General features: G+C 33.9%; 2 protein-coding genes and 1 non-coding gene across 3 annotated transcripts; 1 reads left to right on the top strand and 2 right to left on the bottom strand.

Annotated features, from left to right (window-relative positions):
* Positions 1 to 48,917: 48,917 nt before the first annotated feature.
* LOC108481153 (uncharacterized) lies at positions 48,918 to 49,861 on the top strand. Its single transcript, XM_017784320.2, has 3 exons — positions 48,918 to 49,203; positions 49,296 to 49,365; positions 49,469 to 49,861. The coding sequence occupies exons 1-3, from the start codon at positions 49,059 to 49,061 to the stop codon at positions 49,611 to 49,613; spliced, it is 360 nt and encodes a 119-aa protein (XP_017639809.1). The 5' UTR covers positions 48,918 to 49,058; the 3' UTR covers positions 49,614 to 49,861.
* LOC108481144 (SNF1-related protein kinase regulatory subunit beta-2-like) lies at positions 49,484 to 55,096 on the bottom strand. The gene is made up of 6 exons (XM_017784312.2): positions 54,803 to 55,096; positions 54,465 to 54,628; positions 53,887 to 54,042; positions 51,257 to 51,438; positions 50,985 to 51,147; positions 49,484 to 50,381 (listed from the first exon to the last, which is right to left on the bottom strand). The coding sequence occupies exons 1-6, from the start codon at positions 54,804 to 54,806 to the stop codon at positions 50,058 to 50,060; spliced, it is 993 nt and encodes a 330-aa protein (XP_017639801.1). The 5' UTR covers positions 54,807 to 55,096; the 3' UTR covers positions 49,484 to 50,057.
* Positions 49,840 to 49,942, bottom strand: LOC128295886 (U6 spliceosomal RNA). The gene has a single exon (XR_008286435.1). It is a non-coding gene; the product is annotated as a U6 spliceosomal RNA (small nuclear RNA).
* Positions 55,097 to 72,089: the final 16,993 nt, after the last annotated feature.

The raw sequence follows: 72,089 nt of genomic DNA, 5'->3' as shown, positions 1-72,089 counted from the left end.
GTGTTTTAATAAAATAAAAATTAAAAAATTTAAATGAAAAATTAATTTTTTAAAAATAAAAAATCAAATAAGTTATTATTTCTTTTCATTATTTTAGGTAGGTATTAACCAACTTACCGGCTTATGTTTTAGGTAGCTACAGAAGGAAATTAAATTTGGGGCATACATGTCCATGACTTATAAATCGTCTTTCGAAAGAATTGGTGGTGATGGAAATTTAACATCCATGTTAAGTGATAATTTGAATACAAGTGTTTCTTCTTTTCCCTTGGGGGGAGGGGGGAGGGGGGAGAGGGTGCAGATAAGTGTTATTTTATTTTTTGAGTTACTTCAACTCAAATATTCCTATTTTAAGTTTGAATTTGATTCGAAATTTAGAGTTTGGTATTCAATTTGAGTCCGATCGAATATTTATTTTTAAACTTGAGCTTGATTAAGGTCATTTATCAATTTTTGAATTCAAGTTCAAGTTTGGCTCAATAATTAAGCTTAGAGTTAATAATATATATTAAGGGTTATGATAAAGTTTAATAATGTAAAAATATGAAAAGTTCGAGTTGTTCAAGTCTAGTATTACTAAGTTTGAATTCAACCAATTGATAGCTCGAGCTCGACTCGATAATTTTTAAATCAAGTTCGAATTTTTTGAGTCGAACTTGAGTAGCTTGAGAGCACCAATGTCATTTACACCCCTAAAAATAATCGAATTGAAAATGCCTTTTTTTTCTTTTTTTTTATTTCTATGAGATAAAGGTTTAAATGAAAAATTGAACTCTAAACTAAAGTTATTTTTTCACTTAGGTACTTAAATTTTTTTTTATTATCAAAAGTAGTACCTAAACTATGATTTCATTACACTTTTTGGTCCAATTGTTAATCTTGTAAAAAATTTTAACCAATCATATTTTGGCACTTGACATTTTAATTAATTAAAAGTTTAAATTTAATATTAAATAAAACAAAATAGAATATATTTCCCTTAAGCATCACTCAAGCACCTCACTTCCACTTAAAAATGTAATAAAAAATGGCTTAAATAAAAAAACTCCCCTAAACTATAGTGTTTTTCACATTTAGGTACCTAAACCACGATTCTATTATCCCTTTTTGGTCCAACCATTAACTCCCGTTAAAAAAATCTTTGGACCAATCAAAATGGGACATGTGACATTTGTAATTAAATATTTTTTTAAAAATTAATAGTAAATAAAAATTAAATTAAAATTAAAAAAAGCATAATCACTTATTTAGCCCTCCAACTTTGCAAAAAAAGTCACATTCCATTTAATTTTTTGTCTCTTTTAGCTCTTGAACATGTACTGTCTGTCAAATCACCCTAAAATAGATGAAAAAGTTAATATATGTTAGCTTTGCTGACGTGGCATCCACATGGCAGTCTATGTGTATACCATGCTAGGAATTAATTAAAATTTTTAAATAATTTCATATTTTTTATACTTTTTGCTTTTTAAAAAAATAATTTTTACAAATTTTTTTAATTTTTTAAAATTTAAAAATAATTAATTGCTTACGTGGTACCTGTGTGTATGCCATTTTAGCAAAGTTGACAAACATTAACTTTTCCATCCATTTTAGGGTGATTTGACAAACAACGCGAGTTTAAAAGCTAAAACAGAAGAAAAATTAAATGGAAGACTAAAATGATCTTTTTTTTGTAAAGCTGGAGGGACAAATAAAAAAAAGAAGAAGCTACCTTTAGAACCATTTTGAATCCATGTGGTTTGTCGAACTACAATGCAAAGACATAGTTAAACAAGCATGGAATGTGAGGGTGAATGAATACTCATCTTATAGACTATGATCTAAGTTGAAAATAGTAAGAGATAGCTTGAAAAAATGGAATATGAGAACTTTCGAAAATCTACAAGGTAGGCAACAAGACCTTCAAGAAAAGCTAGCCATTGCTTTGAGTGATTTATAGGATTTTCAATCCATTTATCAAGATAGAACTATAAGGACAGAGTTGGAAAGGCCTTTTCTGGTTACATGAATCCAAGATGAATTGAATTATAAATGGTGAGAGGGATACTGGATACTTTCATATGATGACTAATAAATAAAGAATCAAAAATACCATTCACACGATCAAAGATGAGAAAGGAAATCAATGGGAGAATCAGGTAGACATTGAGAAGTGCTTTAGTGATTATTGTCAAAGCATTTTCAGTAAACCAAAAGCCAACAGGTTGGACGTTATTAAAAACTTCCTAAATGAGTTAAAAATACCAAGGATACTAGAGGATTTAAAATTTTTATAAAATTTTCCTTTTACCAAGGCAAAAATCCAAAAAGTAATGTTCGAGATGGGACCTATCAAAGCTTTTGGATTGTACAACTATCCTACTATCTTTTATCAACACAAGTGGGAGACGGTCAAGCCATTGGTAATTGATTCATCTATAAACTTCCTTAACACGAGTAGAATGCTTAAAGAATTAAAGAAAATCTTGATTGTGCTAATACCCAAAAGGAAATGTCTAAATATGGTTAGTCATTATCGACCTATCACTTTATGTAATGTGGCGTATAAGTTGATCATGAAGACCTTGATTCAATGCCTCAATTTGATTTTAAATATTATTGTTTCTTTGTTTTAAAATGCTTTCATTGGTTGGGACAATTTGTAACACCCTTCGCCCAACCCAATCGTTGGGTCTGGGTTACAAGATGCCACATTCGCTGCCAGAGCAACTACTGTCAATAATACAATAAATAATCATTCAAACATGTGATTATATGTTAAACACATTTAAATTATGTTAAACATTCGAATCCAAGCCTTAATTAAGCTTATGAAAGCTCTTTTGTTAACTCGAGCACGAAATAAGACGAAATTGTAAAATTTCAAAATCTCAGGATCGACGTTGTAACATCACTTCTTTCACATCATGATGCTACCAAACAGTATGTCACATCATGACCTCAGGCCACTCAATGTCACAATGTGACTCACTATAGGCCAATGTTGAGACGAGGAAAATTACTCGTCAGGACAAAGACCCTGTTTTTGGTAAAAATGAATCATTTGGTATCTATTTCAATGCTTTTAGCCATACCAAACAATATATGCATCAATTAATCATTCCAATTAATTTCAAACATGCCTAAATCATGTAAAAAACAAACCATTTAACCATTTTCATTCAACTAATTCAATATAACTTCAATTAACACAAAACATAGCAATTCATCTTATTCAACTATATACTATTTATCTAACCAACTAACCATTCAAAGATCAACTTCTCATCTATGCTAATCCATGTTTAATCATGCTATTTTAAATACCATATATGACTCAAACACATTTGCCAAAACATTTCAACAGGACATTAACATTGCCAAAAGTCATGCATAAGGTAGGTTTCAAGCTATGTTCAACATTCAAACTTAACATATACAAAACACTTATGTACATGCCAAAATTCTAGACTTATAATGATAAAAAAGCTACCGATTCAAAAATGAGATAGTTTGAACTTCAAGGTGATGCTTTTGACACATTCTGTAAAGTGACAATATACAAAGAAAGGGTAAAACAACGGGGTAAGCATATTATATGCTTAGTAAGTTCATATAAAATTTACTTAACTTACCTTATGTAACACTCCATACCCGACTAGATCGCTAGGCCTGGGTACTGGATGCTACAAGAACCCGTTTAATTTTATTATACATCTATAATAAATCTAATTACATATAAAAACCACTTTAACGCATAAGCTTAATTACCACTAACATCAAACACTAAAGAAAATCCATAATGATTTCATTTGGCCTTAGTTTATGTATACAACTTCACTATTTGAATATGTTTCTATAATTATTATGTTTGTCTTAACCCTCGAGACGAGGCCTCTGCGGGTGCCACTCTATATACATATACAACTTCTATTATGCAATATTGAATAGGTAATGGCTGGCTTGGTCCCTCTATACAAATCTCTTATCACGCTTTGTCCTTCCTCATACATAACTAACTCCCGAACCTATTTCCTGGATTTTGTAGACCAAAAATTATCATTTTAGTAAATCTAACATTTTATTAAAATGACCAAGTTTTGAGGTGATCCAATCACACCTTAATTAAAAAGGATTGGTGGTGACTCCATTTTCGTTTTTTAAAATAAAAGCTCAATTTCCAAAAAGGTTTCAAAAAGGATCTTAACAAATGTTTGGCTCTGGAAGACATTCTTGGTTTTCCCAATTACTAAAAAGTTTAAGAAAAAAACCATTTCCCCTTTTACAGGTATCACCCATTGTGTTTGAGAATTTAAATCGTTTAGTTTATTTCAACCAAACTTCTCTTGTATATTTAACTATATAAATCGAAGCGTGAAGTAAGGGGATGTCCTTCTTGAAATTCTCTCTCTTTTTCTTGTCGACTAAGTTACTCTAAAATTTTCCTTGCTTATACTTCTCCGTTTTTCCCTTCTGAGTTCACTTTCTTCTTTCCTTGATTATCTCTCACAAGTTTTTCAGGTAATTCCTCAAGGCTTTCTCTTTTTTGTTTTTTTTTTCTTTTTTTTTATTCTTAAAATGGTTAGGATCAAACTTAGTTATAGTGAGAGGGTCAGCCACAGTAGCAGTGGCCATAAGAAGGGTTGTGATGGTAATGATGAGGGCGATGGGGTTGGGACTAGTGCTCGTGGAATACATACTCTAATGAAGATTGTCCCCTTCCATTACACTATATCTCATGGGGAAATGGTCCGTTACTTGAGCATTTGAGGAATTTAGCTTCCTAATTTCGCCATGATAGCAACATTGTTCATAGCGAGTGTCAACTGAGCGATACCTTCAATGGTATCCTTCTTCCTCTTCATCTGTTCGAGGTCCTGTTTCATCTCTCATTTAATTATTTCTTCTGCTATGTTCTTGATGAGTATGGGATCACACTTGGACAATTCATTGGCTTTTCTTGATGGACCATGATTTCTTATTTCATCGATTGTAGCCTGAGAGGTAAGCCACCCATTCTTAGTGTTTTCCAATGATTACACCAGTTAAAGGTAACTCCTCGGGAAGCCTCGACTGGGTTGACCCATTTTAGTGCTCGTCAAGGTTATGAACCCATAATTAAAAACCAACTCTCCGGGATTTGATGGACTCCTACCATATTTGGATGGAGTAAGGTAGTTTGCTTGGTTGGGCTTTTTACGAGTGATGCACCGAGGTTGAAGCTGGACATTCCCATTTTGAGTCGGTCCTAGCTTTTAAGGATCAATAGTTAGCTAAGTTCGACCAAATACAAGAGGCCATTACCATTTAAGCACAGAAATTCACTAAATCTGCCTCCAACTAGGAGTCTAAGTACAACTCTCTAAAGATAGAGTATTGGGGTAGGGTTCTCCAATTGGAGGAATAAATCAATGCGTAGAAGGAATAATGATTAGCGGATCTTGACGTGAACCTCGTTATGAGTTTTGAATTCGATTCATAATTTGAAGTTCCTGATTGTCTAAATATGTACTTTACGAGAAAAGGGAAAAATAAGTTTGAAATTTAGAACTATATAAGGAAATGAAATAAAAGGGATAGAAATGATATAGCTTATAAAATGAAACTCGACCTAGAAATGAACCAACATTATATAACAGTGTAACCCGTTTTCTACAAAGTAAGTTAAGTTTTAACAAATTTGGATTTGATAGCAAGATCGTGACCCACTATCTATAAAGGAGATAGAAACCAATGATATAGGGTGATCGCCACATTTTAAGAAGTGATAAGATTGAAACACCACAAAAATTTCAAGTTCTTAATAAGTTCAATAAGTTTTGAAAAGAACAAAGAGTTTAAAACTCAAATGTATATTAATTCAAATATGTCTAACCTTACAAAGTGACCTAAACGAAATATATATAGAGCTAGGTATGCTAATAGACAAATTTGGCCATTAATGTAAAGTACATGATTTAAATGCTTTCTTAATTCCAAATACATGATCTTACCGTCCATGTGCCTTGAACTTGGAATTTGTGGTTGCTATTAATGTCTTGAAATAGTGTACATGTATGCTTAATGGCTAAGCATTCTTCAAAAGTTACATTCAACTCATTAGTTGGACGGTGGCTTTAGTGGTGAATAAGAATGGCCAAAATTCATCTTCTAGAAGGCATTCAAATGGTCTCTTTTAGCCCATGTGGACGGTGACAATGAATTTAAACAATTGTTGACTGAATAGTCACCTTTCCATGCCAAACCCGAATAACCATTTTAAGTGCGAAAGCTTCATTGATACTTGGCAAAACCAAGTAACTTTCTTGAAGCTTTAAAGTGGCCGACCATTGGACTCTCTTAGGATAATTAAACACACATTAAACATGTATTAGGATATCATAAATATATCAATAAATTTGTAATAAAATGGACAGGTTAAATACCTAGTTTTTAAGACATATTTAAAATGCAATAAAAACTAACTAATTAAACTATCAACCAACTTAACTATAACTACCAAATTAAACTCGTTTTTAGGACACATTTAAAATGCAGCAAACAAGACTTAATTAATACACATATAAACTAAATTTAAAAATTAAAAAGTCTGTGGAAATAAAACAAGTTAAAATGCATAAATGGGCTTCCAATGTCCACAAGCAAGATGTTGCATAGACTTGAACATTTTCAATTTGCATTTGGGCCCCTCAAGCTTGGCCCAATCTCAAGTCCTTCTAGACCAATCACGTGATGTAACCGGAATCATATCGTATCTAGAGAAGGTTCAAAAGGAAAACATTAAAGCCCTGGTGCAATACAAGGCAATAACTGAGGCAAGAATCATTGACTATCTTCCTAAGTCGAAGTCCAATTATATTCTCCAAGTCTAAGTTATTATGGGCCCTTTTGGTGTGAGTCGTGTGGACGTCAACTGTCTTCGGTAGTTCATCAACCAAATTCCAGGATTTAATGCCATGAATCTTTTTGGAGCTGAGTGGGAAGAGTTTTAGAAGAAGTGGAAAGATTTTAGTAGTTTCTACCTCCCACCTGAACCTGGGCCTGTAACATCCCGAAATAAGGCCTAGTCGGAATAGTAGTTTCGAGACCACAAATCTGACATCAAAATATTTATTTTATGATTATTATGAGGCCTTGGATATGAGTATATGCATGTGTTAAAGTTTCATGTAGAAATTCTAAGTATAAAGCGTCCCATTAAAAATTAGGGACTAAATTGAATAAATTTCAAAACTTGGATTCTAGAAGAAATTTGTATGAAATTGCTTTAGATTATGAATTAGAAGGTCTTGGAGAGCAATTTGCCCAAATTCTAAATTTTTGACAAAAATGGGCTTGCATGGATGAAATTTTAAAGAAAGGGCATAAGGGCATTTTGGTCATTAGGCATTTTAATGAAATAAAAAGGGAAAAATGGAGCAAAAATATGCTCATCTTCTTCCCATAGCTGCCGAAATTTGGAGGACACCATAGCTAGGGTTTCTTCAATTTTCAAGTTTAATAATAAGTGTCCCAAGCCCCGTTTTTCATGTTCTTTGTATTTTTGCAATCCTGGTAACTTGCACTCTCCATTTCTACCCATATTTCATGCTAGGGTTCATGTTTGAAAATTTACCCATGCATGATTTGCTTGTATTTTAATGGATTATGGAGGGATATGAAAGATAAATGTGTATTAAACATATTTTCCTAGTTGATTTTCATGAGAAACCCTTATAGGGACCATTTTGCAAAAGATGTAAATGTGTGGTAGAAATGAGAAAATAATGGATAATGTGGGCTACCATAAGAGAGAAAAATGTTCGGCTAGGCTTGGGTGAGATAGAAATTGCATGTGTTTCATTCTATGAACCTAGGGACTAAATCACAAAAAAAAAATGTCAAAGGTTAAGGGCAAAACGATCATTTGGACCGGGGGTAGATATAAAACTTGAAATGTACAATGTGGGGTATTAATGAGTTAATTTTGCTATTATAGACCCCGAGGAACAAATTCCGGAGGTCGATCGTGGTAAACGTAAGGTTTCGGAATAACCGAAACACAATCCCGAAAGGAATACCAGGAAAGTTCGGATAACTTAAAGTAAATCCCTAATATGCATAATTGAATGATTTATGAATGCATGATGATTGAATTCATTAATAGCATGAAATATTATAGAAATGCATATTGATGGTAGCATGTGAAAAATGCCTTGGATGAGGTCGACAGAGGGAATTCGATGCATAAACCCTTATTGACATGGGAACTGAGATCTTGCATGTGTTGCAGTAAGGATTTAGCCCGGATGGGTAATCTGTGATCTCAAGTATGAAAAGGATCTAGCCCGGACGGTTGTTCCTTGAATGATCAAGCCTCCCGAAGAATATATGTGCATTTAGGATTTAGCCCGGACGGGTAATCTGATTAGGGTCTGAATTTACCCTGGACTGGTAATTCAGATCCGAGCTCACTAAGGGTGTTTGTCGTTATAAGGGATTTAGTCTGGACTGGTAATCCTGACAACACCTTATGAGTTCATATAATGGGGGATTTAGCCTGGACTGGTAATCCTGCCATATGATGTGAGGTTTGCGGAACTGTATATATATGAAATGATCATTTGTGTGAATTGACGGATAATGAGTATTCCATCGAGATTTCCTAAAAACTCAACGAGATTAACATGGGATACATATATATATATATATATATATATATATATATATATGTGAATGAAATGTTGAATGATGAGCTCATCTAGTTAAATAACATGATACATGATTATGTGACTAACTCATTGATTGAATGCATGTGATAGGAAATCATTTTATAATGGATGATTTCATGAATTAAGTATGGATGTATGCTAATTACTCGGTAAGTTTACTTTCTGGTTATTCGAGCTTACTAAGCATGAAAATGCTTACCTCCTCTCTTTTTCCTGTTTTACAGAGCGCGAGGACTCATAAAGATTGGAAGACGGTTGGAGAAGCAACACACTATCAACTAGTCAAGCTTTGGTATAAAGACACTTCTATTTTGTTAATGGCATGTATAGGGCTCTGAGTATTTTGTCATATGTGTCATTTGAATTGCCGAATGAAGGCATGTAAAGATGTATTCGTCTTTTTGTATAAGGCCATGGAAATTGGCATATTTAAAAGTAGGCTATGATCTACCTTTATATGCTTGTTTATGCTCTATTATGATGGGTTGCTGCAAGTGGCAATGAGTTCAAAAATGAGCCAAATTTTGAATGTGCTACAATCACATAAGAACCCATAAATACTAGATGGGAAATAACCTTTTTGTATGAAACCAATGATACGAGGTTTCCATACAACTATTTTCATTAAGATTATTTACAAGTGTAAAATTATGTTTTCTCTCAAACTTGATAACCACTGGGCACAAGTAGTAGAAAAGGGTGACTAAAAGCTTGGAAAATAGCCTAAGAAAGTCCACATGGTTAGACACACGGGCGTGTGTCTAGGACGTGTGTGACACACGGTTCCCTCCCATGGGCGTGTGCTATGGCCGTGTGGCCCCTGCACTTAAAATTTTAGTTCAAAGTTGTGCACGGGTAGGCCATACGGGCGTGTGCCATGGCCGTGTTAAAATGACAGTTTCGTGCACGGGCAGGCAGCACAGGCATGTTCCATGGTCGTGTTGATAAGTCAGTGTTGTCCACGGTTGAAGGGCATGGGTATGCCCCAAGATACACGGGCGTGTGAGTCCACACGGCCCACCTACACGGGCGTGTGTCCCTGTATGTTAAGGAAAATTTTCTGAGGAGCCCAAGGTTAATCGAACGTGCCCGTATTTGTCCCGCATTACTTTCCGATATGTTATAGGTCTCGAAGGCCTATACAAGAGACGAGATATTCATGATTGAAAGGTTTTAAATTCAAATGAAATTTTGTGATCCAAGTTAGTATACTAAAAGTGTAAGGTTCCGGTAATGCCTCGAGCCCTGTCCCGGTGTTGGATTCGGGCTAGGGGTGTTACATTTATTGGTATTAGAGCTACAGTTTAGTCAGTTCTAAGACTACCGTAGAGGATGTTAAAGTTCGCTATACATGCCATTATTTGAATGTTGATAGTGTGACGTCTCCTAATTGTTTAAATTGTTTGGAATTTAGTAAATGTCTTCCAATCAAGCACAAGATGAGTCTGAGGGAGCCGAGAGCCATGCTCCAGCTTCTGTAAAATGAGCTGTATCTAGTAGTAGTAGAAGGCTGATGTCAGAAGGCCGAGAAGAGGCCCGAGCTGCCTTCTTTGATATGATGGATGAATAGTTTGGGGATTATCTAAGAAATCACCCCAATATACCGAGACCTCCCCCGCCCCCTAACGAAACTGATGAGGATGTGCCACTAGGTATGGCACCGATAAGAATTGGTAAAGCCCCAGTAGATAAGCTTAGGAAGTATGGGGCTGAGGAATTCAGAGCGAAAGTTGATGATGACGCTGAAAGAGCCGAGTTCTGGCTCGAAAATACTACGAGGGTGCTAGACAATTTGTCATGCACACCCGAGGAATGTTTGAAGTGTGTTGTGTCCTTTTTGAAGGACATTGCATACAAATGGTGGAAAATCGTATCCTCGGTAGTGCTGAAAGAGAATATTACTTGGGATTTCTTCCAATCAGAGTTTAGGAAGAAATATATTAGTTACTTTGGATTTCTTCCAATCAGAGTTTAGGAAGAAATATATTAGCCAATGGTTTTTAGAATCGAAGCGAAAGGAGTTCCTAGAACTCAAACAATGTAACAAGACTGTAGTGGAATACGAGAGAGAGTTCATACGACTAAGTCAGTACGTAACTGAATGGGTCCAAACGGAATCAGAAATGTGTAAATGCTTCGAGGAAGGTCTGAATGAGGACATCAAGTTGTTGATTGGGATCTTGGAAATACGGGAGTTTGCCGCATTGGCCGAAGGAGCCAAGAAGGCCGAGAAACTTAATAATGAAAGAAAATAAGCTAAGAGAGTTGCTCGAGTTGCAAGTAAGAGGTCTAGCGGTAAAACTCTCTCATTCTACACAAAGAAATCCAAGAGCCTGTATGAACGCTCCACTTCGTCAGTGGGATTTTCGGGTAGATCAAGAAGCTCTAAGCGACGAGGTCAAAAGTCTTCCTCCCCGATGATGACTAGTGTGGGGAGTGTAGATGATCAAAAATTGAAGTGTAAGAGCTGCAACAAATTTCACTTCGGAGAGTGCCGAATGAAAAGCGGCGCATGTTTCAGATGTGGTTCTCTGGATTATTTTCTCAGAGACTGCCCGGAACAAGCTGAAAAAGATGATGAATTAGCTCTGCAGTCGAATGCTCTCGTTTCCTGAGGCAGGCCTCTGAGATACCTTGGAAATGCTAGTGGTAGTCGAGTTGTGACGAAAAATACTACAAAATCAGAGGTTCAAGCCTCGACAAGAACGTACGCGATACGTGCTCGAGAGAAAGCCTCTGCTCCTGATGTTATTACGGGCACTTTCTCTCTTTTTAATACAAGTATTGTTGCTTTAATTGACCCAGGGTCAACGCATTCATATATCTGCATGAGATTGGCGTCTAGTGTGAACATACTTGTGGAACCTACATAATTCATCATTAGAGTGTCGAACCCACTAGGCAAACCAGTCCTAGTTGAGAAAGTATGTAAGAATTGTCCTTTGACGATTCAAGGTCATTGTTTTCCGGCTAACCTTATGTTGTTACCATTTGATGAATTTGATGTAATACTTGGTATGGATTGGTTAGCCCTTCATGATGTAATTGTGAATTGTGGTAGTAAGTATATTAAGTTCAAATGCCCGGATGGTAAGATTCTATGGGTCGAATCAAAAGAATTAGGTTCACCGCCGATTGTAATTACAACAATAGTTGCCCAGAGATATATGAGGAAAGGACATGAAGCCTACCTTGCATTTGTACTGAACACTAAGGAAGCAAAGCTGAAGATTGAGTCCGTGCTGATGGTATGTGAGTACCCAGATGTGTTTCTAGAGGAGTTACCCAGATTACCTCCTGAAAGGGAGATAGAGCTTGGTATTGAATTGGTGCCAGGGACGACTCCCATTTCTATTACCCCGTACAGAATGGCACCTACTAAGCTGAAGGAGTTAAAAGTACAGTTACAAGAGCTAACGGATAAAGGATTTGCTAGGCCAAGTTTTTCACCTTGGGGTGCCCCCGTGTTGTTCGTAAAGAAGAAAGATGGTTCGATGAGGTTATGTATCGATTATAGGAAACTGAACAAGGTGACTATTAAGAATAAGTATCATTTGCCAATGATCGATGATTTGTTTGACCAGTTGAGAGGAGCCACCGTATTCTCTAAAATAGACTTAAGGTCTGGCTATTATCAACTGCGAGTTAAAGACTCGGATGTACCCAGAACAGCTTTCAGAACGAGGTATGGCCATTATGAATTTCTTGTCATGTCGTTTGGGCTGACGAATGCACCGGCCGTGTTTATGGATCTAATGAATAGGATCTTTCAGCCATATTTGGATAAGTTTGTCGTTGTATTTATTGACGACATTTTGATCTACTCTAAAGATGAGACAGAGCATGCGAAGCACCTAAAAATTGTGTTACAAACCTTGCGAGAAAAGCAACTATATGCTAAGTTTCGCAAAAGTGAGTTTTGGCTCTAGGAAGTTGGATTTTTAGGTCATATAGTTTCAGGTGAAGGCATCCGAGTTGATCCAAGTAAGATTTCTGCAATTGTTGAATGAAAATCGCCTAAGAATATAACTAAGGTTAGAAGCTTTTTGGGCTTATCCGGTTACTATCGAAGATTTGTAAAAGGATTTTCCATGATAGCGACTTCGATGACGAAGCTGCTACAGAAAGACGTTAAGTTTGAATGGACAGAGAAGTGTCAGCAAAGTTTTGAGAAGTTAAAGACATTGCTGACCGAAGCTCCTATTTTAGTGCTACCTGAACCGGGAAAAGAATTTCTGGTCTATAGTGATGCATCCTTAAATGAATTGGGTTGTGTGCTTATGCAAGATGGCAAGGTGATAGTCTATGGTTCACGACAATTAAAGCCCCACGAGAAGAATTATCCAACCCATGACCTAGAACTAGCCGCTATTGTTTTCGCCTTAAAAATTTGGAGGCATTATTTGTATGGCGAAACTTGCTGTATTTTCACGGACCACAAGAGTTTGAAATATTTGATGACTCAGAAAGAATTAAATTTATGAAAGCAGAGATGGTTAGAACTAATTAAGGATTATGATCTAATTATTGACTATAACTTGAGAAAGGTGAATGTGGTCGCCGATGCATTGAGTAGAAAATCTATGTATGCTTTGAGAGCCATGGATACTCGTTTGACATTGCTTGATGATGGTTCAATTTTGGCCGAGCTGGAGCTAGGCCGACATTTCTGCAGGAAATTCTTGATGCTCAGCTTAATGATGATGATTTGCAAGCAAAAAGAGCTCAATGTGAGTCTGGTGTTGAGTCAGATTTCCGTGTTAGTCCTGATGGATGTTTGATGTTCAGAGATAGGGTTTGTGTACCCAAAGACAATGAACTTATTCGAAAGATTTTGCAAGAAGCACATAGCAGTCGTTTGTTTGTTCACCTGGGAAGTACCAAGCTTTACAACGATTTAAAGAAGATGTACTGGTGGAGCGGCATGAAAAGATATGTTTCTGAATTTGTATCAAAATACCTAGTATGTCAGCAAGTTAAAGCTGAACATCAGGTGCCTTCAGGTTTGTTACAGCCTGTAATGGTCCCCGAATGGAAGTGGGACAGAATTTCCATGGACTTTGTGACAGGATTACCTATGACTCCGAAAAAAAAGATGTCATATGGGTTATAGTGGATAAATTGACAAATTCGGCTCATTTCATTCCGGTAAGGATGGATTATTCTCTTGATAGATTGGCCGATTTGTACATTTCTGAGATAGTAAGATTACACGGAGTACCACTGTCGATTATTTTGGACAGAGACCCGAGGTTCACCTCGAGGTTCTGGAAGAAGTTACAAGAAGCTTTAGTTACGAAGTTAAGTTTTAGCACAGCTTTTCATCCTCAGACCGATGGTCAGTCTGGGCGGATGATTCTTGAGGATATGTTGCGATGTTGCATCCTTGAATTTCAGGGTACTTGGGAAAAATACCTGCCATTGGTAGAGTTTGCCTACAACAACAGTTTCCAAACAAGTTTGAAGATGGCGCCTTATGAGGCCTTGTATGGAAGGAAGTGCCGAACTCTATTGTACTGGACAAAACTCAAGGAAAATCAGATTCATGGAGTTGATCTGATCAAAGAAACTGAAGAAAAAGCTAGAGTGATACGGGATTTTTTGAAAGCGGCATCAGAGAGGCAAAAGTCTTATGCAGATTTGAAAAGAAAAGAAATTGAATTCCAAGTTGGGGATAGAGTATTTTTGAAAGTATCTCCATGGAAAAAGGTATTAAGATTTGGTTGAAAAGGTAAACTAAGTCCACGATTTATCGGACTGTACGAGATCAGCGAAAGAGTTGGACCGTTAACCTGTCGTTTGGCGTTGCCGCCCGAACTGAAAAAGATTCATGACGTGTTCTATGTATCCATGTTAAGGAGATACCGATCAGATTCCTCTCATGTAATTTCACCGACTGAGATTGAAATTCGACCAGATATGACCTATGGAAAGGAACCGGTTAAAATATTGGCTCGCAAAGTTAAACAGTTGAGAAATAAAGATATGGCTCTTGTAAAAGTTTTATGGCATCGACATGGTGTAGAAGAGGCTACATGGGAGTCGGAAGAAACTATGAGAAGTCAATATTCGAATCTGTTTTCTGGTAATACTTTCGAGGACAAAAATCCCTAAGGGGGAGAAATGTAACATCCCGAAATAAGGCCTAGTCGAAATAGTAGTTTCGGGACCACAATTCGACATCAAAATATTTATTTTATGATTATTATGAGGCCTAGGATATGAGTATATGCATGTGTTAAAGTTTCATGAAGAAATTCTAAGTATAAGGTGTCCCATTGAAAATTAGGGACTAAATTGAATAAATTTCAAAACCTAGATTTTAGAAGGAATTTGTATGAAATTTCGTTAGATTATGAATTAAAAGGTCTTGGAGAGCAATTTGCCCAAATTCTAAATTTTTAGACAAAAATGGGCTTGCATGGAAGAAATTTTAAAGAAAGGGCATAAGGGCATTTTGGTCATTAGGCATTTTGGTCTTTTTCCCATAGCTGCCGAAATTTGGAGGACACCATAGCTAGGGTTTCTTCAATTTTCAAGCTCAATAGTAAGTGCTCCCAAGCCCCGTTTTTCATGTTCTTTGTATTTTTGAAATCCCGGTAACTTGCTCTCTCTATGTCTACCCATATTTCATACTAGGGTTCATGTTTGAAAATTTACCCATGCATGAGTTGCTTGTATTTTGATGGATTATGGAGCGATATGAAAGATGAATGTGTATTAAACATCTTTTCCTAGTTGATTTTCATGAGAAGCCCTTATAGGGACCATTTTGTAAAAGATGTAAATGTGTGGTAGAAATGAGAAAATAATAGATAATGTGGGCTACCACAAGAGAGAAAAATGTTCAGCTAGGCTTGGGTGAGATAGAAATTGCATGTGTTTCATTATACGAGTCTAGGGACTAAATCATAAAAAAATGTCAAAGGTTAGGAACAAAATGACCATTTGGATCGGGGGTAGATATAAAACTTGAAATGTACAATGTGGGGTATTAATGAGTTAATTTTGCTGTTATAGACCCCAATGAACAAATTCCGGAGGTCGATCGTGGTAAACGTAAGGTTTCGGAATAACTGAAATACAATCCCAAAAGGAATACCAGGTAAGTTCGGATAACTTAAAGTAAACCCCTAATATGCATAATTGAATGATTTATGAATGCATGATGATTGTATTTATTATTAGCATGAAATATTATGGAAATGCAAATTGATGGTAGCATGTGAAAAATGCCTCGGATGAGGTCGACTGAGGGAATTCGATGCATAAACCCTTATTGACATGGGAACTGAGATCCTGCATGTGTTGTAGTAAGGATTTAGCCTGGACGAGTAATCTGTGATCTCAAGTATGAAAAGGATCTAGCCTGGATGGGTGTTCCTTGGATGATCAAGCCTCTCGAAGAATATATGTGCATTTAGGATTTAGCCCGGACGGGTAATCTGATTAGGGACTGAATTTAGCCTGGACTGGTAATTAGATCCGAGCTCGCTATGGGTGTTTGTTGTTATAAGGGATTTAGCCTGGATTAGTAATCCCGACAACACCTTATGAGTTCATATAATTGGGGATTTAGCCTGGACTGGTAATCCTGCTATATGATGTGAGGTTCGCGGGAGTGTATATATATGAAATGATCATTCGTGTGAATTGACGGATAATGAGTATTCCATCGAGATTTTCTAGAAACTCAACGAGATTAACATGAGATATATATATGTGAATGAAATGTTGAATGATGAGCTCATCTAGTTAAATTACATGATACATGATTATGTGACTAACTCATTGATTAAGTGCATGCGATAGGAAATCATTTCATAATGAATGATTTCACGAATTAAGTATAGATGTATGCTAATTACTCGGTAAGTTTACTTTCTGGTTATTCGAGCTTACTAAGCATGAAAATGTTTACCCTCTCTTTTTTTCCTATTTTACAGAGCTCGAGGACTCATAAAGATTGGAAGACGGTTGGAGAAGAAACACACTATCAACTAGTCAAGCTTTGGTATAAAGACACTTCTATTTTGTTAATGGCATGTATAGGGCTCTGAGTATTTTGTCATATGTGTCATTTGAATTGCCGAATGAAGGTATGTAAAGATGCATTCATCTTTTTGTATAAGGCCATGGAAATTGGCATATTTAAAAGTAGGCTATGATTTGCCTTTATATGCTTGTTTATGCTATATTATGATGGGTTGCTGCAAGTGGCAATAAGTTCAAAAACGAGCCAATTTTTGAATATGTTACAATCATATAAGAACCCATAAATACTAGATAGGAAATAACCTTTTTGTATGAAACCAATGATACGAGGTTTCCGTACAACTATTTTCATTAAGATTATTTACAAGCGTAAAATTATGTTTTCTCTCAAACTTAATAACCACTGGGCACAAGTAGTAGAAAGGGGTGACTAAAGGCTTGTAAAATAGCCTAATAAAGTCCACATGGTTGGACACACGGGCGTGTGTCTAGGCCGTGTGTGACACACGGTTCCTTCCCATGGGCGTGTGCTGTGGCCGTGTGTCCCTTGCGCTTAAAATTTTAGTTCAAAGTTGTGCACGGGTAGGCCACACGGGCGTGTGCCACGGCCGTGTTAAAATGACAGTTTCGTGCATGGGCAGGCAGCATGGGCGTGTTCCATGGCCGTGTTGATAAGTCAGTGTTGCCCACAGTTGAAGGGCATTGGCGTGCCCTAAGATACACGGGCTTGTGAGTCTACACGGCCCACCTACACGGACGTGTGTCCCTGTATGTTAAGGAAAATTTTCTGAGGAGCCAAGGTTAATCGAACATGCCCATATTTGTCCCACATTGCTTTTCGATATGTTATAGGTCTCGAAGGCCTATACAAGGGACGAGATATTCATGATTGAAAGGTTTTAAATTCAAATGAAATTTTGTGATCCAAGTTAGTATACTGAAAGTGTAAAGTTCCGGTAATGCCTCGAGCCCTGTCCCGGTGTTGGATTTGGGCTAAGAGTGTTACAAGCCTATCACTCTTACTCCCATAGAGGAAGCTGATAAAGAAGAGGGGGAGGTCGCAGAGGAAACAATCGATTCACCTGCTGGGGATGATGTCTAAATCATTCTTGTCTCTGTATGTATGTCCCCATATTAATGAAAATTTCTCACCTTCCTACCTATTTTTCTAATCTTCGTTGATCAACAATTTGGCCATGATCTGTAAGTCTTGCACTCATTCTCATTATACTCATTTTTTATGATGAATCTTTAGGGGCTAAGCCATCACCACTATACCATGTATATAGGGGTTGTTTTTCAACTTCATATGTGTAAAGGATCAGCTAAACCGAAGCTCTGATTCCACTAAATTGTAACACTCTATACCCGACCCAATCGTTAGGTCCAGGTACTGGATGCTATAAGAACCTGCTAAATTTTATTAAACATTCATAATAAATCCAATTACATATAAAAACCACTTTAACATATAGGCTTAATTACCACTAACATCAAATACTAAAGAAATTCCATAATAATTTCCTATGGCCTTAGTTTCTCTGTACAACTTTACTGTTTGAATATGATTATACAATTATTATGTTTACCTTAACCCTTGAGTCAAGGTCTCTGCGGGTGCCACTCTATATGCACGTATAGTTTCTACTACGCGACATTAATTAAGCAATGGTTGGCTTGGTCCCTCCATGCGAATCTCTTGTCACGCTTTGTCCTGTGATTAAGCAGTGAAATTTATAAGTTTTGATAAACTTAGTGAGAATCTGCTAAACAACATAATATAACCAAATTGTAAGAGAATGATAAGAAACAAGTTTTCGTTAGAGAATTCGACTCCTTATCTCCTATTGATATGTCTTAGATTTTACCGGAGTTGTTGTTGTCTCTCCATTTCCCTTACAACTTCTTGTTTTCCTAACACAATCTTAATATGAGATACAGGTGAGTTCCTTCATGATATTGATCGCCTGATAGGGAAGACCTAACTCTGCATTATCCCAACCTCACCTTTTTACTCGTTCTCCACTATTCTTGGCGAATTGTTATCCGCGAGATTTTTAACGGACTTACCTCGCCCTTGATAGACCATCACCTATGGATCCTCACTGCCCGAGTTCTACTTGATTACCCATTGCAACTTCGAATTCACATATTATGTTGACAATCTATTTTGAACAACCAACCATTTGCCACATCTTCTCCCTACGGAATTTTCGATGGCCCTCATATAAACCTAAGTCTCATGACGTTTGCCCATAGAGTTTTGCCCCGTATCTGCTTTTCCTCATTTGATTTGCTGCTTATCTTGCAGACTCGATTGTCGTACAGTTAGCCCCATCTTGCATCGCCTTTGGTAAATCCATTTATTAATCTGGAGATTCACATTGTCACATCCCAAAAATTGGATTAGTAGAATCGGGTTAGTGAACTAAAAATTGTAATAGATTAGATAATTAAATAATTAAGAATAATTAAATAAAATATTTAAATAATTAGAATTAAAAATTTTAGGTTAAGAAATTAAAATTAAGTGTTTAGGAATTTATTTGGTTAAAACAGATTTTAAAAATGAGACTTAATTTGAAAATATTTTTGAAATTGACTTTAATTGAAAAATAATGACCAATTTGAAAAAGAAAGAAAAATTATAGGTGGTCAACGGGGCATATGCCCAATTTTTAAAATCTAGTTGGCTATTTAAAACCACCTACGTTTCTTCCCGCCAATTCTTCATCTCTTAAAAAAAATTATGAAACACAAATTCTTGTTTTTCTCCTGAAATTAGTTCATCCTTTTTTATTTCTAAGCTCTTCAAACACAAAACCTCATTTCAATTTCAAAGAATACTTATGATTTCATCCTCAATTTCTCTAAATTTCTTCACATGTTCAAACTCAAATTAGTTTCATAGCTCGTTGATTTTTTAAAATTGAGGTGTATTGAGTTTTAACCACATTAATTCATGATTTCAATAGATCTTTTCATTTTAAGTTGATTTTAAGCTTGAAAATGGTAAATCTCATTTTATTGAGTTAAAGTACTGTTGCAATGCTTTTTTCAACTTATTTTGATCATATTAGAAGGGTTTTAAATCTAATTTAACAAATCTTTAAGTAATTTTGAAAGATTTGAATGATATATTCACTTTAAAGCTCTTTTGGCTTAATTTTTTTGGAAAAATGAGATCCATGAAATTTGACTAAATTGAAAGTTTAAATATGTAATTAAATGATATTTAGGAAGATTAGGATCAAAATTAAGGTTTAGAAATAAGATTTGAGTGGTGAAATCGTATTTTCGGCAAAACTATCTAAGTTTTCTATATAGAGATCTAGAGGCTTTGATCTGTAATTTTAGCGTGATTTAATCTTGTTTATTGTTTTTTGTAATGCCTTTCTATTGTGTTTTATGTGTATGTGAAGTGTCAACTCACTTGGGAGCCTCAGCAAGCAAGGAAAGAGGTAAACAAAAGCTCACTTGAGCTTGTTGCGGAAGCTAGTTGCTAAGGTGAGTGATCTTGTGTGCTATAGTTAATGCACAAAACACTGAGTTAAAGGGGGCTTAGGTGATCAAATCATCTAATCTAAGTCCTTGAAGTAAGTGTTCCTATTTAATCTTTTATATTCTATAAAAAGCTTACTGGTGCTATAATATGCTAAAGTATGTGATGTGTATATATGTATTGAATATATGATTGAAAATGCATTGAGGATAACTAGTATTATGCACACGTCTCTAATATGGAAGTAAATTTAGCTCAATGAGCAAAGTGTTAGACTTGTAGTTCAATATGTGAACATGTGTAAGTGTTTGGCCATGGTAAATCATAATATGTGTAGTGTGTATAAACCAAAAAAAAAATGTGTGAAATGGATATATTAACCTTGGGAACTTTTGAAAACATTGGATATAACTAGAATGTCATAGGATTTGAGTACTCATTTATATGTTTTGTTACTGGGACATGTGGATGGATAAGGAAATGTAGAGAATTGCTCCATTCATGGGATATAATGGTGTGTTGGAGGGTGTTAGCTTTATCTACACTTACTTGGGACATGTAGACTCTTTTGAGTCATGGTGTGATGAAGATTTAAGTATCCAATGAGAGCCATTGTTATACATTTTCATCTTCACAAGTTTCCAATGTATCAATATGATATGATGTTTGATGATGCTATGTGATAATTGTATTTAGCATGATTGTTTTAACTCTTGTATTTGTGATTTACTGTAGCATCTTGAGTACTCCCTAAGCTTGGTTAAGCTCACACACTTTTGTGTCTATTTTTGTAGAGAAATAGCTTGTTTGGTGTGGTGAAGTGGGCAAGCTTGAGATCCAAAGGAAAAGGCATCTAGGTTGTACATGTGAGATGGTTTTGGTTAATAAAGGATGGCAATGCGGGTTCATATTGAGGGATTAGACTTTGGATTTATTTTGGTTTGTAAATGGACTTTCCATGGATTGTTTAAGGACTTTTATAATTGTTTGTGGATGTTTTAATTGCTTGGATGATTGCATGGAGTATGTGATTTATTGATTTGTGGTTAAAATGGCTTAAATGATATGTTGAGGGCTTGGACAAATGCAAAATGACCAAATGGCAAGGTATGCACGCTTATTGCACTTTAAATTGCCTTATATGAAAATTTGCTATGTTGAGTAAATTGGTTTGAGACTTTAGAAAAGCATGTTATCTTAGATGATTGATTTGGAAGCCAAATCATGTTAATATATGACCTTGTGTATTTGAGCATGATTAATATGATTTAAGTATGCTATGTGATATGTTAGAATAGGGAAACGACATGAAACCACAAATTGGTATGTGCATTTGAGTATCAAAGTGTTATATGTAACTGTTGAAATTTTTTTGCAATTCTTTTAGTCGATGTTGTGAAAAGGTTTTGATGTCATGACGTGAAAATCGCGTTGTCACAACAAGGTTTTCAAAGTGTTTCGGGCATATTTTAAAAATGTTGCAAATAAGTCATGATTTTTACACAATAAAATTAGAGGCCTTAAACACTACGAAATGTTTTGAAATTTTACATGACATGGATTTAGACATTGAATTTCAATATGTTAATTTCAATTTCTTAAAATGGTTTATCTGGATATTTTGTAAAATATTGTTTAGTCCTTAAATTTGGTTATGAAATTAAATGAGTTTTAAATGTCATTTTAAGCTGAATTTTTCACAAATGGTTTCAAATAAAATGCCCAAGACACTTGTTGGATTAATTTTATGATTTAAGAGTTTTTTGCCAATGATGTGCAAAATGATTATTTTACCCCTATTCTTAAATTGCTAATTTGTGTTAATCAAAGCATGATTTAGGCTTGCATGAGTAGAAGTATTTGATTAAGCATTGTTTGATGGTGAGATGGTTGGTTTTATAGTGTGCTAGGATGACCGGTAAGGAGAGTCACATAAGTGGCTAATGTGACGTTCTGGATTTGGGTTAGTTTGTTTTGACCTGGTTTGGGGCGCCACATATGCCCTTCGGGTGCACTTTGCTTATGCATACCTGTAATTATCGTGTCATTCATACTATTATTTTGATCGTAGTCCATGGTGTACCTCCTGTACGGGAAACTTCCCCGTTGGGGATCCTACGTCTTACATCTTGGCGGACCTTTGCGCATTATTGTTCCGACGGACTTTCTGAAATATCGTAACATCATACCATCATGGTCTGGCTAAGTATGTCCCAATGTTTAATGTCTTGGCGAACTATCGGTGCCCACATCCCTGCAGGCTCATTTGGTTGCCTTAGTCCAGCTAAGGTCTTGCACCCTACTCACCACGTATTCCTTTGGTCCTGGTGGACCGTCTCGTGTTTATTGTCCCAGCGGACTATCTATTCTGTGTTTATTATCGCAACAGACTTTCTTTGTGGATGCCATGGAGTCTTTCATCCATGATCTTACACCGATCCGCCATCCGGGCATACCATCTTATGATGCAATTGAGTCTTTCATCTGTGGTCTTACTCATCATAGTTGACTGTCTAATAGCCCAAATTTCAGCGATGTTGGAAATAGTGGTTTGAGACCACCAAATCTGAAAAATAAATTCGTAGATTATATTATTTAATATTTATGAGCCAAATGTAGCTTTTAAAATATTTTTAAAATAGTAAATTGTGTTTTATAAATATTTATTTGGTCAAGAAATTAAGAAAAAAAAGTATCAAGATCTCGATGTTATAAATTGATCCATAAATATTTTTATAAATATTTAAGGAGTGTCAATAAGGTAGTATTAAAATTTTGTTAGAAAATTTTGACGTTTGGGTGATTAATTAAATAAAATGGACTAAATTGAAAAAGGTGTAAAAGTTTCTAGAAGGATTAAATAGCTCAATTGTCAAATGAGGAAGGACCTAAAGTGCAAATGAGCCTAAAAGAGATACTTTGGGTGGCATAAGCAGAGAAAAATCAAGAAAATTGAGGAAATAAGGGCAAAATAGGAAAATAACAAAATTTACTAAATAAAAAGGGACTAAAATAAAATATCTAGAATTCTCTTCATTTTTCTTCATTTTCATCAGCTGAAAAACAGCCATGGAAGAGGGTTTAAGCTGGTTTTCATACTCTAGCTTCATGTAAGTTTAATTCTTACTTTCTCCTTGAAATTTCTAAGATTTTAGAATTTTACAATTGGGTCCAACTTACTATGTCATTAGTTTTTGATTCCATGGCTAATTTTTAAAGTTTCTATGGATGAGTGCTGGAAGCATATGATGAATAAATATAGAATTGAAGCTTTAATTTTTATGTATGATGATTTTATCAAGTAAAATTGATGGAAATTGATTTTAGGACCGAATTATGAAAAAGTTTGGAAATAAGGTCTAGTTCTAAAGTTCTGATTTTCAGGGGTTATGAAGTAGTTTAAAATGATAGACTAAAGTATTAATTGAGAAAAATTAGCTCAATTGAGGGGTTAATTGAGTAAGGACTGAATTGTATGAACTGTGAAATTTGGGGTAAAATGGAAATCAATATTTTGTCATTAAAACTGTTTGGGATAGCAACAGTAGTCTAATTTTGAAAAACCTTAAAAAATTTTAGAAATCGAATTTAGAATGAATAAAATATGAAATTAAATCTTATTAAGTCTAGTTTCTTTTAGAAGAAACGATGTAAGCAATAGAATTGTAAATCATGAGATATAATAAATTTTATGAGATAAGGTCAGAATAATTTTTGGTTCCTCTATTCTGAATTTGGAAAATCATCAAAAATTAAAGAAAAATAATTAGGGGTTTAAATTTATATTTTTAGAATTTTGAATGAGTTTTTTTCAAGAGAAACAAATGGGAACATTATTCGAATCCCGTACAAGGAGATAATTAATTTTTAGTGAAGAAGGGCCAGAACTGTTAGACAGTAGAACAGGGGTGACTTTAAAGAATAAAATGTACTTATTGGTTAAACCAAAAATTATGAAAATCTTATGGTAAGAAAATACGTGAGTCTAGTTTCAAGAAAAATTAGCGGATCTTAATTCGGAGTTTTGTAGCTCAAGATAAAAATAATTTAGTGACTATGACACAGATGGACAGCTTGAATATTCATATAAGTAAATAGTAAAAATTATAGATAATATTACTTACAAGTGTGTTATATACATTAAGGATGTGGAATGGAGAGGAGGAGGAGGAAAATATGTGAGTGACTTATGCATAAATTGATCACATGCTCGATTATATTTGGTAAATGTTAAACTTTGTTAAAATGAAAAGTGTTATAAATTCATGTTTGAATTAAATGTTATATATGTTAAAGAATAATATGAATATTTGATATTGCCTAATACATGAATATCGATATTGCTTAGTAAATGTCAAGCCAAATATAAAAAAATTGTTATAAGTGGAATATGTGTGAAATAATGTGGTAAGTATTTTCATGGTTATTATTGAGCTCATTCATATGAATTTGTCATTTGAAATTGTGATAGACAGGAATAAATAGTGAATGGCATGCTTCTGTATGGTTACATGTATTTATCTAAAACACAAGAAAATGATGGTTATATATTTGATATATGGAGACATGAGACTATGATATATGAACATGGAATATATTTTATAAATGTGTTCGCTCATAATTATAGAATTGTGTAACTCAAGTGTACTATTTGTATAAAGATAGTATTTCAAATGATTTGATGCGTAAAGCTCCAATGTGAGATAGTCTGAAATCAAGACAAATTGTTATGAAAGCGTATTTAAAATACATAAATATGATTGTAATAAGTTATGCGAATAAATGATGTGTAAAAGTATATGCATATGAGAAATTTAATGAAAGTCGAGCCCATACATGTTCTTGATATTTATATTAATTATATGACTAACAATGTGATAAGCATAGGTATTAGGACTCATGATCAATTCGAATAATTATGCTTTGAATAATTATGTCGAATATAGAGAAGCGATAAGTTAATTACCATGTTATACGAATTTATTAAATATTATATGTTTACTTTGTTTTACTTTTCCCCTAATTAATAATGATTCGATAAGCTCTGGTAATGCCTCGTACCCTGTTCTGATGACGGATACGGGTAGGGGGTGTTACAGTCATAGCACCTTTCATCTATGTTATTACACCATATACATTATACATTTTACTCTACTACCATGACATCTTTCATCCATGGTTTTAAGCTACGTACTTCATACTATATTGCTATAGCCTCTTTCATCTATAGTCTTATCCCATATACTGTCGTCATGGTGTTAGCCCGAAGGACCAGTCGACACCGCTGTAGCAGTAAATACCTTTCCATGGTTTAATTTCTAAAATCCTCATTTCTTTACCTCATTTACTCCATCTAACCTTGATACTCAAACATTGTAGTGTTCCTTCCGCAAAGCTCGTAGCTTTGCCCAAGGCAGTAACTAATATGTTCACTCTCCCCTTTCCTATGCTAACTCCATCTATCCCAAAGAGGTTTTTCCCCTAGTTATCATGCCCTGCATGCATCAAACCATCATCTATCTTAAAGCAACAATCATCAGCTCAACATCACTCAACAACATTATTCATACACAAATTGCTCATACATTTTCTAAATCATAGAAGCAGCATATCATCATATATCACCAAGAAGTAGGGTGCAAAAACTCACCTTGTTCCCTTATTCTTGTCTCTATGCTTTCCCTCAATTATTTTCTCCTTCCTAGACATCCATGCTTACGACTACTGCAACATGCAGAGTCTCCCACAATTACAGACTCTTCTTCTTCTAGAAAATTGAAGAAGATGATGATTTTGAAGAAAAAATGTGTAAACAAGACTAAGGAATTCCCCCATTCTCTTATCCTCTTACTTATATATATATATATCATCATGGCATGATCTTCATAAACCGTTACCATCATATGGTCCTAATTATTATGCTTTCCACAATATAACTAGCCAGTCCCAATCTAACCAAACTGGATTGGGAGTCTAACTTTCTCCTAATCAACGACTTAATTCTTTAAATTTCTCGCTAGTGCCTCCCATCCTTCCATTACTATTCAACCAACTCCCCGATTCCTCCTTGAGTTCGAGATTTTGGAAATTCTTATGTAACACTTTAACAAATCATTAACTAAACATTCAAATACATTGGCATTCAATATGACATCCCTCGGCATACTTTGAAATAACTAAAGCATAACATCATATACAATCAATCGGTTAGTCACTTTACATAACAAGAACATGTAACAAAAATCATATACAACAATTCAATTCAAAGTTTTGCCTAAGAGAACTATAGTAAATGGAATTCGAATACACGAGACTATTTTGCTCACACAAGCTGACATTTTTACGAATTTGCTCACACAAGATGACATTATATCGAGATTACCAGTCCAGGCTTGTAATGGCCTAAATTCAAGGTTATCGGAACAATGGTTTCGTAACCATAGATCCGATTTAAAGAGAAATTTATTTCAATATTTTTGCTTGAAAATTGATATGATAGGAAAATCGTATAAAAATATTGATAAGAAAATTTATCGATTTAGTGATTAGTTAGAAAAAGAAATTATTGAAGAAATTATTGAAGAAATTAGGTAAAATAAGGTATCGGGACCTCTATCTCGTAAAACTGAGTCTAAAATAATTTTATAAATATTTATGAAATGTTATTAATGTGGTATTAAAATTTCGTTAGGAAATTTTAATGTTTGGGTAGTCAATTAAATGAAAAGGACTAAATTGTAATAGGTGTAAAAGTTGTTAGAGTGATTAAATAGCTTAAGAGTCTAATGAGAAAGGATTTAAAGGAAATTAGACCCAAAACTTATTTGGGCTGGACGGCAAGGGTATGAAATCAGCAGAAAAATTGATAAATTAAGGGTAAAATTGGAATATTGCAAAATTAACTAAATAAAACTAGGACTAAATAGGAAATATCTAGATTTCTCTTCATTTCTCTTCAATTCCAGCAGCTAAAAACGCCATAGGAGGGTTCTCTAAGCTGGTATTTCATAATTTTGCACCAAGTGAGTTAATCCTTGCCTTTTCTTGTAATTTTGTGTTTCTAAGACTTTTACAACTAGGTCCTACTATTAAATTCATTAGTTTTTGATTTCATGGATGAAATTGAAAGTCACCATGGTTGAGTGCTGTAAGTTTATGATGAAATAGAATGAAATTAAAGCTTTAATTTGTTTATGAGATGATTTTATTAGGCAATTTCAATCGAAATTGATTTTTAGGACCTAATTGTGAAAATGTTTGGAATTAAAGTCTATTGCTGAAATTCTGATTCCTAAAGGTTGTAAACTAGTTTAAGGTGATAGAATAAAATGTTAATTGAGAAAAATCAGCTCAATTGAGAGGCTAATTGAGTAGGGACGAAATTATCATTTATTAAAAGCTTAGGGGAAAAATGGTAATAAACAGCTTGCACTAAAACAGTTTGGACAGCAGCAGTAGACTAACTTTGAAAAATCACCAAAAATTGTAGGAATCGAATTAGAAGATTAAAAAATATGGAATTAAAGCTTATTGAGTCTAGTTTCTCATAGAAGAAATATTGTAAGCAATGGATTTGTAAATTTTGAGATATAATGAATTTTGTGAGACAAGGTCAGAATGAATTCGGGTTCCCCTGTTCTGACTTTGAAAAATTATAAAAAAAATTAAATAAAAATAATTAGGGACTTAAATTTATATGTCTAGAATTATTAATGAGTCTATTTTTAATAGAAAAAACGAGAACATCATTTGAATTATGTATAAAGAGATAATTTATTTTTAGTGAAGAAGGGTCAGAACTGTTAGACAACAGAATAGGGGTGACTTTGAAGAATAAACTGTACTGATTGGCTAAACCAAAAATTCTGAAAATTTTATGGTAAAAATATATATGAGTCTAGTTTCAGGAAAAATTAACGGATCTTAATTTGGAGTTCCGTAGCTCAAGTTATAAATAATTTAGTGACTATGACTCAAGTAGACAGCTTTGAATGAACTATAAATAATAGTTGAACTATAGAGAATGTTGCATATGAACATGAAATGTATTAAATTGATAATTAAATTTATTTATTTAGATCCAGAAGATTCAAATACGAAGCTAGATCGAGGAAAGGAAAAGTTCGGGATTAGTAGATTTTTCTTGTTTACAAACAAGTATCAAGGTAAGTTCGTGTAACTTGAATTATATTCGAAATGCTTGAGATTGTATGTTATTGATGTGAATATGATTTGAATGTTCATTGTATGAAAATTAATGAAACATTGATATATTTGATAAAATGGGAAGAAATCCGGTTGAATGAAAGGAAAATTCGATGGATTACGAAAAGGAATTGACGGTAAAAGGATCTAGCCGGACGGTGATCCTATCTGATATAACCCTCCGAAGAATATGTGTAAAATGGATTTAACCAGACGGGTAATCCAATTAGGGTCCAATTTAGCTTTGACTGGTAATTCAGATCCAAACTCATTAGAGTAATTGTCGTTGCTGAGGATTTAGCTTTGGGTGGTAATCCCGACAATACTCTATGAGCTTATATTGCGAGGATTTAGCTCGATGGTAATCCCGCTGCAAGGTTGAGGTTCGCGGGAGTGTGCTCTCTGAAATGGATATGTGCGCACATGAATATGAATTGACGGACCTGGAATTGTACAATAAATGTGTACCTCTGAAAATCCATCGAAATTTCGATAAATTCAACGGGATAAATATGGAAAAATAACAAGGAAATGGAAATCATGGTATTGACGAGCTCATCAATCATAGTATATATTATTGGTACATGGAAATTATTGTACTAACTTGAATGTTGAGTTTGTGCATATTAGGGTAATAATGCATTGAATGGATATATGGATGTTTATTGTATTTGTGACAGCCCAAAATTGACCCTAGTCGGGATGTGGTTTCGGGACCACAAAACCGAGGCATAAAAATAATTTAAAATTTATTTCGATGCCTATAATATGTGTGTATTCATGTATGACATTTTTGATGTTTCGATTTAGTGTTATAAATGCGAATTTCACTAGAAAGGACCTAGTAGTGAACTTTGAAAGTATGATGGGGAAATGTGTGATGACTAGTTGCTCATGCATGCAAAAATAAGGATTTGCATGTCAAATTTCCCCGAACATGAAGTGGTCGGCCATGGCAGAGAGGATGGGCAAAACATGTCATGAAACATGTTTTGTTGGTGCATTAGGGAGAAATAATAAACAAAGGTGTATGGGTAAGAAAAGAATGAAAAAAAAAATGTGTGTGAGTGAGGTATTCCCCCCCATTGCCGTGAGTTGTAGAGAAGGAAAGAAAAAAATTTTTGTTCATCCTTTCTTTGAGCCAAAACTAAGGAAGAAGGAGGATTTTTGCTTCATGCTTGGTTTGGAAGAGATCTAGAAGGAGATTTGGCTAAGTTTGCATCAAGATTAAGGTATGTATGAGGTTGTGTTAGGAGTTTTGTGACAGCCCAAAATTGACCCTAGTCGGAAGGTGGTCTCGGGACCACAAAACCGAGGCATAAAAATAATTAAAAATTTATTTTGATGCCTATAATATGTGTGTGCTCATGTATGACATTTTATGATGATTGATTTAGTGTTATAAGGGTGAATTCCACAAGAAAGGACTTAGTAATGAACTTTGAAAGCATGATAGGGAAATGTGTGATGACTAATTAAAGCATGCATGCAAAATAATGGACTTGCATGTCAAATTCCCCTTTTATAGGTGGTGGCCGGCCATGACAAGGAGGATGGGCTAAACATGTCATGAAACATGTTTTGTTGGTGCATTAGGGTGAAATAATAAACAAAGGTGTATGGGTGATAAAAAATGAAAAAAAATGTGTGTGAGTGTGGTAATCCCCCCATTGCCGTGAGTTGTAGAGAAGGAAAGAAAAAATTTTGTTCATCCTTTCTTTGAGACAAAACTAAGGAAGAAGGAGGATTTTGCTTCATGCTTGGTTTGGAAGAGATCTAGAAGGAGATTTGGCTAAGTTTGCATCAAGATTAAGGTATGTATGAGGTTGTGTTAGGAGTTTCATGCATGTTTTGGTTGCTAACTTGATGTGCATGTTAGCCATGGCTCAAATCTTTGTTAAGCCATGGAAATGGTATTTGGCCAAAGTTGTTATGGTGATAAAGCCATTGCATGCTAAGTGTGAAGCTTGATGATGATGCATGCAATGATGGATTGTCTACTCTTGAGTAAGATTTTGAGCTTTCTTTTGTTTTATCATGATTGAAGTTGAAAAGGAGCATGATTGTCATATTCGCCATGATGCATTCATGAGCATGGTTCATGCTTCTTGCATGTTAGTTAAAATTTGTGTTTTGGATGGCTATGGACACCTTGAAATTCGCCATGCTCATATATGTATATATATGTTTGCACATGATGTTTTGGTTATGAAGGAAGTGATGAATAAGTTTGTTTAAAGAAGAAGATGTTGAAGAATAATTGTGAAATTGTAAGCACATTCGGCCTAGCACACATATGAGTGCTTGATGCTATATTGTAAGTTTTGAGCTACAATATGCAAAGCATTAACTAGTAAAATGCATGCTGTTTTGTGTGGTATTAAGTGCATAATTGGCCTCAACATGGACAAGTATATTCGGCCTTGGGTAGCCTATTGAAGGCCTTAGCTTTTCCTTGATGCTCGAATAAATTGTATTGAATTGCTTGATGTAGTATAAAATGTGCATGACCATTGTGTATTCAAGCTAAAGGGTGGCCATATGACCATTTAAATTCCTTGTCATATTCAGCCATAAGCTAGCACAATGAGGTTTTGATAAATTGAATTTGTTTGAATTAGCTCAAGAGCTAAGAGGGCCACAATTGGACAAGGGGAAGGAAAAAGTGATCGAATAGCCGTAAAAGCCGTTCGACAACATCCGAGGTAAGTCCTCAAGAAGTGACATTACTTGAATTATGTGGAATGAAATATGGATGTATTGATTATTGATTTATGTGTGTATGAGTATTGAATGATACCGGGCTAAGTCCCGAAGGCGATTATGTTAGTGATTATAATTGTGTTTGAGCCTTAGTAATGAAAATAAATATGTATGTCCAATGATTATTGATGTATGTGTGCATGAGAAATTGATTGATATCCGGGCTAAGCCCCGAAGACAATTATGCTGGAAATTATAACCGGGTTAAGACCCGAAGGCAATTGTGCTAGTGGCTATATCCGGGCTAAGACCGAAGGCATTCGTGCGAGTCATTCTATCCGGCTAAGACTGAAGGCATTTGTGTAAATCGTGATATCCGGGTTAAGTCCGTGAGGCCTTGGTGCGGGTTACCATAACCGGGCTATGTCCCGAAGGCGATTGATCGAGTAGCGACATCCGGTTAAACTCGAAGGTATGTGATTTGAAAATTATAAGCTTGCTGGAAAATTTCAGCTAATGCACTTGTGAAATTTCCCAATGACAAGGTAAGTGCGGTGTGTGCTGCTTGCGCTAGGAGTAAGAGCGTGTGAATATCCGCTCCTATGATGGAACGAGTTATCGGCCTTAATCAAGCCGTTATTTGTGTATGAACATAAGAGTTGGGATGGTGAAGTAAGTATGATTATGTGAATGTGCATTAATGAAATGATGCATTTAACTATATGAATGTATTGCTGTAATTAGAGTTGATTATATTCCTTGAGACTTACTAAGCATAAAATGCTTACTCATTGCTTTGGCTCTCGGTTTTCTAGATTTCGCCGATAGCAATCGGATTCGGGATCGTTGAAGTCGAAGTCATCCACACTATCAAGCCCCCATTTTGGTATAAATTCTTGGTTGAACTTGAAATGGCATGTATAGGACTACCCTTGTTGGTTTAAATATGTTATGATGTATATGTGTACGGCCATGCGAAAATGGCTCGTAATAGTGAAGTATCAACTTAAACTATTTGCGGTTTGTATATATATATGGTGTCATGATGTGACTATGAATTGGAAATGGGAATGTTGGTCACATGATCAGCCATTGGCATGGTTAAAATGATCATATGTGGACCTATGTAAGGCAAGACTAGTTGGTTCATGGAGACTACAAAATAGGTAAGACCTACCTTAAAACAGATGCTGCCAGCTGCAGTAACGTGAATGTGAAAAATCACCAAAATTTGTAGGAATGGTATTAAATAGTAAATCAGCTATGTAAATGAACATTGATGAGTCTATTTTCATATGGAAGAAACGAAATGGTCATAGGAGTTACATGTTAAGAGATATTAAAGCTATTGTGAGACAGGGCCAGAACGGTTTCTGGGTTCCCTGTTGCAACTTTAAAAATTTACTATAAATTATCCAGAAAGAATTAGGAGACATACCTTATATGTACAGATTCCATTTTGAGTCTAGTTTCATTAGAAATAAATGGCACCAGCATTAAAGCCCTGTACAGAGAGATATTCAAGTTATACCGCGCGAAGGTCAGAGCAGTCGATCCCTGTAACATGGGTGACTTTAACTAATAAACTGTACCAATTGGCCCGACCAAAATTCTAGAAATAAATCCATGGATGGATATATGAGTCTAAATTCAGGGAAAATTTACAAAACCAGTTTCAGAGTTTTGAAACTCGAGATATGATTTTTAAGGCGACAGTGACGCAGTTTTTCCAGCCTGACTGGAAATGTCCAATGGATGGGCAAAACAAGTGAACTTGGCTTGCTAACCCTCGTGTCCGACACGGCGATGGTCTCGGGTTCGGGTGTTACAATTTTATTGGTATCAGAGCCACGGTTTAGTCGATTCTAGGACTACCGTGAGGTGTTTGGGGTCTAGCTATACATGCCATTAAATGATGAATCGATAGTGTGGTGATTTCGACAATTTGACTTTGAGTTTGTTTATAGCAATGGATCCGATCCCAACCGAGCAATAGCTGATGATGTGGAGAGTGTGGCGCTGCTCCCACACAAGGGACAGCGCCGGCGGACTCTCAACCTATGGCCAGCAATCCGAATGATGAGGCTAGGCAAGCCTTTTATAGTGTGATGAACAAATGGTTTAATCAATACATTCGAACTAACACGGCTGTCCCACAACCTCCATTCCCGACAAATGCAACCCCGCACCTACAATACCTCCCAGAATCTGACCAAATAAGGTCAAGTAAGCCCCAATCGATAGGATTCGAAAACATGGGGCCACTGAATTTAAAGCTACGGATGATGATGATGCCGAACGAGCTGAATTTTGGTTGGACAACACTATCCGGTGCTCGATGAGCTATCTTGTACACCGATGAGTGCTTAAAGTGTACCATCTCCTTGCTACGTGATTCCACCTACTATTGGTGGAGTACTCGACTTCTGTGGTACCTAGAGAGCAAGTGACTTGGGAATTCTTTCAAACCAAGTTAGAAAAAAAAAAAGTATATCGATCGAGATTCATTGACCAAAAGCGAAGGAATTTCTTGATCTTAAGCAAGGTTCTATGTCGGTTACCGACTATGAACGAAAATTTGTGAGGCTTAGCCGATACGTGCGAGAATGCATTTCGTCCGAAGCTATTATGTGTAAACGCCGAGGATGGGCTGAATGATGATATAAGGATGTTCGTTGGCATTCTCGAAATCGAGAGATCGTAGTACTTGTTGAGCGAGCTTGTAAAGTCGAAGAGCTTAGAAAGGAGAAACAAAAAGCGATGTGGGAACCGGAGAATTCGAAAGAGGTTCTCGGAAAGTCTCTTCAACAGCAATCAAGAGATTTCGAGATGATGTGAACCGGTCTAGAGGCGCTGGGCTTTTCTAGACGAGGACGCGATCGACCCCTGTGACCACACGAGTCACTTCGATCGCCGATGGTGGAAATGATCACGAGAGAGGCGGAGTGTCAACATTGTGGCAAATGGCATTCGGGAGCTGTTGGTTTCGTGATCGCTCCCGCTATAAGTGTGGATCGGCCGACCACTTTAGGAAGGATTGCCCGAGGATGCTTGAGCAGAATGTGAGTCGAGTGGAAACTCGGGTGCTACCATCGCCGAGGTAGGCCACCTAGAAATATGGGCAATGTCGATGGCGGTCGAGAGGATCTAGAGATGCTACCATCGATCCGAGGCTCGTGCTCTGCGAGGACTTATGCTATCTGGCGACGCGAGGATCTGCCTCTCCGGATGTCATTACTGGTGCTTTCACTCTTTTCAATACTAATGTGATTGCTTTGATTGACCCCGGTTCTACTCAATCTTATATATGTGAAACCTTAGCATCCAAGAAGACTTTGCCTATTGAGTCTCTTGAGTTTGTAATTCGGTGTCAAACCCTTGGGTCGTAAATTGCAAAAGCAAGACTATCGATTTGAGGTGCACGAATAACGAGATAATTCGGGTTAAGTCTACGGACTTAAAGGGTTGCCGGTGTAATATCGCAATGTTGGCTGAAAATATGTAAGAAAAGAGTGCGGCGTACCTTACATCGTGCTTTCGATGACAAGGAATCGAAAAGAAACCGAATCTGTGCGTGGTTTGTGAATACCGGATGTTTTCCGAAGAATTGCCGGGTTTACCACTGTTCGGAAATAGAATTTGGCATCGAATTGGTACCTGGTACCACTCCAATTTCGATAGCTCCGTATCGTATGGCACCAACGGAATTAAAGGAGTTGGAAGCTCAGTTGCAAGAATTGGTGGATAGAGGTTTTGCTCGCCCGAGTTTTTCGCCTTGGGTGCGCCGGTGTTGTTTGTGAAAAGAAGGATGGAACCATGCGGTACGTGCATCGATTATCGTCAGCTTAATAAAGCGACAATAAAGAACAAATATCCGTTGCCACGTATCGATGACTTGTTCGATCAACTAAAGGGAGCCTCAGTGTTCTCGAAAATAGATTTGAGATCGGGCTATTATCAATTGCGAATCCGAGATTTGGGCGTACCCAAGGCGCCTTGAGCGAGATATGGTCACTATGAGTTCCTAGTGATGACGTTTGGGCTCACTAATGCCCTGCGGTATTTATGGATTTAATGAATCGGATCTTTAGACCATATTTGGATCGATTCGTAGTCGTGTTCATTGATGACATCTTGGTCTATTCAAGAAATGAGACCTGAACATCTTGAACACTGCGGTTAGTCTTTGCAAATTTTACGGGATAAGCAATTATATGCTAAGTTCAAACAAGTGTGAGTTACGGTTAAGAGGTTAGCTTCTTAGGTCATGTGGTATCTCAGATCGGTTATTCGAGTCGACCGAATAAAATTTCAGCCATACTTAATTGGAAGCCTCAGAAATATTACTGAGGTTCGAGCTTTTTGGGGCTTGCTGGTTATTACCGACGATTTGTAAAGGCTTCTCAACGATAGCCACGCTGATGACGGCTTACTCCAAAAGGATGTTAAGTTCGAATGGACGGAGAAATGCCAAAAAAAGTTTCGATCAATGAAAACTTATTTGGTGAAGCCCCAATTCTAGTGCAACCCGAGTCCAAGAAAGAGTTTGTCACCTATAGCGACGCCTCTCTACTTGGGTTAGGTTGCGTATTAATGCAAGAAGGTCGAGTTGTGGCCTATGCGTCGAGGCAATTAAAGCCACATGAGAAAAATTATCCGACTCATGATCTCGAATTGGCGCCATCGTATTCGCCTTAAAGATTTGGCGACATTACTTATTTGGTGAAAGGTGCCATGTATACTCGGATCACAAAAGTCTCAAATATTTGATGATCCAAAGAGACTTAAATCTGCGACAAAGACGTTGGCTCGAGCTGTTAAAGGATTACGAGCTGGTCATTGACTATCACCGGGAAAGGCGAATGTGGTTGCGGATGCCTTGAGTCGTAAATCATTATTCGCTTTCTGAGCGATGAGCGTGCACTTATCATTTGATCCGATAGTGTGTTAGTAGCTGAATTGAAAGCCAAACCACTATTGATACATCAAATTCGAGAAGCTCGAGAAAGTCGACGACGAGTTGGGCGCAAAACGAAATTTGAGTGTGTTCGAACAAGGATTTGAGTTTCAAATCGATGATGACGATTGTTTGAGGTTCAAAAGTCGTCTGTGTGTTCCAAAGAATTGAACTCATTTCGATAATTCTGAATGAAGCCCATTGTAGCCGAATGGCAATCCACCCGGGGAGTACGAAGATGTACAATGATTTGAAACGTCGGTTTTGGTGGTATGGTATGAAGCGAGACATCTCCGACTTTGTTTTGAGATGTTTAATATGTCAACAAGTGAAAGCGGAACATCGGTGCCTTGAGATTACTTGACCAATCACGATACCCGAGTGGAAATGGGATCGAGTCACAATGGACTTTGTATCCGGACCGCCATTGTCGCAAGTAAGAAGGATGCGGTTTGGGTCGTGGTAGATCGATTGACTAAGTCGGCCCACTTTGTCCCGTCGACGCACGGATTTTTCAATGGACAAATTATTTGAATTGTACGTTTCTCAGTTGTGAGATTTCACGGGTGCCTATTTCCATCGTGTCGGATAGAGATCCGAGATTTACCTCGCGATTTTGGAAAAAGTTGCAAGAAGCTTTGGGTACCAAGTTGCATTCAAAGACCGCCTTTCACCCCAAACCGATGGTCAATCCGGCGGATAATTCGAGATACTTGAGGATATGTTAAGATGTTGCGTCCTCGAGTTTAGTGGTTCATGGGAAGCGGTATTTGCCGTTGATTGAATTCGCTTACAACAACGACTTTCAATCAAGTATTAAGATGGCACCCTACGAGGCCTTGTACGGTCGTAAATGCCGTACACCATTGTTTTGACCGAGCTCGGTGAAAGCAAGATTTTCGGTGGATTTGATTAGGGATGCTGAATGAAAGTGAAAGTAATCCGTGAAAGTCGAAGATAGCCTCCGATCGTCGAGAAGTCATACGCGGACTGAAGCGTAAGGATATCGAGTATCGTGGGTGATAAAGTGTTTCTCAAGGTATCGCCTTGGAAAAAGATACTCGATTCTACCGTAAGGGCAAGTTGAACCCGAGGTTCGTTGGGCCATATGAGATATCCGAGCGAGTCGATCCGGTGGCATATCGTTTGATTTTGCCCCGAACTCGAAAAGGTTCACGATGTCTTTCACGCTTCGATGCTTGACGCTATAGATCCGATCCATCGCACGTGATTAGTCCATCGAAATTGAAATTCAAGCTAATATGAGTTATGAGGAAGAACCGATTCGTATCCTATCACGAGAAGTGAAAGAGTTGTGAAACAAGCGGGTTCCGCTAGTAAAAGTGTTATGGCTCAAGCACGGGATAGAAGAAGCTACTTGGGAGACCGAGAACTCTATGAAAGAGCGATATCCAAACCTATTTACGGTAAGATTTTCGGGACGAAAATTTCTTAAGTGGGGAGAGTTGTGACACCCAAAATTGACCCTAGTCGGAAGGTGGTCTCAGGACCACAAAACCGAAGCATAAAAATAATTAAAATTTATTTTGATGCCTATAATATGTGTGTGCTCATATATGACATTTTATGATGATTGATTTAGTGTTATAAGGGTGAATTCCACAAGAAAGGACTTAGTAATGAACTTTGAAAGCATGATAGGAAATGTGTGATGATTAATTAAAGCATGCATGCAAAATAATGGACTTGCATGTCAAATTCCCCTTTATAGGTGGTGGCGGCCATGACAAGGAGGATGGGCTAAACATGTCATGAAACATGTTTTGTTGGTGCATTAGGGTGAAATAATAAACAAAGGTGTATGGGTGATAAAAAATGAAAAAAAATGTGTGTGAGTGTGGTAATCCCCCATTGCCGTGAGTTGTAGAGAAGGAAAGAAAAAAATTTTGTTCATCCTTTCTTTGAGACAAAACTAAGGAAGAAGGAGGATTTTTGCTTCATGCTTGGTTTGGAAGAGATCTAGAAGGAGATTTGGCTAAGTTTGCATCAAGATTAAGGTATGTATGAGGTTGTGTTAGGAGTTTCATGCATGTTTTGGTTGCTAACTTGATGTGCATGTTAGCCATGGCTCAAATCTTTGTTAAGCCATGGAAATGGTATTTGGCCAAAGTTGTTATGGTGATAAAGCCATTGCATGCTAAGTGTGAAGCTTGATGATGATGCATGCAATGATGGATTGTCTACTCATGAGTAAGATTTTGAGCTTTCTTTTGTTTTATCATGATTGAAGTTGAAAAGGAGCATGATTGTCATATTCGCCATGATGCATTCATGAGCATGGTTCATGCTTCTTGCATGTTAGTTAAAATTTGTGTTTTGGATGGCTATGGACACCTTGAAATTCGCCATGCTCATATATGTATATATATGTTTGCACATGATGTTTTGGTTATGAAGGAAGTGATGAATAAGTTTGTTTAAAGAAGAAGATGTTGAAGAATAATTGTGAAATTGTAAGCACATTGACCTAGCACACATATGAGTGCTTGATGCTATATTGTAAGTTTTGAGCTACAATATGCAAAGCATTAACTAGTAAAATGCATGCTGTTTTGTGTGGTATTAAGTGCATAATTGGCCTCAACATGGACAAGTATATTCGGCCTTGGGTAGCCTATTGAAGGCCTTAGCTTTTCCTTGATGCTCGAATAAATTGTATTGAATTGCTTGATGTAGTATAAAATGTGCATGACCATTGTGTATTCAAGCTAAAGGGTGGCCATATGACCATTTAAATTCCTTGTCATATTCGGCCATAAGCTAGCACAATGAGGTTTTGATAAATTGAATTTGTTTGAATTAGCTCAAGAGCTAAGAGGGCCACAATTGGACAAGGGAAGGAAAAGTGATCGAATAGCCGTAAAAGCCGTTCGACAACATCCGAGGTAAGTCCTCAAGAAGTGACCTTACTTGAATTATGTGGAATGAAATATGGATGTATTGATTATTGATTTATGTGTGTATGAGTATTGAATGATACGGGCTAAGTCCCAAAGGCGATTATGTTAGTGATTATAATTGTGTTTGAGCCTTAGTAATGAAAATAAATATGTATGTCCAATGATTATTGATGTATGTGTGCATGAGAAATTGATTGATATCCGGCTAAGCCCGAAGACAATTATGCTGGAAATTATAACCGGGTTAAGACCAAGGCAATTGTGCTAGTGGCTATATCCGGCTAAGACCGAAGGCATTCGTGCGATCATTCTATCCGGCTAAGACCTGAAGGCATTTGTGCAAATCGTGATATCCGGGTTAAGTCCGTAGGCCTTGGTGCGGGTTACCATAACCGGCTATGTCCGAAGGCAATTGATCGAGTAGCGACATCCGGTTAAACTCGAAGGTATGTGATTTGAAAATTATAAGCTTGCTGGAAAATTTCAGCTAATGCACTTGTGAAATTTCCCAATGACAAGGTAAGTGCGGTGTGTGCTTTGCGGCGCTAGGAGTAAGAGCGTGTGAATATCCGCTCCTATGATGGAACGAGTTATCGGCCTTAATCAAGCCGTTATTTGTGTATGAACATAAGAGTTGGGATGGTGAAGTAAGTATGATTATGTGAATGTGCATTAATGAAATGATGCATTTAACTATGTGAATGTATTGCTGTAATTAGAGTTGATTATATTCCTTGAGACTTACTAAGCATAAAAATGCTTACTCGCCGCTTTGGCTCTCGGTTTTCTAGATTTCGCTCGATAGCAATCGGATTCGGGATCGTTGAAGTCGAAGTCATCCACACTATCAAGCCCCCATTTTTGGTATAAATTCTTGGTTGAACTTGAAATGGCATGTATAGGACTACCCTTGTTGGTTTAAATATGTTATGATGTATATGTGTACGGCCATGCGAAAATGGCTCGTAATAGTGAAGTATCAACTTAAACTATTTGCGGTTTGTATATATATATGGTGTCATGATGTGACTATGAATTGGAAATGGGAATGTTGGTCACATGATCAGCCATTGGCATGGTTAAAATGATCATATGTGGACCTATGTAAGGCAAGACTAGTTGGTTCATGGAGACTACAAAATAGGTAAGACCTACCTTAAAACAGATGCTGCCAGCTGCAGTAACGTGAATGTGAAAAATCACCAAAATTTGTAGGAATGGTATTAAATAGTGAATCAGCTATGTAAATGAACATTGATGAGTCTATTTTCATATGGAAGAAACGAAATGGTCATAGGAGTTACATGTTAAGAGATATTAAAGCTATTGTGAGACAGGGCCAGAACGGTTTCTGGGTTCCCTGTCGCAACTTTAAAAATTTACTATAAATTATCCAGAAAGAATTAGGAGACATACCTTATATTTACAGATTCCATTTTGAGTCTAGTTTCATTAGAAACAAACGGCACCAGCATTAAAGCCCTGTACAGAGAGATATTCAAGTTATACCGCGCGAAGGTCAGAGCAGTCGATCCCTGTAACATGGGTGACTTTAACTAATAAACTGTACCAATTGGCCTGACCAAAAATTCTAGAAATAAATACATGGATGGATATATGAGTCTAAATTCAGGGAAAATTTACAAAACCAGTTTCAGAGTTTTGAAACTCGAGATATGATTTTTAAGGCGACAGTGACGCAGTTTTTCCAGCCTGACTGGAAATGTCCAATGGATGGGCAAAACAAGTGAACTTGGCTTGCTCACCCCTCGTGTCCGACACCGGCGATGGTCTCGGGTTCGGGGTGTTACAAGTTTCATGCATGTTTTGGTTGCTAACTTGATGTGCATGTTAGCCATGGCTCAAATCTTTGTTAAGCCATGGAAATGGTATTTGGCCAAAGTTGTTATGGTGATAAAGCCATTGCATGCTAAGTGTGAAGCTTGATGATGATGCATGCAATGATGGATTGTCTACTCTTGAGTAAGATTTTGAGCTTTCGTTTTGTTTTATCATGATTGAAGTTGAAAAGGAGCATGATTGTCATATTCGGCCATGATGCATTCATGAGCATGGTTCATGCTTCTTGCATGTTAGTTAAAATTTGTGTTTTGGATGGCTATGGACACCTTGAAATTCGGCCATGCTCATATATGTATATATATGTTTGCACATGATGTTTTGGTTATGAAGGAAGTGATGAATGAGTTTGTTTAAAGAAGAAGATGTTGAAGAATAATTGTGAAATTTGCAAGCACAATTCGCCTAGCACACATATAAGTGCTTGATGCTATATTATAAGTTTTGAGCCACAATATGCAAAGCATTAACTAGTAAAATGCATGCTGTTTTTGTGAGGTATTAAGTGCATAATTGGCCTCAACATGTACATGAATATTCGGCCTTGGGTAGCCTATTGAAGGCCTTAGCATTTCCTTGATGCTCGAATAAATTGTATTGAATTGCTTGATGTAGTATAAAATGTGCATGACCATTGTGTATTCAAGCTAAAGGGTGGCCATATGACCATTTAAACTCCTTGTCATATTCGCCATAAGCTAGCACAATGAGGTTTTAATAAATTGAATTTGTTTGAATTAGCTCAAGAGCTTAGAGGGCCACAATTGGACAAGGGGAAGGAAAAAGTGATCGAATAGCCGTAAAAGCCGTTCGACAACATCCGAGGTAAGTCCTCAAGAAGTGACCTTACTTGAATTATGTGAGATGAAATATGGATGTGTATGATTATTAATTATGTGTGTATGAGTATTTGAATTCCACCGGGCTAAGTCCCAAGGCGAATATGCTAATGATTATAATTGTGTTTGAGCCTTAGTAACGAAAATGAAATATGTATGTCCAATGATTATTGAGGTATGTGTGCATGAGAAATTGAATGATATCCGGGCTAAGCCCCGAAGACAATTATGCTGAAAATTTTATTCGGGTTAAGACCCGAAGGCAATTGTGCTAGTAGCTATATCCGGCTAAGACCTGAAGGCATTCGTGCAAGTTGTTAAATCCGGCTAAGACCAAGGCGTTTGTGCAAATCGTGATATCCGGGTTAAGTCCCGTAGGCCTTGGTGCGGGTTACCATAACCGGCTATGTCCCAAGGCGATTGAACGAGTAGCGACATCCGGATAAACTCGAAGGTATGTGATTTGAAAATTATAAGCTTGCTGGAAAATTTCAGCTAATGCACTTGTGAAATTTCCCAATGACAATGTAAGTGCGGTGTGTGCTTGGCGCTAGGAGTAAGAGCGTATGAATATCCGCTCCTATGATGGAGCGAGATATCGGCCTTAATGAAGCCGTTATTTGTGTATGAACAGAAGAATTGGGATGGTGAAGTAAGTATGATTATGTGAATGTGCACTAATGAAATGATGCATTTGGCTATGTGAATGTACTGCTTTAATTAAAGCTGATTATATTCCTTGAGACTTACTAAGCATAAAATGCTTAACCCGTTGCTTTGGCTCTCTGTTTTATAGATTTCGCCGATAGCAATCGGATTCGGGATCAATAAAGTCAAGTCATCCACACTATCAACGCCTCTATTTTGGTATAAATTTTGGTTGAACTTGAAATGGCATGTATAGGACTACCCTGTTAGATTGAATATGTTGTGATGTATATATATACGGCCATGCGAAAATGGCTCGTAAAAGTGAAGTATCGACTTAGACTAATTGTGGTTTGTATGTATATATTTGGTGTCATGATGTGGCTATGGCTTGAAATGGGAATGTTGGTCATATGATCAGCCATTGGCATGGTTAAAATGATCATATATGAACCTATGTATGGCAAGACTAGTTGGTTCATGGAGACTACCACATAGGTAAGACCTACCTTAAAACAGATGCTGCCAGCTGCAGTGACGTGAATGTGAAAAATCACCAAAATTCGTAGGAATGGAATTAAATAGTGAATAAGCTATGTAAATGAACCTTGATGAGTCTATTTTCATATGGAAGAAACGAATTGGTCATAGGAGTTACATGTTAAGAGATATTGAAGCTATTGTGAAACAGGGCCAGAACGGTTTCTGGGTCCCCTGTCACAACTTTAAAAAATTCACTATAAATTATCCAGAAAGAATTAGGAGACATACCTTATATGTACAGATTCCATTTTGAGTCTAGTTTCATTAGAAACAAACGGCAACAGAATTAAAGTCCTGTACAGTGAGATATTCAAGTTGTAACGCGCGAAGGTCAGAGCAGTCGATCCCTGTAACAAGGGTGACTTTAACTAATAAACTGTACTAGTTGGCCCGACCAAAAATTCTAGAAATAAATCCATGGATGTATATATGAGTCTAAATTCAGGGAAAATTTACGAAACCAGTTTCCGAGTTGTGAAACTCGAGATATGATTTTTAAGGCGATGGTGACGCAGTCTTCCAGCCTGACTGGAAATGTCAAATTGGTGGGCAAAACATGTGAACTTGGCTTGCTAACCCCTCGTGTCCGACATCGGCAATGGTCTCGGGTTCGGGGTGTTACAGTATTGTATTGAAAATATTAGGTAAGTATAATTCTTGTTACATGAGCTTACTAAGCACAAAGTGCTTGCCCCGTTTCCTTTTCCCCTGTTTTGTAGTGTTAAGAGCTCGGAGGTCGGATTTGGTGGAGACACATCACCTTTATCAACCTCGGGATTTCGGTATATAAAGAAACTTTATTTTGGAAATCAATGGCATGTATAAGCTAACAAAGTAAATGTTAACGTGAAATGAATGTAAAGTTAGCCATTAGTATGGTTAACAAACCTGGTTATAGATATGTGATGACGTTATCGTATATAAATGCATGAATCTATCATGAAAATGTGTTGAATTGATTTGGTTGATGTGGATTGGTCTCGATTTAATATTACAGGGAATGTTAGATATTTATAAAAGGGCTATATTGAATATAAAAAAAAATTTTAATTCGTAAACTCCGGTAATGCCTCATACCCTATTCCGGCAATGAATACGGGTAGGGGTATTACAAGGCTAAACTAATGATACATAAAAATCGAGAATACGCAACAAATGCTAGATCTCGTATCATCATATAAATCCTTGATCAATTTCGTATTTAACCCTAATAGCATGCCATAAGTATCCTAATCTTTTACTAAGTTCATAGGAGCATCGTTATCGTAATCGTATCATTTCAAACCTTGTATCAATTTACACATTTCATACAAATCCTATAAACATTTAACATTTATATTGGTACTTTTTACCCTTTCATAATAGCCAACATTTTCATGTTTTACAATTAATTCCATAATAAGCTAATTATGCCAATGTCACCAATTTCACTTAAATATAAACACACAAGTGAAACCAATACAATTCAACAAATAATTTAGTAAGTTCCATATGAAATTACCTGGAAAACGACAAACAAACAAATCTTTAAAGGCTAATCGATAATTTTTACTTTTTCTCGATTATCTCTAATTTGGTCCGATTCCCGATTTATACAATTATTCAATTCAATTTATCAATATCAAACATTTTTAATCATTACATGATATGAATGTACCTATTTAATTTCATTTTTGAATGCCTCTAAATTTTTGCATTTTATTCAATTTAGTCCTTAAAACCGAAATAACCATAACTTTCAATTTTGAGTTTTGGTTTCAAAATTGATCTTAATTACATCCTTTTAGGACCTTTTATTATCTATTATTATAGAAATTTCACATCAATTATACAATTTATTCACTTTGGTCCTTTTGAACAAAACTAACAATTAAACTTTACAATCTAGTCTTTTTTTACATCTATGCTTAAAATCTATCAATTTAATACCAATTTATTCAAGAAATCATCAATGAAAACTTTAAAAAACTTTAACAGTTTTACAAATTGGTACATGGGCTAGCTAAATCAAACTCTCATGACCTCAAAAACATAAAAATTACAAGAAAATGACTTAATTAAATATACCTAATAGTTGCTGAAAGTTTGAATATTTTGAAACCCTATTTCTTCCTTTTATTGTTGGTGGTGAAGAAGATGGAGAGAAAATGATTTGTTTTCCTTTTAATTTTTCTTATATACCTTTAAGTAACTTGATTAATCATAATTAATTAAAATTAATTAATTAAACCTTAAGTTTAATTAGCCAAGTAAGTGAGTTTGAAATTCATCCACCATTTATTGAAGCAATTAAAATGCTCTATTTACCCTTTTGATTCTTTAGTTATTCAAAAAATCTATAGTGATAAATCTTTTACAATTTAGTACTTGTACCCTAATTAACTATCAATTCGGTAAAATTATTGGATCAAACTTTAATATACTTTTATACTAGTAGACTCAATTTATGAAAATAGGGTTTTGAAATTGCCGTTCCCGATACATTGAAATTTGGGTTGCTACACAAATTGGTGATAATGTAATTTTTACTTCGGAAGTGCTGCGAACTATCAAAAGGAAAAATGAGGGCAATAGAGGTACATGGGCTCTAAAGCTTGACATGAATAAAGCATATGATAGGCTAAGCTAGAATTTTGCATGTGTGGTTTGATTTGAGGAGACCTAGATCGACATGATCATGACGTGCATTACATCTGTTTTTTATCAGGTCCTTCTAAACGGAACACCAATAGGTAGTTTTTGTCCAAAAAAGGTTTAAGAAAAAGTGACCCACATCACGATACCTTTTTCATGCTTTGTCAAAATATTCTATCTTTAATGATTAGTGAGGCAAAATGAGAAACGAAGTACATGGACTTAAGATAAGGAAAATAGTATACCAATCTCCAATTTACTTTTTGCAAATGATAACTTGTTATTTTTCAAAATAAATAGAGACTCATGTCATACAATCAAAAGTATCCTAAACTAATTTTGCCTTTTCTCTGGGCTTTGCATAAATTACAACAAGTAGGAGCTGACGCTCAACAATAATGTCCATTCGAAGTTTATAAGGATGTTTAAAGGAATACTTCAGGTTAAGGCCACAACGGATGTTGGCAAATACTTGGGGATAGAGTTAGGTATGTTGAACAAGAATGGTAAGTTCTTTAAACCTATCATAGATAGAATTAAATCCAAACTCTCTTTGTGGAAGGCTAAGTTACTTGGACAAGGTGGAAAACTTACCTTGATTAAGAATTAAATCCAAACTCTCTTTGTGGAAGGCTAAGTTACTTGGACAAGGTGGAAAACTTACCTTGATTAAAGCAGTATTGTCAAACTTGCCAATTTACCAATTATTGTGTTTCCAAGCGTCGAAGAACATTTATAACCAGATGGATCAACTCATGAGCAAATTTTGCTGGGACGAGGAACAATGGTTAAGGAAAATACACTACATAAATTGGGACCAACTTTGTTCTAGCAAATCTGTTGGAGTTATGGGCATAAGGAAAATGCACATCATGAATAATCTCTTTTGGCTAAATAAGCGTGGAGAACTATTGATAATTAGGGTTGGATACTTAGAGAAAATTTGGTTAAAAAAATACTACACTAAAGGGAATTTTCTCCAAAGCCAAGCAAAATTATGAGATTCGTAGGTGTGGAAAAGCATCTTGAGCTAGAAGGATGTAATCAAACATAATATCACTTGGCAAAGTGACAACAGATGGAAGTTGTCTAGCTCAGGAGTGGAAGAAAATTTAGAACTAGTTCACTGTAAATTGTCCAATTTGGAGACATAAAGATGGTGAGAAACAAAGTTGTTCTTTGAAATGCCACTAAGCTGAAATGGAAGTAACTTTTGAAAATAAATTTTCTTTGAAATCAACATACTTCCAAAAATCGAATAATAAAATGTATAGGAATACTAGTGCACCTAACTTGAGTACCCCAAAGAAAATATGGAGGTTGCCATGGGTTACTAAACTATCTAACAAAATTGCCATATTTCCATGGAAAATCTTGAATAATGCATTACTTGCAAAGCTGAAGTTCAAAAGAGTATTAGTTCTATGGATTCAAGATACATTTTTTTTTTGTCTCAATACAGAAGAAATTGTGAGCCATCTTTTATAGGAATGTAACTTTGCTAAGGTAGTATGGTTCGGTTCATCCCTTGGAATTTGGACTAGTGATCACAACATAAATTCAATCAGAGAGTGGTAAATACAAATTATGTTGCAGGTATAGAAGGAAAAGACTTTACAACTGATATTCTTATTACCTGTGCACCCATCATGTGGAATATTTGGGTTCACAAGAACAAAGTCTTATTTGAGGGAGTCAACCCGAATCTAGTAGTTGTGATTAAGGAAATAATAAAGCTCACAAATTAGACTAAGAAAAATCACATAAATTGGGCAACTCTAGAGACATGCAAAATAGCTCCAAGTTAAGTTAGAGTTGTAATCAATAATCCTCACAACATCTTGATTGGATGGAGTAAAAGGTCTTCGACTATATCGTGGGTTATACTCATTTAGAGACCATATTTAAGATCATGGACTACTCTTAATGGAAGTTTCCAATATGAGGATGGAGTTGCACGTAAATTGTTGATATTGTGCTTTACCTTAGACAAAGGCCTTTCAATTGGGAATTACCTCATGTGTCATCAAATCCAGGGACAAGCTCGTTTGAAAAATCATTGAAAACAAGCAATTTATAGTCATTTGGAGAATTAAACCAAATTTTGAGGACATTCACATGTTAAATGCCCTCATGTTAGGGATGAAGAGGCATTAGATTAGGTGGTTAGAAAAGCAAAAATAACATCAACAGAAGTTTAAGGACCAAATAATGATAAATATAAAGACTAATTTAAGATTATTTAGTTACTTATCAAATTTTCTTTATCACACCATTTGACTAATGTAACAAAAAAAAAAATCCAAATTGTTGGGGTAGCGAACAAGTTCACTACATAAGCTGCATTATATACACTTACAACTTTATAACCATAATCTCAAATATATGACTCGATAATTTTTTAATCCATAGAACAATAGGTGGTGACAACTAAACTTGAAGTTGGTGTGTAAATTGCATTATCTTGACTGCTCACCAATCTTTATACTCATCCCGACAAACCCAAAACCAACTTGCTTAGTGACATTCCTTTATTTAACCATTACCTAAATCTAAAATCTAAAATCTATATTAACATTACTAGATAAGATTATACAAAGCAACATGGAAGCTTGTAAAATTCTCCGCCACAACATAAGCCCAATCAACATTTCTTCTAATGGAATCGATTGGATAACTTAATATTTCAATTGTTGGCAAGTAACAAACACTACAAGAATTTAAACTTTTTATTGCATTTTTTTATGACTGTATTCAAAAACTTTAGGGCATGTACAATTTTTTGTGACCTATTTAATAAATGTCACGATAATTTATATTTTTAAAAAAAAAAATAGAGTAAAAATGTCATGGAACAGTAAAATTTTAGTAATGGCCAGTGACATTTTAAAAGGTTAAAACATGTTAACTTTTTCATGATGTTTTTTAAGATCTTTTGCGACGTGTTTGAGTGATGGTTAAGGGATGAAAGAGAAAAGAGTTGTAAATATACTATTAAATAATAATTTAATTTAACTTTTCATTATAGTAAATTTTAAAAATATACTTAATTAAGAATGCTAGAGAAATTTTCTTAATAAAATTAAGAATTAGACAAAAAGTATAACAAAATAATCATTTGCTACTTTGACAAACAACAAACTATATTAATATTTTAATATTTAGAATTTTATAAACTTATAATTAGACGCAACTAAAATACCCAATGATTTTTAGATCTATGATATCTAAATTTGCATATGGACAGGTGAAGCACTGCTCTTGAATAGTTAACTGATATTTTCCTAAAAATTTATTTTTAAAAAATTAAAAATAATAAGATAATAAAACGAACACAGGTACATAGGTATAGGAACACAGAAATGATTCAAAATTGTTTATAACATTGGGCCACGTTTGCACGGGTCATAGGTTGAGCAAGATAAGGTTAGTATCTGAGCTCAGCTATTCCAGATATCAGCTGCCACCACATCCATATCATATCATATCCAATACCATTTGAGATATATGTGATAGTCAAGGAATGGACATGCAGATTGCAGAATTTCCTTCTCAAAAATGGCAGCCAAATTGGCACTCTCTTCTTCTCTTACCACTCAGATTCCTTTCTTACCCAACTCTTCATCCTCTGTATCGGCTTTCCCTTGTGCCCTCACTTCCTGTAACACAAGGCCCCATAAATTCAGAATTCATGCAAACTTAGGTAATTTTCATTTTCATTTTCATTGGATGTCTTGTATATTCTGAAGTTTTTACCTTATAATGATTGGTGAGAAACTGGTTTTGATTTGTTAGGGGAAGGAGAAGGAGAGCTCAAGCCTAAAGGAAAGAAGAAATTTATAACTAGAGAAGAAGAACCGGAGCAGTGAGCGTTTTTCAGCCACATGATTTGGCTTCTCAATTATTTTTCTTGAGATATACATAGCAATTCATGTTCCAGTTGATTGAATCTTAAAAACTGATTGCAGGTATTGGCAAACTGCAGGAGAAAGGGAAGGAGAGAATCCCATGAAGACCCCTCTTCCTTACATTATAATATTTGGAATGTCAACACCCTTTGTAATCTTAGCCATTGCTTTTGCTAATGGCTGGATTAAGGTTCCTGTTCGATGAGTTTTGAGAATTGAGAGACTGGGTTTTTCAATGTTGGTTTACTCCAAATGCACCTTTAATTCAGCCTTCTCGGCTTTCTACTGTAAGCATATATTGTTAACACACCCTTGTTTTGAGTATTTATGTTGTGAATTTCTCAAGCAAAACCAGACCATTTCTGAGTACTGGTTCTTTTATATCAGTTAAAAGAGACATGGCTGTTGTTCAGTCCAAAACTTCTTAGTAATAAATTTTGGATCATTTATTCATTTGTGCATGTCATGCTTGCACAGGGTCATGCTAATCTTCTATATGTATCGTTCCAATTATAATATGTCCTCCAAAGTGACCTGAAAGAGCATATTCGTATGGAAAATAACCTTTCCACCTTTTCCTTTTCATTATGCCAACAATATCACACAGTAACAAGCAGCATTGAGAACATTAAGTTATAAAAGTTTTGATTTACCTATGCACGGATTTGTACAGTACTACAGTCACATATTTTTGAAGAAATCTATGTGTGGAGCAAAGCGCCACAGTCTGACCATCACTGCCATCTTTCTTGTAAAGATGGTTCAGCAGCGTATGAGAAGGCTTTCGCAAGGACCGGGGATTCCTAACAAAAAGTGATTGCTCATCTAATATCTTTGTCCGAAGCTGTGGAGGCAGTTCAGGTGGAGGCTTGCTGAAATCACCATCATTTAGTGGTTGACTGTCATAGCTTGATATCGGAGAAGGTGGAGATTCGAACTCTGAAAGGCTTTCAGGAGCTTCTGGAACAAACTCCTGTTACAACACACCAAGGGAGTCTCATTTTTAATGTTGGTATTCAAGCAACAAATTAAGTAAAATGCATCAAAGTATCATTACACCATAGCTACTTAAATATATGAAGAATACTCTCAACTTCCTAGTCTTGAAAGCTCAGAAGATAGCAATAGAGATGCCATGAACACTTCCAAATCATAATTATGCGTTATGAAGTCTTAGCAACTAGCATGCATCATATACAGGCTGATGTCATTGATATGTAAGTAGCAGATTTATATCAAACCATTGAAAACACAAGCATGATAGCAGATATGGAGTCCTTGCTGAAAGCAACTGCCAGACTACAGATACAACTGCAATTTCCCTTCCTTTATACCGATTTATCAGAAACCAGGGATCATTAATTTATCTTGTTGGATCATTTAAGCTCTTCAGCTACTGATACAGCATAAGAGGAAGTCCAGCAGCTGGAGCTGCTACAAATAGATTCACATACTACTAATATGTATATATCTATCCTTCTTGTTATATAACAACTAACAGGCTCCCAATTCAGGGATAGCCTATCTCTGCTTGCATGAATCTGCAATCCAAATGAAAAACGAAGTTTGAAAATACCTGCAAATCCAAAATGTTATAAGCATTCCCAGACTCATCAAATTCGCACGGTAAGTTTGGAGCATATCTCCTCAGCTCATCAACAATGAATTGGTAGTGGTAAACACCAAATGGGAGCATCTTCATGATAATGAAATCTTTACCCAAAGAGTGCAAGGGTTCTCTGAAAGGAGAAGAAATAAAAGTTACTGCAACTTAGATTGTGAAAAGAAAACTGCTCAAGCTAAAGAATGGAACTTCAAACATAGACACCATAATAGAGATTCCAGTACATGGTCTTCCAATTGTCCCATGATCCAGTAATAGCTACTCGCTTGCCACCAAAACACCATGTTATCATCACTGCTCTCATCTGCTCTTGGTGGAAACCCTTGTAGCGCGTAGACTTTTGTACCAGTGGATCATTTCGGATTTGCATCATTTGACCAGGTCTGAGCAAGGGAGCCTCAGAGATCTGGAGAAAGAAATGCAACTCGATTGGATTTTCCATTACATGTATCTCTATCAACGTGTGTCCTTAGATATGCCAAATCATGTGGTAGATAATAGAAAGCCTTCATAAACAAGCTTTTCTTTTCTTTTCTTTTTCACGAATGTTGTACAAAATTTCAAGCTATTTCATTTCCTTTTAGCATAATATGCAGAAACCAATCTCCTTCAAGTTTACAGCATACCCAGGGACATTAAGAGGAGAATGACACCATGTCAATGGTTTTTAAGGCCAAAACTGTTAGTTTTGCAACAATGAATATTGCTATAAAGTTTAACCCCTTCTAACATGAAAGCATGTAACAAGAAGTCAACAAGCATCATTGTATCACCTTAAAGATTCAAATGGAAAGATATCGTACATACAGTGAGATAAAATATTCCATTTACGCAAAACAACAACTATTATGATAAAGAAACAAAGAATTACAAGCCTATTCCTTCGAAGCAAATGAGAATACAGAAATGCAGACCATAAAATAGGCTGTAAATTTGAGACCCTACAAACATAGCAGGGTAGGAGTAACTAGTAAGAGCCAAGGTTTCTAGCTCAGGGCACCCAATCCCTGCCTTCAATACACCCAGTGTTCCATGAGTTATGCAGAAAGTAAAAGGTTTATCTTTCTTACTATCTCAGCAACCATAGATGATATAAAATTATCTTTTTTGGTAATGATTAAAGAGGCAAGCAGCCAAATTTAAGAGGGGGGGGAAAGAAAAACAGGACAAAAGGTACTAGAATACATGATCTAACTGTTTTTGCACGTAAGAAGCAACATTAAATTTGCATGGCAAGGTTCCAGTCTATGTGCAGCAGTAGAATACAGTATAGTGGAAGCACAATGAAAAGGGAAGTATAAACTGAAATGGTTCTTTAGAGAGCTAGTAATGCATCATACTGAATTAAACAATTTCGAACATTCTGGCCATCATACTGAAGAAGTCTCATATTAGCATGTGTGAATTATCTAATTCAAGATAGCACTGCATTTTCATACACTTTGGTGACAGTTCAAAGATAAATGTTCTGTCTCCATTCAAAATAGGCCAAAGATTCCACCTATGTACCATTTGGTTCTTTGAAATGATTTAAATCTTGAAACATGTGGAGATCCTTTTCATGCACTGATCTTAACTGTAAATCTAATGCTTTAATCTATCTCAAATATGATTTGAATAAAATTTAAATTTATTTATTTATATTTTTAATATCATATCTAAAATAAACATAGTAACTGTTTATGATACTTGTTAACAAAAACATCACTTAAAATTAAGAAATTATAGCGTTTTTCAAAAACAATTTTCAATTGCAACAATGATACTAACCATTAATGAAGCAATTTAATTCCAACCATTAAAAAGTGAACAGATAAAAGATAATTAGTGAGGAAGTTAATCATCTCCTATAGTTTTACTTGACCTATCTAACTCTAAAAGAGAAAGACATGATGAAAAAGATTGAACTTTCTTTGTTATATTAGTCCATGTTATTTTGTAAAAATGAAAAAGAAAAACTAATGAATTTGTAAACCTCCAAGGCATTTAATATATATGACAATTAGTTTAGTACTGTTACTGAGGTTAATTTTTTTTTTAATTTCAAGTGTCTTAAAAATTAAAATATTCATTTTAAATTGGAAACTAAAATAAATTCACATAATATTCAAATTATTATATATGAAATATAAATTGTAAATATTAATTTGAATATGCAATCATATTTTAAATATTAAAATCATAGAAAATAATAGAAAATGAGAATGAACCTTTGAATTACAAGTTTAATAATTTGTCTTAAACGTTGATTATACCAATCAGCTCAGTCAGACATAACGATTTAATGATGACTAGGTAAGAAAGTAGTGCTAATTAAAATTAATGATATTAATAATAGTCTAAATATAATACTTAATTTAATTACGTACTGAATATGGAAATATTTTAAGGAATTACACTTCAGTGCAACCAAATCATATATTTTGGTTAAGGGTTGAATTATAAATAAAGATATTTTCATTATTTTAATTCAAACCCAGCTCTTTTTTTTTTTTTTTTAAATCAAATCACCTACTATGGAGATTTTTACTTTGGTTCCAAAAACTAATCTGATAACTTTGATTTAAACAGCCAAAACCAAGATTAAACAGGCCTAAAGTTGAATACTAATTCAAAACATCAATATTTATTTGCGTATGATTTCAACTCTAAGTTAGGTCAAAATAGAATCAAGAAACTTATTATGGTTCCAAAATTCTATGTCCTGAGACCACTTGCTTTGTAGGAAAAGTTAAAGATTCTGTCCAAGTAAACAATGGAAAAGGCAAAAATAGAATGAGATGAAATGGTGGCTAACACAATTACCCACTTATTACCAACATGGCAAAGATTTAGAAAAGAAGCTTCAGAAAACCTGTAAATCCGGAGCTCTGCCTGAATCGTTGTATTCCCATGGCAAGTTATTCTCACTACGGATATCTTCGTACCGCGTAGTGTTTTGCATTAACATATCATTTTGAGTTTGAGTTTGGATCATTTCAGCAGATCTTAGCCACGGAAACATAGGGATCTAAACATACAAATTCAATACAGATGTTAGTGGTCTTTCTTTCAGTTAATATATATTGCATTTATATATTCCATATCATGAACAAGCACTTCAGATGTCAATTTCTGGGCATAGCAATGTAGTGGCACTAAATCTCTATAGAGGGTTTCTTTTCCCTTTGCTTTAGAGATAAGTCTAATCCAGTATCAAATTCAGATCTAATATCAATCTTTTTCATTAACAAAAAATCTAGTATTTTCCAAGGTAAGCATTTCATTCTAATAATTAAATCCAAATACAAATTCTCATATTCATGTTCCCAAACTTAAACTATATATATATATATATACATGCTTCACTGAATCAAGTCTGTCCTCATGTTATTCCACCCTTCAATTCAACCCTACCAAACAAGGAAGAGAAAAGAAGAATAAAGAACTAACCTGTGGAGGGAAAAGGAAGGGAGGCTGATAAGACTCATTAGGACTATGTGGAGGGGAGTGAAGCATTGGGTCTGAATTAAATTGCTCATTATCCACTTCATTTCCATTCTTCTTTGCTCCTGAACCTCCTTCACCATCATCTCTACCACTAACATTTCCCATTACTTTAAAAACAAGTAAGAAACACCTCAAATTAGTTAAATAGTCTCAACAATTTCTATTAAACCACAAAAACCCATCACTCCCCATGGAACCAAAAAAAACCCAGAAAAACCAAAAAAGCAAAACTGATCAAATATACTCGATGATTTAGAAGGGGAGGGGGGTACTTTACTCACCCATGAGTGTAACTGGACTGCACAATCACAAGAAAGCAAGCAAAGGAACAAGTCAAGGGAAAGCACCATAATTTCTGCAACTTTACATTAATGTAATTTTCTTTATTAATTATTTATATGAGCATTTGATTGATTGATGGAGGTCTTAATGGGAAAGTGCTACTTGTCTACTCCATTTCTCTCACTCACTTCTGGATGAGTTGAAAAAAAAAAAAAAAGGAAAAAAGAAAAAGCGGAAACAAGTGAATAATGAAAAGTGAAATTATTTATAATATTCTCCAATGAGTTTGGAAGAAAGATCCTTATAGTATAAATGGAGAAGTCATGGACCAACCAAGTCATGATGGTTGGCTCAAAAGAATGTTGTTTCTGCCTTTTGTCCACAATAACCCAACTGTTCCCCTATACACGTTGTGCCCTTCTTTACGGTTGATGCCTTGCGGGAATCATCTCCTGCCACGTCTCCTACATTCCCATCTCATATTTTATCTTTGTTTTTAATTACTCAACAATGCCTTCCTGTACACCTGTTCATAATTTGATTCTGGTCACGCCCCTCTAAACTTTTAATATCCTGCCACATCAATTTAATTTTTAAAAATTCGTCAAATCATCTAATTAAATAAATTATTAAAAATTATAAATATTAAAATACGATTCAATTAATTCATTTTGCAAGTCAACTGATCTAATTTTTATTCCAAATTGATACCTTAATTAATTTTTAATTTAATCAATTCATTTGATTCTAAAAAATGATATTTTCTTGTCAACTAATTATTAATGTAATGATAAATGGCTTCCATTGTTTAAATTTTTATTGGTATTAGTTCTTAATTTAATTCTAGACAATCCCTTCTTTTTATTTCAGATAAAAATATATATATGGCATGTTAAAAAAATTAAAATTTTAAAATTTAAAGAAATATAAAAATTAAAAATATAAGAAGTTATAAGATTATAAAATTATTTAAAATTATAAATTTAAATGTTGTCCAAAGAAATACTACTCATTTATTAGCAAAGAAGCTCAACTCTCTTAAATGAGCATATACATCATTAAACAATACATTTTCTTCTTTCTCCTTTAAAGCACTACTCATTACCACTAGCACATTTGCTACATGGCGGGTGAATTGAGTTTAACTCACATATTGTACTAGTAATTCATATTGGAATACTCGTTGGGCAATGCCCCCCACTAACATAGGAAAAGGTTTCGAACTGCATAAACAATTCTTGTATTCTTTGTTCTTATTTTTTAGTTCTAGTTGTATCTTTAGTTGCAACTCCCAATACAATACTCAACACTATGAATTGTTATCAAAGCTAGACACCTCACATGTCATGTAAGGATGTTGCTTTTAAAATGCTCAAAAATGGAAGGTAGCTCAATTCCCAGATCCCCTATGTTAGATGACTTCAACTATGCCTACTGAAAAGAATGAATAAGAGTGTTTATTAAGTCTCTAGATGAGAAGGCATGGAAAGCTTATGGAGATGTTCTAGGTTGCTTTAATACTTAAGGTTGAGATGACATCATTTCTGACTTCTTTGATGCCTGTGAAGTATAAGGGTAAAGGTTGCTTTAATACTTAAGGTTGCTTCAATACTTAAGGCACTTAAGATCAAGCTTTCTGAGGAATTGCTTGTTTTTATGATTTTGGTATCGCTTCCTAGACTGTAACACCCGAAACCGGGTCTAGGAATTTAGATTGGATCTCGGACGATACATTGATCACTGAAGAGATCTACGTAAAATTTTAGTTATCCAGTTAGAAAACACCCAGTTTATTTAAGTTATGTAAAACTTTTTAGTTATCAAATCCTATTATTCAACGCAAGGTATTTTAATTCAACCAATTTAATTCAAAACATTTCATACCATAGTGTTTAAAACAGAAATTACAATCTACAACCGTTTACATAAAACTCAGATTAAAAGAATTGATTATTAACCAGTTAAAGAAAAATGCGATGATTCTGAGACCTCCGACTTACTGAGTCCAACTGTAGAAAATGAAAGTGTACATAAAAGGGAAACACTAAGAGAGGATGAGCTACTTAAGCTCAGTATGAGTCTGAAATAGAACTAAAAACAGGAATTTATAACACAATCCAATAGAACAACAGATTTTTAGTTACTCTCAGTGTCAGGAAGCACACTTGGAACTAACGTTCCAACAGAACTTAACAAACATAGTATATCAAGTTCACTCAAATATTCAGCACAAATGCTGTTCAGACAACAGAATACAATCAACATATCTTACAGTCAGAACTCATAGACAGATGCAAATAAAATGCAGTCAAATAAAAAAAACAACCCATCCAGCCAACATACCTCTCCATCCCCCGATCACACCCCAAAAGAGCTGTTAAAGCTCATCCAACCAAACACACCAATTAGGACCTCGAAAGGCCCATCCAAACCTACACACCAACATATGTGGATTAAGCCACTCAGATAATAATACGCAGTAGGGCTAGCGTATGCGGTAAACTGCTATACAGGCGAGTGGCAGTTAAATTGCCAGATCAGATAATAGTGCGCAGCAAAGCTAACGCATGTGCGGTACAATGCGATAAATTGTTGTATATATAAATCACAGTAGAACTGTCAGATCAGATCAGAATCAGTCTCCCTTCTCTTCATAACCCAACCCAAAACAGTTTATGCAAATGCATGTATGCATTCAATCTCACAAAACAGTGATACAATATCAGACATTCAGACAGAACAGATATGCACACCCACACCCTAGTTAATCGGGTTCAAAGTCAGACATTACACATATCAATCACAAATAACACTTAAGCCGCAGCTTGAAACGGAGTCTTAACCACTCTTGTTTAAACTTAACTAGGGGTTAAAGCACCCAAACACATTTTCAGGTTGCTTCAATACTTAAGGTTAAGATGACATCATTTCTGACTTCTTTGATGTCTGTGAAGTATAAGGGTTAAGGAAATGTGAGAGAGTACATTATAGATACGTTCTATGTTGCTTCAATACTTAAGGCACTTAAGATCAAGCTTTTTAGGAATTTCTTGTTTTTATGATTTTGGTATCGCTTCCTACATAGTTTAATCAGTTTAAAATTAATTACAACTGTTAAAAGGAGAAATGGACTCTAAATGAGCTCATTTCTCATTATGTGAAAAAGGAAGAAAGGTTGAAGCATAATAAGTTTGGAAGTGCTCATTTGGCCAATGACTCTAAAAATAGCAGCTTACGTTTTGAATATAGTACTTACTAAAACAGCTGCAAAAACACCTTAAGAGTTTTGGATAGTCAAAAGTCTAGTCTAAAGCACTTTTATAGTTGGGGATATCTAGCTGAAGCAAGGCCTTATAGGCCACATGAAAAGAAATTGGACTCTAAAATAGTAAGCGGCTACTTTATTGGTTATTCTAAGTGATCTAGGGGTTATAAGTTTTATGATCCTACGATTAGGAGTATTTTTGAGATAGGAACTACAACATTTCTTTTTAGGATGTTGAGTTTGGAGGGCGAAATAAGGTCAGAGACGTTGCTTGTGAGGGGGAATTGGATTCTAACTCATTTCCTACTATCAGTTTTGACGATGTTCAAGTTCTCATACCTATCATTGATCAAGAAGTGAATCTAAAACCTCAACAAGACAATATTGAACAATTCCTTATTCAAGATGAGGTAATTGTTCCAAAAGAACAAACTCAACAACATCAAGAACAAGTGTTATTAAGGAGGTCCATGAGAGAGATGAGAAATGTTATTTTAGATGATTATGTTGTATTTCTCCAAGAACATGAAGATGACAATGAAATGATGGAACATGATTTAATCAAATTTCGTCACACCATGAAAAGTTCTAATTCTCAAAAGTAGATTGATGTCATGCAAGAAGAGTATAAGTCTATACAAGATAATAAAGTTTGGGAACTTGTCCCATTACTTGAAGATGAAAAATCTACTGGTTGTAAATGGATATTTAAAACCAAGAGGGGTGCAAATGGTAACGTGGAGAGGTGTAAGGCACATCTTGTAGCTAATGGACATACTTATAAAGAAGACATTGATTTTACAAAGACTTCCTCTCATGCTTCATCGAAAGACTCTTTCAGGACAATTATGATGCTAGTTGCTCATCTTGATATTGGGTTACATTAGATGAATGTTAAGATTGTGCTTTTCAATGGTGAAATTGAATAAACAATACAAATGGTACAACCAAAAAACTTTTAGTCAGAAAACCCAAAAAATATGATTTGCAAATTAACAAAATCCATCTATGGACTCAAACAAGCTTCCCCTAAATTGTACTACAAGTTTTATCAAGTAATTATCTTGTTCGATTTTGAGGTGAACATTGTTAGTGATTGTGTGTATCACAAATTTAGTGGGAGTATTCTTGGTTCTAGGTGTCAATGATTTTTTGCTTGTCACTAACGATATAGGTTTATTGCACGAAACCAAGAGGTTTTTATCTAAGCATTTTGAGATGAAAAATCTTGGGGACACCTTTTTTTTTCCCCTAAGAATTTAGATACATTGAGACCAGTCTTGGGGTATTATTAGATTGTCACAAAACAGTTATATCAATAAAGTACTCAAAATGTTTGGCATGCAAGGTTGTAGACCAAGTGACACCCCTATTGCTAAAGGAGACAAATTTAATCTTATTCAATACCCTAAAAGTAACCTTGAAATCCAGGAAATGCAAGAGATTCCCTATTAATCAGCTGTTTGGAGTTTAATGTATCCTTAAGTATGTACGTGTCTGAATATTACGTACATTGTTGGGATGTTAGGAAAACATTTAAGCAACCCTGGTATAAACCGTTGGATAGTAGCCAAGAGGATTTTGAGATATCTTCAAAGAAAAAAAAGATTACATGCTCACATATTAGAGGTTTGATAAGTTAGAGGTCATCAAGTATACAGACTCCAATTTTGATGGAATATTGATGCAAATTTTTGTCACTATGGTGCAAATTGTGACAATAATTGGTAGTCCTTTATTCCAATAACAACAAGAGCGCATCAAAGTCAAATCACATAGACTTGAAGTTCTTGGTTGTTAAAGTAAAGGTTTAGAGTGGTTAGGTGCCTATAAAGCATATTAGGACAAACTCCATGATTGCGGACCCACTTACTAAGGGACTACATCCAAGGTTTTATAAGAGGACACTGCTCATATGGGTGTAATATCATTCCAAGATATTCAGTTTTAGTGAGAGTTTGTAATTTTAAATGTTTTTCTGTTATAGAGAAATTTTTAGTTATTTCAACTTAAGATTATTTTCTGCAGAAATAAAATTTATTTAGTTTTTTCAAACTCTGGTTTCGGTAAAGTTTGACCCTACTGAGGTTAAGGAAGACTAGTTGGAAATAGACATGTTTGAATCATATTGCATATAATTCCATGTTACATATCCATACTTGATCTATGTCATTTGGTTGTGTTAATATACGTGATTAGGGATAGATTTAGCTATGATATATGTAACGAAAGTCACCTTGGTTCTATGTTAACATAATTAAAGGATGAGATTGTTCAGAATACATTTTGGATATAATAGTAAAGTTTTGAGCTCATAAGGTTATATAATGTCATGTAATTATAGAGTAATTAGTATATATATATGATCCAAGTGGGAGATTATTGGAAAATATGAACATCACATATATAATAATAGTAATTACATATTATTTACTATCATAAAATATTAGCCCAAATTAAAATGATCTAATTTGGTTCACATTTATTGGGCATTAGTTATTAAATAAAGTACGGGTCAAATATGTGTAGATATTCTAGTAACTAATTTCTAATTGATGATGGATTGATTTCAAATTAAGGTTAATGTGCAAAAGTTATATATTAGGGTTATGATCTCCAAATTACACATACGTAATTTTTCTAATATCTCATCTTTAGAAAAGAGAGCCACCTTCTCTGAATTACTTGTGTACTAATTTGGAAGATCAAAACTATAAGATCTAAAGATTTCAAGAAATCAAATTGAATTCATGTATGCTTCCGCATCTAGTTTTGTTCTTAATTTATTCTTGATTATCTGATAAGATAGATTCTAGTTTTTTAAGTTTTATATTAGATCTTATTTTACGGTTCAAACACGAGAATGAAGAATTCTTAAACTTTTGTGACAATGGAGGGATCTAACATAAATTTTTTGCTCCAAAAAACTCCACAATAGAACAGGGTTGTTAGGAGAAGCAACAAAACCATTTAGGACATGGAAAGGGTTATGTTAAATGCAAAGGGTGTATTACACAAATTCTAGGCAAAAGTTGTTAATATAACTTGCTGTATAATCAACATTGTCTTGTTGTGGCATAAGATGAAGATGACACCTTATAAGATGTGGCATAATATAACTTTTAAAGTTTCAAAATCTAGATTTTGTTAAAATTATTTTAAGATGTGGCATAAGATTTAAAAATTTTCATGATATAAATTTAAAATTTTAGTCTGCATATTATTATGATTGTTAGCTCTAAACCCATTAATATAAAATTCTATAATAAATTATGTGTATAATAATATGCAAAGTAAAATTTAAAATTTATTAATTTAGTAGTTTAAAAAATCTGATTTAAGGTTTTATTTAAAGATTTGATTTTTAAACATAACCATAATATATTTTTTCTATGGGTAGGTTAAATGTTGGTTGATATACGGATATATATTGAACAAAAAAAATTAAATTTAGCCATTTATGTTGTTTTTTTTTTTTTAAATTTATTGATATAAGTTATTTTTGGAGAGAGAAAATAAAAATGCGTCCTGTAGGGTGGGTGCGTCTTGGCTGAAAACGCATCCTATAGGGCGTGTTTTTAGTCATGTTAGTCATAAACAAGTCCTATAGCTCCTTTAGTTAGATGATTAAATGTTAATACTTTTGTCCTTTAGTCCAGGTTCGATTCCTCTCTTTTATATTTTTATATTTTTATTTCATGTTGTTTCAAGCTTTTATTATTATTTTTAACTAATGTTTAACATTTTAATTAGATGGTTAAGATAATTGCAAATTCACCTTTGAGTATGAGCTTCAATTCTTCTTATAAGCATTTTAATATCTATCTTTTATTTCATGTTATTTCAAGTTTTTATTTTTATTTTTAATTAATGTTTATAGTTAATAAATATATTGTTTTCAAGTTTCTTTATTTTAATTAATAACTATTTAATTAATAATCCTTTTATTTTAAAATCAAATAATTATTGCAAATATCATTATTTTTAGTAAATATAATTTTTGTGTAATATTTATTTTTCAACTCATATTAGAAATTACCGTACTCACAATATAGGTGGAGAAAATAAATATTTGACATATAAATATTATATATAAACAAAAATATATCAAAAGAATTAGTTGACGTTTTTAAAAATAATTACATATTTATTATTTGATTTTATAAATAAAAGAGTTATTAATTAAAAACTTGAAAAAATATATTTATTAATTATAAACATTATTTAAAATAAAAAGCTTTTATTCAAAAAAATAAAAAGCTTTAAACAAATGAAATAAAAAATAAAAAAAGTTTATAAGAGGAATCAAATCTAGGACTCAAGTAAAAAATACTTAAAATAACATGAAATAAAAAAATACAAACGTGAATGGAATAGAAATCGAACTCGAAACTTAAAGGACAAAAATACTAACATTTAAAATACTTTAAATGCTTATGCTATTTTAAAATTTAGTTGTAATACAATATTTTAAAAAAATAGAATACATATATTATGCTATTTTAAAATTTAATTGAAATAAAAATATTTTAAATAGAATACAAATATTTTTTGGTGAATTAAAAGAAGAGGGTTAAGTCCTAACAACAATGCAACTAAATTGACTCGAAACTAAACCATACTTGGAATGATGAACACCTTAACTATCAAGCCAACACAGGAAATGTTGTATTTGACATTTTAATGATTAGAAATTTTATTATTTACATTTATATATTTCAATATAACACTATATAACATTACTGGTATTAACAAATATTGATGTTATAATACTAAAACATAATATATGTTAATTAATTACACGATTTATTGTTAAATATGAATTTTAGAAGTATTATTTATATTTTAAAATATGTAAACAAATTAAACATATACAAACATAAATATAGTTTTATTTATATATATTTTAAAATAAAGTTTTATTCATATTTTTAGTGAATAGTAAAAGTAAAAGAAACATTTGTGTAATAAAAATTATTATTAAGTTTAATATTTAATGTACAATCTAAATTTGATTGTGCAATTTTCTTGCTGGAAGCATGTTTCATGGCATTTTAATACGAATCCTGAAACTTACTGGATATCACTTCTTCTTTTAAGCGCTTCGATACAGGGCATTGATGTTGATAAATATTTTGATATCATCGCATTTCTAGTTTAAGGTATTCAATTCTGTTTCGAAATTGTTTTGTTTAATTGTATGAAGTGGTAATATTACGTTACATGTACTTTTTTTTTTTATAGTTTTATGTTACATTAATATTTTTATCCTAAATTTTGGAATTTTTATCTTGAAAAAAATTAAATTTAGAATCTCATGTGATGGCTTAATGGTTAAGAGTGATCACTGTCCTAGGTGTGACCTGAGCTCAAGTTACATTAGTTGTTCGTTGTCGTAACCATTTTTTTTTAGGAAAATCGAGAATCGACTTGGATTTTGAAAATGAACACAAAAAACGAGAGTCGCAACCGATCCTTTTTTACGAGGTGTGATCGGGTCACCTCGTTAAAGTGGTTGTTTTTAATAAATAGCTTGATTTATTTAAACAACAATTTTGGTCTACGCAAATCAAGAAAACAGGTTCGGGAGTCGGTTACGCACGAGGAAGGATTAGCACCCTCGATACGCCCAAAACTGGTACCCAGTTGATTAATTAGTGTCTTAGTGTCGAAGATTGAAAACTTAAAAGAATTTAAGATACGGTCCTTTTTTTGTAAAGTGAACATTGAAATGTCAAAGACATTCTTGTCTCAAGGCAACGACATGTTATATCCAGTGAGTTAGGATACGGCATCTCGAACTTTTGAGAATGAGCTTGCCTTGTATTTTAAATAAATATATTTTGACCTCTTTTAAAAGGATATTCGGTTAGTTAGGGTGAACGAGGAAGATCGAGACCCAGTAAGTTAGGGCACGTTTCCTCGAATTCCCGAACACCGAACATTGCCTTTACTTGTAAAAGATCTTATTTCGAAGTTTCAAAGTGTCATACCCGGTAAGTTAGGGCACCACGCTTCGTATCTCCGAAAATAAGCATTTTTAAGACTTGTATCGTGATTCAAAAAGAATATTCTGTTATTTAGGTTAAATGAGAAAAGTCGAAACCCAGTAAGTTAGGGCACGATTATCTTGAATTACCTAATAATGGATTTTGCTTTTATGAAAGAATTGTTTTAATATATTGAGCAAAAAGTAATGCGATTTATAGTAAAATGTAAAAGCAAAATATAGCATTGACATGTATAAGAATATAATAATAGTGCGACGGTGTCAAAACAATAACATGAGCAACCGTAAAAGGTGAAGTAATATCAAGGCTAATAGTATGCAAATATAAACAAATGTTAAACATGGCAAAAATAAAAATGACAATGATAACGGAAACGAAAACGAAGATAATAATAATGTAAATAACAATAGTGTGAAACGATAATAATGCACGGTATTTAAACATGATAGTAATAATGTGAATATGAAGTAGTAGGGAGCATATGCATGTAAAAATATACGTAATATAATATTAAGACATGCGTAATAGGGAATATAATGTATATATATTTAATGAAAACATATGTGACATACAAATACCTAAAAACAATAATATTAAGCTATTCATAATGCTATATAACATATATATATATATATATACATATACATATATAATGAAAATACATACTACTATGTAATAATAATAGAAATACAAAAGAAAAAGCAATAAAAGTATTAAATTAAAGTAATATATATATATATATATATATATATATATATATATATATATAAAACTACATATATAAATGTGTATATGTACATATAAAATGTACACTAATATATAATGATAATAGTAATAATAATAGTAATGTTAAAATGCAAAAAGTAAATATAATATGATAGTAATATTAAAATAAAGTAATTAAAATAATACTATACATATAGAAAATGTATATACGTACATATGCAGTAAAATATATATTAATAGTGATAATAATAACCATATAAGTGATAATAATAACGATAATAATATTTAAAATATACATAAAAATAATAAAAGGTATGTGTATATATAATAATAATAACAATAGTATAGCAAAAATAATAATATGTTAATGAATATGATAATAATAATAATAATAATAATGATTAAAATAATGCTAAAATAAAAAAATAGAGTAAAAATAATATAAAAATCAGATTAAATCTCAAAGAAGGGATCAAATTCGGAACTAAAACAGAATTTTGGGGCCAATTCGAAAGGAAATATAAAAAGGGGCACCTATTTGAATATGCAAATAACATACGGGGGCCAAAAGGGAAATTTACCCGAACCCTTAAAACGACGTCGCTGGGGGAGGATTCAATCACAAAACGTGATGAATTTTGAGGCCAATTTGAAAGAAATGAAAAGCTAATTGCAGAACGTGTGAAAAGCGGAAGGACTTCGCAAGCAATTAGACCATGCTTGCAAAAACACGCGGATCCTCGGTTAGTCGGGTTGGGTCGCTCGGGTCTGGCGTGAAACGGCGTCGTTTTGGCGCTGTGAGTTGAGGCCCAAAACGGCGCCGTATCATGTCTTTATATAAACCTAATATTTTTTAAATCATTCATTTTTTCTTGCTATTTCAGAAAAAAAAGGAGAGTTCTCCCTTCTTCTCTGGGACAAACCCAGTGTCCGGCTAGGAGAGTCTCTTTTTTTAGTTTTTTTTTATATATATATTATATATATATATATATATATAATATGTATATATGCGTTAGTGTCTGTCAATACATTCGAAAAAAATAAAATAAAAAAACGAAAATAATAACAACGATCACCTTAGGTTATTAACCTTTGTTCCTCGGTTTGGACTGTTTATGCTTTCTGATATTGCTAGGATTCCTATTCTTGCTTTGGATTTTTTAAGATCCAATATTGTTTTTCATTCCAAAAAAAAAAAAATACCGAGCCTTACAAATGGTAATGGATTCAGCCTTTTATAGGCGTTTTTTTTCTACAACTTGCTTCTGCTTTCTATCTTGTCTCGTTAATGCATTGCAGGTGCTTGTGGCGGTGGACTTGATGGGGCGGTGCTGCAGCAAAGACGGTGGATGGGATGGGGAGCATGTGCTGAGCGGCTAGGGTTTTAGGTTTTCCTTTATTTTTCTTTAATGTATTGGGCTAGGTTTAGTGGGTTCAGTGGGCATTTAGTGGGCTTGGGTTTTGGGCCCAAAATTGGGCTTGTACATTCGTGTTTTGCCCTGTTATTGTAATTCACTAAAAAAATTCAAATTAAAATCTTAAAATTTTATGATGAAATTACTGATGTGGTATAAAACTATTAGAAAATAAAATTAAATATTGACTTGGGAATACCTCATAAATAAAACTTTAGAACATAAAATACATGGAACAATTTATAGAATGAGGATTTTCATTTTTAGTTTCAAATAACTCTCCATTTCATTAACATAAAATTAGAAGCATGAAAAAAGAGAGCAAAAGATACATTAAAAATTAGGTAATACTTTCATTCCAGCATCTCTTTTGAATATATTTTTATTATGGGTTTAATTATACAATATGGATATATTTATATTATGAGTGTTATTTAACTGTACATTCCTAAAAATAAAAGTGTAAACATAATTTTTTTACCAAATCTTAACTATTGACTTCTTTTTAAGGTTTAAGTATTTATAGTCATATGGTTTAAAGTTAATATATTTTTATTTACCATATAAAGAAATTTCCAAAACAATTATTTATTATATGTGTAATACATTATATTTATAGTGGTATTTTTAATACTGTAAGAAGTCAGATGCTTTTAACATGGAAAATATATAATTTAGCAGGAATTTAAAACGTAAATTTATCATTCATCTAATTCTCCATTCATCAATACGTATTTGTGATATAAGTTTTAATCTTAAATTTTAAGAAAAGTATTCTTCAAAACTATACCTATTTATGGGTCGGGTCATTCGGGCGGGCATGAGAGGGTTTGGACAAAAATGTAATCTCGAAAAATGGGCTTAGAAAAAAAATAAGACCTGTTTTAAAAAACGGGCTGGACCTTGGGTAAGGCATTCTTGGCCCAGGTCGGCTCGACCCGAATTCACTAAAATACAAAAAAAATCTGTTTTTTTTTAAATGCAGTGTTCTTATTGTTTTCTCCCTATTTTGCTATCATTTTAATATTATGATGTTATTATTATATTATTATTGTTTGGATATTGTATAAAATTTATTTTATTGTTAATATTGTTATTATTTTAGAGGTATTTGCTTGTTAAGTTGCATCTATCTCAGTGTTATTTAAGTATACATATTTTTAAAATTTATTTTCAATTTGTTGGGAAATATTTATTTTGATTTTTAGTATTTTTGATGTATTATATATATTTAAAAATAATATAAAAAATTAATATGGGCATGTCGGGCTAGGCCTGGGTTTTACCATTTTTATTCGGGACGAGTTTGAGCATTTTTCGAGCCGGGCACGGACCTAACAAATGAGTCTAAATTTTTAATTGAGTCTAACCCGACTCAACCTGTGAACACCTCTATTAAAAACTATTTTAAAGATTAGAAAAAGAATCAATCAATAATTAATTATATAATATATTATACTATGCCTACAACTACAATCAATATTTTCATAAATAAATATGGTTACTAATCAAATATACTTTTATTATTATTATTATAATGAAACATACCAAACTTAGATATAAAATTTGATTTTTTAAGAACTGTATTTTTAAATAATTAATTTAACCAAATATTTCTTCTTTTATTTTGTTGTATACAACATATACATGATTCTAGTTTCTTATATGCATATTTATACAATATATATATATATATATATATATATATATATATATATATATGCATAAATATTGTAAGAAAAAAATTTATTGTATTTATGTGATCTCCTCAATCCAGCCTAGATGTTAGATCTGAATTCAAAAGATTATATTAGCCACCAAAATGACCAGTAAGCTATCAGAGTTTTATAAAATAGTCATTTTAAAATATTTGTTTATCTTAGAAGAAAACTTAGCTTATTTCCAGAAAACTCATGTGTTAACAAAACCCGACTAAGTAAAACATTTTCCTTGTAATGGTGACTACTTTTGAAAACTTAATTTTCAGTTTATTTATTACTCAAAATTTATTCATAATCTAGTAGTGAAAAGTGATATTCAATTTAGTTTTAATTAAGTATAATCAAAATTATTTTATGCATAACTAATTCTAATTTCATGTTCAATATCCTAAATTCAAATTAAAAATCATACATGCTAAATAAACTCTAACCATAATTCTCATGCCATAATTTAACTAAAGAAATACAGTTCCAAAATTACAGGAATTATAAAATATGCCTAAATACTTTTATATAAAAGAAAACGGTTCTGAGCCCTCTATTTTTTGTATCTACATCTTAACCTGGTGGGTTATCTATAAAGATAGAAAATAATGAGCAGTGAGCTTTAAGAAGTTCAGTGTGAGTTCAATCATAAGAAAATCAATGCAATCAGTAGACAAAACATATTGAATCATGGCATTTAAAGGAATTCACAATAGCAATTTCAGAATATCGGTATTTCAAATTAACTCATCAATATATCATCTTTGAATTCACAGTATTGTATGCACATGCTTTATGAATGCAATGCAGTTTCAGTTTAATAGAAAAAATCCTACCCAACTCTATTGCATACCATAGTAAGAGTTCCCAGAACTCATCCATCCTTACACACCACGTTGTGGATAAACCACCAGAAAATTTGTAGATAAACTACTAGTAGGTTGTGAATACATAATGTATTTGCAGATAAGAGCTGCCATAAATTTGTGGATGAACCACCAAAGTTGCAGATTATGAAACTGCTAGAAGTTCCTCCTTTTGAAACGTCCCACCCTATGCGGTGCAGTATGACATGCTAGTAATAGTTTAGTGCAGAAATAGTAGACATGCTTAACATGTAATCAGTAATATTGTGGCAGGATTTTAACAGTAGTAGTTTTTCAAAAATACAGAGACAATAGGCATGTATCATTCACATATCATGCACATAACAATAGTAATTCAGCCAATCAGATCATGGATTCCAAAATATTCATATTATCAGGGTTTCAACTGAGTGAAATAAAACTCTAAAAATAGTTTAAGGGAATATCCAAGGACTAAATTGCATATAACATAAATTTCTAGGTAAAACTGTAAAATAGTGGTCAAACGATTGTGTGGCCAGGCCGTGTAATAGACTGTGGCTGTGTCACAAATGCCAAAGTTAACCTATATGAGGGGCACAACCATGTGGGAGACCTTGTGGTTCACAAACTGGCCCAGGGTTCGCAGGGCACATGGTCGTGTGAGGGACTGTGTGGTCCACATACCCGTGTGGGCCTATTCCTAGACACAGTTTGCCCTGATTCACTTGTAAAAGAACACACACCTTTCACCAGCCATGATGAAATTGACAACCTGTAAGAAAAACGATTTGAATGAAGATTGATTTTGATTTGAGAAGCAAAAATAATTTCAGCAATGGAAAGAAAATATGATGCAAAAAAGAGGATGAAAAAGAAAAAGGAGAATAAATAATGAAAAGAAGGTAAAATTATACTTGGGATGAAAAAGAAAGCAAAATTCAAGTGTAATTAGGAAAAGAGGGACTAAATACCTAGGGTTTGGGAACCTTTGGGACGGCATGGTAATTTATCCTTGTTGTCGAAAATAAAAATGCACACTGGGGATAGAGATGACTCAAACTTGGGTGCATAAGGGAGGATACTAGCATGTTAACTATTAGGCCTAAGGCCTATTTCTTACTTTATTTTTACACTAGACAATATATATTTTAGTTTGACTTTTATCCTACTTTGCTGAAAAAAAAAAGAAGAAAAGGAAAAGAAAGAGGTGACTTAGAACTTAGACCTTTAAGAAAGGCACTAACTATTTAACTATCAAGCTTAATTCATTTTTTAATTATTTATTTTTATTAAGTCCTTATATTTTGGAGTGTGATAATTTATTCTCATAGATTTTTATATATGCATAGATATTAGTAATTTTATTTTAATAATATATAGATGTTTGTTTAAAGTTTCTTTCCTTATTCTAGCTTTTACGATAATAGAGTTTTACTCTTTGATTAAATTTTATAATTGCTTTTAGTGACATTTTTAAATATGTTAAATATTACGCATGATAAATTTTATAGTGACAAATGAAATGTTCTTAGATGTGCTATATAGCAATTGTTGCCTTTTATTATAATCTTAAATTGCTACAATATATATGATATGGGTTGTATAAAATTTATTAAATTAATACATATATAAAGTTGCACCCAAACTCCCTAAAATCCGACGATCCTTGGAAGAAATAAACTTTTTTAATAGAAAGTAGGTCATAGGGCTGCTTTAGCAAGAAAACGATGCTACAATATATATATATATATATATATATATATATATATACTAGTTCTTTTGGTGTATATTAATTAAATATATTAAAATAAATTTTAAATTGAAACTTCTCATTTAGAATTTTATAAAAACTATCTAATAGTATAAATGTTTGATTCGTTAGTTTGGATATATGATATTAAAATGAGTTAAAATTAAATATAAATTTTTATGTTTATAAAAATAAAAATATTCAAAAGTAATATTGTAATATGAAATAGATAAAGAGTTTATAATTTAAATAAATAAATGTGATGTTATCTTCATTCCATTATTCAATTTAATTAAAGTAAATATAAAAATGAATTAAAAGTGAATGTTTATTAAATAATTAAAATCGTAAATTTAATTGATTTAATTAAAGTAAATATAAAAAATTAAAAGTGGTGGTATATTAAATATGTATTAATTATTTTTTCCTTGACTCACCGAAATTTCAATTAAATAATTTTAAAATATTTTTATTTAAATATAATTATAAATATATATAATAATGTAAATTATATATTTTATTATTTTAGTCTTTTAAATTATTAAAAAATAAAGGAAAAAAATTATGTTTTTACCAAAGATTACACAATTATTTTATTCTTAGCTATAATGAAGAAGTATAATATATTTTCTTCTATTAAAAAACAAATGTAAATTAAAAAATATTTACTTTATTTTATTTATTAATTAATTTAATTTATTAAAATTTAATTTTTAAAATGGGACTCCTTTTCAATATAACTAAAAAGTAAGTATTTTATAACTTAAATAACTAACTTAAAAGTAAATGTTCCTTTATAAACTTTAGTTTCTTCTTTTATATTATATATGATTATTCCATTTAAAATTTCCACAAATAAGACTCAGTAGGTCACACATATTCCTCTAGGATACAGTGTAATAATAAAAAAAATAAAAAATATTTGGTACATTGTTAGTGTATGAGTTTCTTATATCATCGATGAATAATAATATAACACTTTATCAATAAATAAAACAAAAAATAGTAGAGGGCTAATAAATAAACACTATTAATTTTTATTTAAATTTAGTTAAATAATAATTAATTGTAAATAAATACTAAATTCTCAACTTTAAAGTTGAGACCCTAAACCTTAAATCCAAAACCTAATTCTTTAACTCGAGAATATCTCATATTAATTTATAATAGTTATAATTCATAATTAATTATATTTAAATATTTATAAGTCCTTTTTATTTTTATTTTATATAACGATGAATTACCATATTATTATTCACTGGTTAAGCATAAGACTCATGCATAAATATGCATAAAATATTAGATAAACTACAAAAATAATCACTTTTGTTTGCCCCAGATTACATTTTAGTCACTTATGTTTGAAATGCTATATTTTAATCACTTATGTTATCGTTTTGTTACGAAGTGCTCACTCTACCGTTAAGCTCCGTTACCTCCCTAACAACGGTCCTACGTAGCAATCCAAATGGGTTTTAAATGCCAACATAGATGTCCTATGTGGCAGTCCAAATTAAAATCTTTTAATTAAAAACATATTTTCATTCCAGCAACTAGACATCCAA

The sequence above is a fragment of the Gossypium arboreum genome, chromosome 7, assembly GCF_025698485.1.
Source record: "Gossypium arboreum isolate Shixiya-1 chromosome 7, ASM2569848v2, whole genome shotgun sequence".
NCBI lineage: Eukaryota > Viridiplantae > Streptophyta > Magnoliopsida > Malvales > Malvaceae > Gossypium > Gossypium arboreum.
The sequence above is the reverse complement of the archived record's forward strand: the minus strand, read 5'-3'. Positions and strand labels throughout refer to the sequence as shown.

Excerpts from the sequence above, each read along its gene's own strand:
- LOC108481153 (XM_017784320.2), top strand. The coding sequence starts at position 49,059 with ATGGCAGCCAAATTGGCACTCTCTTCTTCTCTTACCACTCAGATTCCT. Across the intron at positions 49,204-49,295 it reads CAGAATTCATGCAAACTTAG|GGGAAGGAGAAGGAGAGCTC; the intron begins GTAATTTTCATT and ends TTGATTTGTTAG. Across the intron at positions 49,366-49,468 it reads AGAGAAGAAGAACCGGAGCA|GTATTGGCAAACTGCAGGAG; the intron begins GTGAGCGTTTTT and ends AACTGATTGCAG.
- LOC108481144 (XM_017784312.2), bottom strand. Across the intron at positions 51,148-51,256 it reads TGGGACAATTGGAAGACCAT|AGAACCCTTGCACTCTTTGG; the intron begins GTACTGGAATCT and ends TTCTCCTTTCAG. Across the intron at positions 50,382-50,984 it reads ATAACATTTTGGATTTGCAG|GAGTTTGTTCCAGAAGCTCC; the intron begins GTATTTTCAAAC and ends GTGTTGTAACAG.